Source organism: Haliotis rubra, unplaced genomic scaffold (assembly GCF_003918875.1).
Source record: "Haliotis rubra isolate DU_JTF1 unplaced genomic scaffold, ASM391887v1 Scf51, whole genome shotgun sequence".
Lineage (NCBI taxonomy): Eukaryota > Metazoa > Mollusca > Gastropoda > Lepetellida > Haliotidae > Haliotis > Haliotis rubra.
This window is the reverse complement of record NW_025767202.1, coordinates 2,201,582-2,263,263: the sequence shown is the minus strand read 5'-3', so window position 1 is coordinate 2,263,263 and position 61,682 is coordinate 2,201,582. Positions and strand designations below refer to the sequence as shown.

Below are 61,682 nucleotides of genomic sequence, written 5' to 3'. Positions count from 1 at the left end.
CTAATTAGTACATCATATCCAAAAGGTTAAATTCCGGAAAACTCTTCATTCCTTGATACGTGGAGAATTTATTACCATTGTGTTTTGTTGGTGATCATACACAAATTTACATGACTTTGTTCACAGGTTCAGAATAATTTGGAACCAATAAAAGTAAATTCCGTGTGTAGGTTACTGAGAAAACAAAGTGTGAATGGTGGATTAGCTAATATCTCCACGGGGCTATGATAGATAACCAAAGATATGATTTATTCAAATTGTGTTCTATATTTCTTGATATGTTTATATATTTAAATAGAAATCAAATAAGAAATCGTAGTCACTGTAGCTATCTTGACACGTGTTATTGTATTTTCAGCTATGAAGAACAACATTGTATCAATTGTATAAAACGCGATATAACATGATCTTTATCATTTCAGAACTGTGGAATCTACAGGGATATACAACTCAAAGGTGCTTTTGCATGCAGACGTGGTTCTGATGGTCAGTTTGATATTGTAAGTTGTTCAAATGCACCAAGCATGTTAAGTACAATGGTGTGAACTCATAACCTCACGCAGAATTAAAACCAGGAAGTGTGTCCATACTGACTTTGTACATTCTGACATAATTTTAATCCGAGAATATTTCAGACGAATGAAAGAATTTGACATATTTTGATACTGTGGTGGGCCAGACAAATCCAGACAGCCTAGATCCCGTCGATAGAATTGTAACTCAAAAGTATATAATGGTCGGTTGATCTTATTAGGATTGTTTTTGTATTGTCTATTGAAGTGACGATGTCGAAATTGAAACAATACGTCCACCCAGAAATCTGTACGTAATAGAATGTAGTGTTTAGCCCCCCCCCACACACACACAAAGGAAATGTTATCTAAGGCAGTAGTTCCTTGTGACAAAAATGTCGGTGATGATATCGCAATGTGGGTCACGTTTACAAATTAGACCTACAGACTGTAGGATATATATCATCTTCACAGACTGCTGGTCTTCATGTAATATGTGGTGACAGAGGAGAGAGCCTGTCACGTTATATACATAGGTGTCTTTACTATCAAGCTGGATTCACCTGTCCTGTTCTACAGACCTCCAGATTACTCTTGAAACCAAATCTAAATATAGAACTAGAACACCATTTCCTTCCGCTGAACGTGTTAACAGAAACAATGTGATACAACAATTACAACACTATTCTACAGTGACTTACACTGCCACATAACATTATCCAGCACTTATTTCAGATGGGCACCATGTTCCTCCACAGGCGCCAATACAGCGTGTGGCCCGCAGCTTCAAACAGTGCCAGTCTCGCTCACATACACGTCATGAGGCCCGTGGAGGAACAGGCAGCACGCGCTTTGGATTTCGTCATCAGAAATACTTCAAATATTCTCAGTGGTAAAAGCTTGTTTGATATATTGTGAGTGAGTGAGTGAAGTTCGACGTCACTTTGAGCATTATCTCAGTTACATTGCGACACGAAGTGGGAGGATGCAGGTTCTTGACTTTCACCTCATTGGTGACGTCAGCGAGTATGGCTGTAACAACATACACAACATTATCAACCGAACAGGGATTCGAACCCATACCTAAGGGCCAGAACCTTACAACGCGTACTGGGCTGATTTTGATGAAGTTGGTGATACTTCATAAAATTCAGTATTATAAATATTACACGTTTATCTATGTCATGTCAATTTAAATAACTTTTTCAGAAGTGGAGACTGTTACATTGCCTCCTTCTGATTGGACCACGCACATCTACACAGTGGAACTCGTGATGCACTCAGATTACAAAGACTTCACCAAGTAAGTAATGTATGAACAATAAACGATACACAGTGTTACATGAACATCGATGACGACTCCAGGCGTTAGTGACGGGTGGTTTCATATAATATCTCTGTATTAGCAATTGCAAATCTTTCAGCCGAGCTTACGGTCTAAGGTGATGTAAAAAAGTTTTTAAATGTATTTTACCCAAAAGGTAAAGTACCCATGCACAAACTCAGTTTGGTATTTTACCACATGTACTTACATGTTGATGAAAATATAGATTTTAGAAAATTTTAACATGTCCACGAAGTTTCATACGAAAGGGACCTTACAGCTGAACCCTCCTCTTCTTTGGAATGTATATTTGAACGTTCCCATTTCACAGGGACCTACTCTACCTTCTGTTGCAGCTTCCAACAGCGATTTGGTTTTACGTCAACATCAGACACAATATCCACAGTGGCTCTTTGGTATGCGACGGTCGCGGAACTTGTAAGACATATTAGTTATATTTAACAAAATGAAAGAGTGGTAAGCAAGCTAGCGTGGGTGCGTTCGTGCGTTCGTGCTTTCATGCGTCTATGTGTTAAACGATGTAGCAGCTATACCACACCACTGTACATATACATACATGTATTCATCAAGTGAAAATCTTCCAGATTCAAACCCAAAGTTAATCATTCCTAAATTATATATGGTCTGGTTTCACGATGTGCCAGACCTCTGATGCGGACGTAAAATCCAACCTTGACATTTCGGAATGGTACAGACAGACTTCTTTTATAAATTTCCCTTTTTTTAAATTTTAATATAAAGTGAAACATGCCAACACCGACACTTGTCTAATTCGACACACTGTCAAAACCGGCATAAAATTTTGGTCCCGCCATTTTACAACGGTATAATGATCACTAAAACATTAATAAAAAAACTTCTCTCCTCTCGGCACGAGACTGAGAGGCTGACGACAGTAAATGGCAGCCATGGTGGAAAATGATCGTCACTGTCTAATCCGGCATCCTGTCTAAACCGGCATTTTACCGTTCCCGTAGGGTGCCGGTTAAGACAGGTTTCACTGTTCTTCTATTGCAAAGTCACATCTTGTAGCTATCTTCGTAACTATAAAGCTTCGTTTTAATTTGTAATGGCCTGATGATGTGTCCAAAAGTATAACATCCTCTAGCTACGAGACTGTTTCCAGGAAATTTCTGTCACCCTTCATGATGAAAGTAACAGGATGAGGGAAAACCGAAACACTTGCCAGATTATCACCTGTAGAAATGTTGGAGAATACAAAAACATGTTAAATGGAGATGATCTATTTTTAAACGTCAGTCGTATGATTTTATTTTGTAACCGGAATGTGAGACAACAAGATTCCTTCCCTTGGGATTCTAGGTATTAGGTCCAAAGTAATCAATGGTTGTTGACTGGCGACTCATCTCATGTTGAGTCAGCTTCGGGGAATAGGTAAAGTGCATTATATTATCCATCACTTGTATCACGGTTACAGAATCCAAGTTTTAACAAGTCGCGGTAATATAGCAAACGTAGTTTGGGATGGCGTAGTGTCATCACAATAATATGCTGTGAGGAAACGACCGCTTCAGCTGGTAGATAGTAATACATTAAGTGAATGTATGCCGGAGAAAAGTGTCATTGTAAATATACATTTCGTGAGGCTTTCATCGTAAATTTTATTAACAACTATTTTTTATCTGTTTGATCTGTTTGATTGGCATGTAGAAGTTGGTGACTAATAAGAAAGGAAGATTCTTATGGATAACAACATCTTTTATTATATATGATGCGACGTTTCGGTATGGATTCTGCTTGACAACGGTATAAGAATCCATACCGAAACGTCGCATCTTATATAATAAAAGAAGTTGTTATCCATAAGAATCTTCCTTTCTTACTAACTATATTTTTTTAATCTCACGTGAAACAAAACGTGCCACTTAATACACAGTTCCTAATTGAAGTTTCCGGTAATCTTTATTGTGACCTATATTCTTTGCACAAACAGAGTTTTGTCGATCTGTAACGACAGAAAGCAGTTAGTCTGATGATTTGTGTTTATATTCTGCAGATGACGTTGACATACGGGACAGTCGTTGAGGATAACCCAGACATAAATATCGTTGTCAAGGCTGTAAGTCTTGCCATAGCAACGGTACGTCGGACTTTGTTGTGGGATCTTTATTGCACGTTTGGGTGAGTGAGTGAGTGAGTGAGTAAGTGAATGCCATTTGAACAAATTAATTGCTCCACTATACCTGTGTTGCATGGCTAGATATTATATAAGGTGACACAAATCTACACTAGATGGCATCAGTTGAATATTGATCGCTTGACGTGATAGTGCCTCATTGCATGGCTACGATCTCATGAAGCATCATTAAAGGAAATTTACCGATGAAGACAACATGCTATGTACAAGTCTGTATTCTGCTGCTTGTCCATGCCGAGACAACTTGGGATGCTCACACTGTAACCAACATGACAATATCGTTCATAGTAAGTATTTGTAACGTGTTTGCGCACTTAATCAATACTTCCGTTTTCATGTTCTATTTCAAAGTCTCCATGGGGCCACGGATGGCCCGCACCTCCAATTACATGCCGTCTAATATCATGAACTTGGGTTCGAATCCCGTTCCTCCTAGTATTTGTATCAAGGTTTGTCAACCCGTGGTAGACGTCTAACAGCTGAATCTCTCCTCTCCTTGGGAGGCAAGCTGCCATCATGTCATTCATGAAACAGTGAAAGGTCGTTAAAAGGTCTACTCACTCACTCATAGTCTCCAGGTGCCTCCCAGTGGTCCGAAGACAATGTCCGGGGTGACGGATCCATCGACGCACAGGCAGCCATCCAGGACTTCAGGAATCACCGTCGTGTGCTAGTTGATAAGCAAGTTGTACCACGGGGCGACCACGCCATGGCCTTCACAGGGTGAGACTCGAACCGAGAATTCTCACCTCATGTAACACTGAGTGTACATTAGTCCCTCTAAATAATGACGCCAGTGATGGCCACAAATGAATGATTGTTCTTTTACACTGTCATTTAAACCCGTGAAGATCCGAATTGGTCTTAAAAGTCATTTAAACCCGTGAAGATCCGAATTGTTCTTCAGTAACCAATGCTTCGTCGGGCACGCTGACTTGGTTGACACATGTCATCGTATCAGCATTGCGTAGTTCGATGCTCATGCTGTTGATTAGTGGATTGGCTGGTGAGACTCGCGATTATTTGCAGACCGCTCCCATATAGCTGGAATATTGCTGAGTGCGGCGTTAAACAACAAACCAACGATAATGTCATTTATGTACATATCTACCGGCCGCGCATGTATTCAAACCAATTCTGCACATGACCTGGCTGATTGTGTAAGTGAACGCTGCGCCTGTGCCACGACACCGGTTATTTGGCTTCAAAATAACTTGACGTAATTGTGATCGAAGTCGTGTTTGTGTTGATCGGTGTCAGAGATCTGGACGGTATCATAATTATGTCTCAATGTTATTTACCCATCATACTTTGCGAGCTGATCAAACATTGAGATATGATAAATACAGTTCTCAGCATGCTTCGTCTCAATGTATGATTGTTTACTACAGGTACGACATGTGGACGCCTTCATCGGCTGGATCCGTTCTAGGTATGGTGTGATGTGAAGGTGTTTAACGAACGATATCTTGTTATTGAAATCTCAGAACAATATTTCGAAATTCGTCCGATCCATGTATGTTACCTCCTTACAATTCCATCGACAAAACCCCTACATGGTAACAAGTGACAAATGAAGCCGCCTGTATAGAGGGATGGGGTAACAGCTTAGTTATCATGTCAACATCAGATCTGACCACCATTGGCGCCGATACAATCAATGTAAAGGGCAACACATTGAACATCATCGTAACAGGAAAGGTAACGTCACCAAAATGAGACAATTGAATCTCCTAGGTAGTGATACATTAAATGCACTATATTGTCATATGCTCATAATATACTTCTCATCAAAGGTTTAGACTCACTAGTGTAAATATAGCCACTTACTTCAGGCAACTGTTCTAAACTACATTTTGCAAAATATTGCATACTGTTTAAAGGTACTGTTTAAACATGAACTGATGTATTGCAAAATAAATTCGTAACATTGAAAAGATTATCGCATGAGTTCAATAAATGATAAAAATCATTGAAAATTGACGAGTTCTGAACAACCCTTTACACCAAAATCCAGCTGTTCACGTGCACAATATTTGCACACGCTTTTCAGCAATTTGGTTTCCCCAAATTAGTGTAGAAATCAATCTTCGATGTAAACACACACACACTCGCGCGCGCACAACACACACACACACACACACACACACACACACACACACACACACACATATAGTGAGTGCTTTAAGTGAGTAGTATTTTTACGCAGTCGCCTGATATTGCAAGCATTGAATTCAGAAGCAAAGGTATTACAAGACACATGTTAATAATGTTAAAACGTCATTGGTACTTTTATTATCGCTTCGTGATAAGTGTGAAATATATATTGGTATAACGTATTTATAAATCATTTTCAAAGAAATCTTATAGAACAGCTATTTCATATTAAAACGATCAATGTAGACATATGATAAAGACGTATTGATGGCATAGTAGTATAGAATTAAAACAGGGACACCATATTGATAGCATAGTAGTATAGAATTAAAACAGGGACACCATATTGATGGCATAGTAGTATAGAATTAAAACAGGGACACCATATTGATGGCATAGTAGCATAGAATTAAAACAGGGACACCATATTGATGGCATATAGTAGTATAGAATTAAAACAGGGACACCATATTGATGGCATAGTAGTATAGAATTAAAACAGGGACACCATATTGACGGCATAGTAGTATAGAATTAAAACAGGGACACCATATTGATGGCATATAGTAGTATAGAGTTAAAACAGGGACACCATATTGATGGCATAGTAGTATAGAATTAAAACAGGGACACCATATTGATGGCATAGTAGCATAGAATTAAAACAGGGACACCATATTGATGGCATAGTAGTATAGAGTTAAAACAGGGACACCATATTGATGGCATAGTAGTATAGAGTTAAAACAGGGACACCATATTGATGGCATAGTAGCATAGAATTAAAACAGGGACACCATATTGATGGCATATAGTAGTATAGAATTAAAACAGGGACACCATATTTATTCCCTATGAATACAAGCGACAAGAAGTATTTCCCTATGATTAAGAAAACTCCTCAATAAGCAAGGTGTCTCGTACCACTATATCATGGACACAGGTTTGTGAATAACTATTAAATTGCGATGATACCAGTTTTTCAGGAAAGGGGAAATTTCGAAAATAAACAAACATGATGATGACATGCAGACTTTAACTTCCTTTTGTTACTTCCATTCCAGGTATTGCCTTTATTGGTACAATGTGTGGGTCGTTTGATGTTTCCCTTATTGAGAATCAGTTCAAGAGTTGGGAATGGAAAATTGCAGCACACGAGCTTGGCCATAGGTATGTTCTGTGGTGATCAAGTCCCATATTCTTGGTTACTGCACTGGCAAATATTTCAGACAATGCCACAACTGATCGCGAAACATGTTTGTGGAACATCACGTTGACAGATATTTGACAGATATGTCTGAACATCTGTGTATATCGCAGCCTTGAAAGTATAAGGAGCAGCTCACATGTTGGCCACATTCAATTGTACATTAGCAAAGATAACGTAATGGCGGGGTGTACATCTTATGATAGTTTGTTTACATCTGTTTACATCTGTTTACATCTGATCTTTCGCAGCAGAGAACTTTGGAAAATTGTATCCTTGTGTTATAACGTCAGTGTGCTGCATTGGCTTAAGTAAAGCGATGTCCCGTGCGTCACGTATCTGTGCGTCTTACATATGGGTCTGGATGTACCGCTTACAGCAGCTCTGTGTGAGGAGTGTCACGGGCTCAAAACGTCAGGAACCCCACCCGGAGTATGCGCGGACGATAACAATCACGTGTCACGATTTTAAAGGGAGACAATCGTTTTTATCAGTCAATACCAAGAAATGATGTTTCATAGCCCTAAGATTATTTTTTCTTTGAATGGTTCGTGCTTTGAGTCCCCATGTTTCCTTTCAACATCTGCGAGATTAACCCTGGCTGTTGCCACCATCAGATAAGTAGCGCAACTGATATAAGACTTATTTCAACGGTTGTGTGTTTTGTAGCATGGGGTCTGGTCACGACGGCGACATCGGCTGTCACGATAACGACTTCTTTGTGATGTCGGCGTTTGTTGTGTTGCCAAACCAAATTCCGGACACTTTGTTGGACAACTTGTTCAGATTTTCGACATGCAGTATTGCCAGGTTCCAAACCTTCCTGAGGTAGATCGCATTTTACACTACTGTGCCCCGTACAGATTACATTTTACACTACTGTGCCCCGTGTAGATCACATCACTGTGTAGTGATGATCAAGGTTGGAAAAGTGTGTCAGCTTCTGTGTGGATTTGTTCCCCAACAGCCTTTGATGATATGGAATTGCACCATGTCAATATCCTCTATTTTCCACTATAGAGAGTGGTGGATCACCACAAAATCTATAAAACATATGCTGAATATATTCACGTGTATATATAAATATTCCCTCCTTAAATTTTATACTATAAATTCACGAAGAAATTATCACTTGGTACTGCCATACAAATATTGTGAATAGACTGGTGCACAAAGATATATGCGTCCTGGTACCGTCACTAAGGATCAATCTCACGTTATTGACTTGCCTTTGCATCATGTGTGTGTAGCAAGATATGTGCACCTTTTCGACATTATGTGTTGGTGACGTTACTAGGATATTGTCGGAATATGACAATGGAGTTCTAATGATCATTAAAAGAGGTGTATCAGGGTTACTGAACATATTGGTATTTCGGCATGTTAGAATTACTGAAAACAAGTTTTAATATCTTGGTTCACGTACACATAATAAATGTATCATATAAAAGGAAATCACGATTCATTTCAGGTCGGCTTTCTGCACGCGTCAGACGTCGAATCTACCCACCACATACCATGGGGATTTTAGACAGCTAGTTGATCTTGATGAGCACTGGCAATGTTCTTCAAGGTGTTGCAGGGTAAATGGTCACCTTGTCAACGTTAAAGAGCCTTTGTGAATGTGTGCGTGTATGTGTGAGAGTGTTTTTATGCATGTAGGTATGGATGTAGGTATATAAGGAAAAGACTTTATATTACACATGTGTCCAATCACCTTGTAAACTCCACATGAAGCTCCTGATTTCCTTGTGTCTAATATGTTCATTGTTTTGGAAACGGCCGATTGTGCATTTTGTACCTGGGCATAACATTCAACCACCGACCGTCTCCATTTGATTGGTCCACTATTGTAAGGATTACATATTCTGATGAAATACTTGTTGCTACCTTATTGACTGTATAAAAGTTCAGCGGATATTATTCTGATTAACATACAAAAAAGTAATCTTGTGATTTTGAAAAGAAAGATGTTGAAAACAAGCATAGAGTTAGATAGATGTGCATTTAATTGTTGACAACAACCCCATTCATGTTATTCTTCTCTTTCTTCTCTTATCTTTCGGTGATACGGGAATATGTGCGTCGAACAGGAGGCAACTGTTGATAAGACTTAATGTTTACATGTACGGAGAAACCATATGTTTTTTTAACTAAATGCTTGAGAATATTGACATGCATTATGACGCTTCTTGGCTAAATGATTTCTGATTCATGTAAATAACACACCTAAATGAGTTAGTATATTTATGTATAATTGTGTATATAATTAAAATTTATATCTTATTCACCACACTTTGAATTTGGTCCTATGAAAACCTTTGCATTTAAAAGCGATTCGCTGAATCATTCAGAAAATATCCTTCATTGACTTTGTGCTAATTCGTACCAATGCAAAACCAGAAACCTAATTCAAACGAACTTACAATCAACATTAACATAACATTAAAGAGTGAGTGAGTGAGTTTAGTTTTACCCCGCTTTTAGCAATATTCCAGCATCATCACGGCGGGGGACACCAGAAATGGGCTTCACACATTTTACCCATGTGGGGAATCGAACCCGGGTCTTTGGCGTGACGGGCGAACGCTTTAACCACTAGGCTACCCCACCGCCCCATAACATTAAAGAATTCTATAGGATGTGTATGTTATTTATTTAGCGCAGTATCATTCCAGCTATATGACGATGTCTGTAAATTACCGAGTCTTGACCAGACAATCTAGTGATTTGCATCGCAAGTTTCGATCTACGCAAATGAGATATGGTGACATGCATAAACCAAGTCAGCCGATCACTTTATGAACAATATGTGCATGCCTTAGACGAGCAGTTCCATTATACCCAGAAGCATTGCATCAACAAAACTGCTATCTCTTCTGTAATTAATGCTACTGCGAAAGTGTACAGTCACATTCGTCCGACCACAGGAGACTTAATTGTCTGTGGCGCCTTCAAACCATGGTTAATAGAACGTGGGTTCGAATCTTACATTCGTCCTGATTATCATCATTGGTTTCATCATATCAGATCTTCATCGCAGGTCAAGGCTATGACTTCCATCACGTCGACTTTTCATAACATCACTGAACAATCAACGTCACTCACCATACACAAATACAAAACAGCATCAGGGCACGTGTCCAATGGCAACCGCTGTCGTACCAAAGGTCCCTGCCAAAGAAACTGATTGGGGTTCCCCAACAGACCTGTCCTCTCCAAGTAGTTCAGATTAAACTGACTTGTAATTGCTAGATCGAGGAACATTTTTCGTTATTTTCAACGAGTAAGAAGAATCAACACTTATTCGCAATAGCAATTCGTAATTTGAATATTCCCTTTGTTAAAAGAAGGCTGCCGATATATGTACTCACATACTACAACTACTACTACATCTACATCATCTGCCACAACTACTTCCACTTTATCACATATTGTTACAAGTATCAACCAATATTGAACTCTTGAATTAGTTCCAACGGTCTCGTAGGAAGCTTACAAAGGACACACTGGGAGACTAATTCGTCTTTCACGAAACAGTGCCTGAACAGTTCTACATTCTTTGATCACGGTTGGGAATTACCTAGCACGAATACACAGAAACGTTGATGGTGATCTTTTCGTCTTCATCTTCAGAGCTGGACTTCATGCCCCCATGCAAATTTTCACGTTACGACTCATCCTGTCAAACAAACGGAGAACTGCACAGCCATACTAGCAACACGATCTCTGCCTCCCAGTGAAAGTCTACAGCAGTTTATGGTTTTACATCAGTATCTATTTGACACAGCTTTATAATAATTATTTCAGTGAATGAAAGCAACAACTTCTGAAATGTACCCCCCCCCCCCCCCCTCCCGCCAGGTGTCACTGTACCTGATGTATGTATCACTGAACTGTGGCTGATGTCCTCAGGTTGTTCTTGACAGACCTTTCTTATGTACTCATGGCATGCGATCTGTTACTACAAAACATGTCATTGTACACACGTTACGCCTACATGTCAGCTCTCCCTTTCAACAACTTTATTCATCGTTACAGCTGTTTATCATATGGCTGTTAGTGTAAGCATCACGTGTACTAAATGAAGTTGTTTATACTTAATGTAGCCTCGTGGTTTATAGTAATACCTGTAGGAAAAAACGCGAAATTGCCTATAGTCCAAATATACGTACTTCAATGCCCAAGGAGAAGAGAAAAGATCCTGTATTACTATCGTATAACTATTATCTCAGAGCCAAAGGCAGAGTGTCCAGCACTGCATGTCCTCGTGGTTTGGTAGACTGTCAGTTTTACCTGAGGTCATGGCGATGCATACTATAGCAATGACCCCTAAAAGTATGATCTACCAGATGCATCTACCAGATTCCAGATAGTTGTGGACAACAGTACATCGGGGAAACGCTGCGACCTATCAACACAAGACTCAAGGAACACCAAGCATCCGTTATTCACAATAAAGAAGTTGACATCCATTAATCTTTCTTTTCTTACTATCGTACAGCCACTAGCATGTATACCATCTCTGCACACATATAGTAAAATTACCGCACATAAATATGTATACTTATTATTACATATCAAACGTTGTCTGTATTGAATGCTGTCCGCTGAATGCTGGGCCCTTACACAGGCCCTTGTCGCATCGCACAGCAATAATTGTTCGGGGATGGACCATCCAGGAGACAGGTGCAGTATTCTGCACACTGCAAAAGTTCATTGGCCGCTTTCTACAGATGTATTCTGAAGCTGTATTCACAGCTAGGAGTTGGGGGGTCTTCATCTGGAGATATAGAGATAGGTAGTGTAGACAGATAAGGGCATATTGTTGTTATGTGTTTCGCGAAGTCACTGTCATCTAAAGTTGCATTGGTCGGTTTACAAAAGAATTAAATGGAAAATATGGATTTGTTGATAACTATAAAAAGAGGACAAAAACATCTGTAACCTTAGCCTGTTTAGGAGTGGCTAAGGGGAATTTGCGGATGGAAAAGAACAAACCATCTGTCTTAAAAAATAATTCATTTTGCTGTCTTTGTTCTTCGGAAAATAAGAAATATATCCCTGAAATTTGCAGTGATTAGGTATAATGTCTGATTCACTCAGTGATTATACATAATCACTGACTAGAATTATAGACATATTCCCTGAAATCACTTGTGTACTTTGAGGTATATTTCTTCCGAAAAGAGGTGGAAGTAGACTTTTGTATTAAGCGAGATAGAGACGTATCTTTGCAACAATGCTATTTTTACTCAACATAATAGATGTATGCATGATTGATGTACATATGGAGATTTATGATTGACATGTTTGAAGAACATCAATTCAGTCTTTACTTTGACAAGACAATGACAAGACAAGACCCTTTACACCAGCCTTGTAGCACTTGCATCTATTTGCCTGGCACCTCTTTACACCTGCACAGTTAGACCTATCAAAGCCTTGTCCACCACCGGCTGACCCAAATTTGACTGCCGAGCGTAAGGAGACCAGTTTTTCAGTAGACATATCCTCTAAGGTTAGAAAAGTGTGGCGCACACGTACAATTGAGTACGAGAATACTTTCAGATAAAACACCAGCTTTGACAGCAATTGTGTACATGTCACTGTCATTGATGTCAGAAATCACACCGATCAAGTTGGGTGGATCACCTCCATGTCTGATGGGATGAGAACTGTAACGTTGTCACCAACTTGAACTTCGGACAGAACAACTTTACTTCTTTTCACCATTCTCTCGGCATATCTGCTACAACAGGTAGATCTGGTTCTGACATATCTGCTACAACAGGTGAATCTGGTTTTGACATATCTGCTACAACAGGTGATCTGATTGTGACATATCTGCTACAACAGGTGAATCTGGATCTAACATATCTGCTACAACAGGTGGATCTGATTCTGACATATCTCCTACAACAGGTGGATCTGGTTCTACACATCTGCTACAACAGGTGGATCTGATTCCGTCATATCTGCTACTACAGGTGGATCTGGATCTGACATATCTGCTTCAACAGGTGGATCTGATTCTGACATATCTACTACAACAAGTGGATCTGATTCTGACATATCTGCTACAACAGGTTGATCTGGTTCTGACATATCTGCTACAACAGGTGGATCTGGTTCTTACACATCTGCTACAAGTGGATCTGATTCTAACATATCTCCTATAACAGCTGAATCTGGTTCTGACATATCTCCTACAACAGGTGGATCTGGTTCTGACACATCTGCCACAACAGGTGGATCTGGTTCTGACATATCTGCTACAACAAGTGGATCTGGATCTGACATATCTGCTACAACAAGTGGATCTGATTCCGTCATATCTGCTACTACAGATGGATCTGATTCTGACATATCTGCTACAACAAGTGGATCTGATTCTGACATATCTGCTACAACAGGTTGATCTGGTTCTGACACATCTGCTACAACAAGTGGATCTGATTCTGACATATCTGCTACAACAGTTTGATCTGGTTCTGACATATCTGCTACAACAGGTGGATCTGGTTCTGACATATCTGCTACAACAGGTGGATCTGGTTCTGACATATCTGCTACAACAGGTGGATCTGGTTCTGACACATCTGCTACAACAGGTGGATCTGATTCCGTCATATCTGCTACTACAGGTGGATCTGGATCTGACATATCTGCTACAACAGGTGGATCTGATTCTGACATATCTGCTACAACAGGTGGATCTGGATCTGACATATCTGCTTCAACAGGTGGATCTGATTCTGACATATCTGCTACAACAAGTGGATCTGATTCTGACATATCTGCTACAACAAGTGGATCTGATTCTGACATATCTGCTACAACAGGTGGATCTGATTCTGACATATCTGCTACAACAGGTGGATCTGATTCTGACATATCTGCTACAACAAGTGGATCTGATTCTGACATATCTGCTACAACAAGTGGATCTGATTCTGACATATCTGCTACAACAGGTGGATCTGATTCTGACATATCTGCTACAACAGGTGGATCTGATTCTGACATATCTGCTACAACAGGTGGATCTGATTCCGTCATATCTGCTACAACAGGTGGATCTGGTTCTGACATATCTGCTACAACAGGTGGATCTGATTCTGACATATCTGCTACAACAAGTGGATCTGGTTCTGACATATCTGCTACAACAGGTGGATCTGGTTCTGACATATCTGCTACAACAGGTGGATCTGGTTCTGACATATCTGCTACAACAGGTGGATCTGGTTCTGACATATCTGCTTCAACAGGTGGATCTGATTCTGACATATCTGCTACAACAGGTGGATCTGATTCTGACATATCTGCTACAACAGGTGGATCTGATTCTGACATATCTCCTACAACAGGTGGATCTGATTCTGACATATCTGCTACAACAGGTGGATCTGGTTCTGACATATCTGCTACAACAGGTGGATCTGATTCTGACATATCTGCTACAACAGGTGGATCTGGTTCTGACACATCTGCTACTACAGGTGGATCTGGATCTGACATATCTGCTTCAACAGGTGGATCTGATTCTGACATATCTCCTACAACAGGTGGATCTGATTCTGACATATCTGCTACAACAGGTGGATCTGGTTCTGACACATCTGCTACAACAGGTGGATCTGGATTTGGATCTTGAACAGCTACAGAAATTTATATACAGAAAATCCATTTGTTGTCCATAACTCAGAGTACTTACATAACACAGTCAGCAACAGAAGCAGAGAACAATAAAGAAAAGCAGCAATGACCACCAAATTAGATTGAATCAGATGTTACTGTCACAAAGTTGGACACCTCGGCCATTAAAAAGTTTAGTATATGATTGAATATAAGAAAGAAGAATGTGTGGTGTTTCACGGGGTTCGAACTTTGATCTTTTAGCGAAACATCCTGAAACAATGTACGTAATGCATCATAGCGTTTCATTCAAGGCTGTTTAGCAGCTGTCGTATCCGCATGATGTGAAAACGGACAATAAATTACAGAACTTTCACAAAGTTTCACCTTTGATCCCACATGTCAATAAACCTCTTACTTGCAAAAATTCCAATACATGAAACTGAGCCATCAGATTAAATATGACAGGAGGCTTTACGCGAGGATCATCGTATCAGAATGTATCAGTTGTACATATGTCTCACTTATAAGACGATAATAGGAAAACGATCTGAAATCTACAACGAACTATTTCCGGGGGAAGGTGTCCAGTGTTTTTGTATCAAGCTCCGACCAACAAGGTAAATGTGTTGAGCTCTAATCAGTTAGTTTCACTGATTCTTTCTTTATGTTAGTTCTAGACTTTTGATCCATTTCACGAGACGAAATTATAATTGTACCTAACTTTTAAAATCTTATTTGTTCTGAATTTAAAAATGTCGCGATCGTTGGTAACAAAATGGATACTTCAGTTATCAAATTGTGTGTACGTCTCAAAATGGTCTTTGTGTGTACTCTCCTTCAGAATTGTAAGAACTGTTTATGTTATTCTTGTAGACAATTAACTACCTCTTTTCACTATGTCAGCAAAGTGCAAGAAATGTGAAGTAATAAATGGAATTTTCAGGTGCTGTTCAATGAGAGACACCTTTCATTCCAGGACAATTAACTGCCTTTTTCATCTGTTATTGTGGTTGTATTAATTTACAGAATTATGCTAAATGCAGGAGCATGGAATCTGCTGGTCGTTCTTGTTGTAATGCTACAGACCCAAACCGTCCACAGTCAAAGTAGGTGCCATCAGTATGTTTATGTTTACTGAAAGACGATCCTCATCAATATGTTTGCCTCTCTAGTGTTATAGCACAAGTCCACATTTTAAGAGTATTTATTATAAACTAATATGCTCTTTCTGATGATGCTCCTGGTATTTCAATCGTTATCCTACATTTAGCATGTATGTATTGTTTGTACTTGCATTTTGTTTGTATTATGGGCCAAAGGCCTACATTACTAAAATATAATGTCTGTCTGTCTGTTTGTCTGTTCTTCACAGAGTATGTGAACTTCATATTATACGGTGATATTCTACGTCATTGGAATTTGACGATGGATTTAGTTGTACGCGCCAGTAGCATTGTAGCATGGGCGCACATCTATATTTCTGGTGTGAATAGTCCAATTCTGAATTTGACGCTATGGAAATAACCTGAAAATAATATAACACGACATAATTTCGCAGTTATTCATTAACGTAAAAAAGGTCACTCGCAGCAATAATTCTTTGCTTCCTCAAACTAGTTACACTTTTGCAATTTTGCATTGAATTTCAATCATCATCCATTAACAAAAGAGGGTGTATCAAATCATGTTCCGTACATTGCAGCCTCTATATTCAACCTGGTGGTGGATTTCGGAACTGGGCCAATACTAGAAGGACAAGGGGGCTTCAATGTCACAATTGGTAGAGGAGGGGGGCACCGAACCATCCACTGTAACATATACAGTAACAAGCTCTACTACCACCAGGCCCGTGGTCAATGGCACGTTTACTGCAACGTTTGAAGAAGATCAGACACAAGCTGTCATCACGGTGGAACTTATCGACGATCCGGTAAGAACGTTTGTGAATAACGAGGACAACATAAAGCCATTAGATAATGAAAGGCATTCAAATACTATTACGCAGTTAATGTATAATTTTACCTTTACTCGTTTTGTAATAGTTACTGTCATTGTAATCACTGTGATCAAGATTATTTCTCGTATGGATAAGATAAAAGATATGATAAGACTGTACTATCCCAAGGAAAATCATATTGATCAGCATAAATATGAGATTAAAGTATAAACATAAGAAACTAAAACACTTACTAATATGGCCACAGCTACAACATATAGAAAAGTGAAACATGCTGTACTCTTACCAGGAATAAAATTAAAATTAAAAATTGTCAGTTAAACAACAGATTACCTTGATCACATGCAGTTAGATCTGAAGATGTTTTGGAAACGAGTTGGCAATAAAAATATATTTTAAAAATATTAAATATAGAAAATTGGGTATAATCACCGTGACGGCAAAAATGATACTGGAATAAGTGAAGTAATACAGTATATGACTACTGGCATTTAGTATCTGACTTATCTGCCAATATATAATATACATCAAAACAGCCCAGTGCTGTTGTCGACTCTAGAAGTCCATACTTGTGACTTAGAGGGTAGGGTTACAAGTGGTAAAGATACGTAGCTTGCATGTCGTCATCCAACTATTGCATAAGCGACAGTATTTAACGCTTTGCTGCTTGTTCTTGGCTACAACAAAGACATGAATTCCGTTTGTGTTGTTTCAAATCTTGTTTTTCGACGATGTTATCCCATTGTTTTACAAAAAAAAGAGTCAGTGTGTTAATCAAATCATATCCATCGAATGGAAAAAGAGATCATTAACGTTTCGTCGGTGTTTATCACACACAAAGAGAATTCGGATGCCGTGGCTGAAGCAATATATGCTGACGTTTTCACGAACACCCGGCATTATCACCTGGTATTATCAAGTGGTATTATCACCTGGTATTATCACCTAGTATTATCAAGTGGTATTATCACCTGGTATTATCACCTAGTATTATCAACTGATATTATCACCTGGCATTATCACCTGGTATTATCACCTGGTATTATCAACTGGTATTATCACCTGGTATTATCACCTGGTATTATCACCTGGCATTATCACCTGGTATTATCAACTGGTATTATCACCTGGCATTATCACCTGGTATTATCACCTGACATTATCAACGGGTATTATCACCTGATATTATTAACTGGTATTATCACCTGGCATTATCACCTGGTATTATCAACGGGTATTATCACCTGGCATTATCAACGGGTATAATCAACTGGTATTATCACTTGGCATTATCACCTGGCATTATCACCTGGTATTATCAACGGGTATTATCACCTGGTATTATCAACTGGTATTATCAACTGGTATTATCACTTGGCATTATCAACTGGTATTATCAACTGGCATTATCACCTGGTATAATCAACTGGTATTATCACTTGGCATTATCACCTGGCATTATCACCTGGTATTATCAATGGGTATTATCACCTGGTATTATCAACTGGTATTATCACTTGGCATTATCACCTGGTATTATCAACTGGCATTATCACCTGGTATTATCAACTGGTATTATCACTTGGCATTATCAACTGGTTTTATCGCCTGGTATTTGATTGGATGCACACACACACGACTTATAACGAACATAACTGGATTAGGACAGGAGAAGAGTAAGAACAACAGATAGAAGTCAGGAAGCCAAAGTACAATTATATGCTCCTTGTTGTCAGTTACCTGTTGTTGTTAATGTTTGTTCTGATATGTGCTATTACTGCGGCAAGGTATTGCATCCAGAGCTTTACATTTAGCGACACTTTACAGACAAAACTTGATCAAAATGCTAAGCAGTAATTCCAGACGGCGTGTTTCAAAGACGTGCAATGATCCATAAGTACCACATTATGTCCACTGACTTTCAGATCCCTGAAATAAGCCAAGGTTTCGTTGTTACTCTTGTGAGCGCTTCTTCAGGAAGCATTGGCACCACCTCTTCTCTTTCCTACACCATCAGAGACGATGATCAAGGTAAGTGAAACAAAACCTGCATACAGATTCAGGTGGTCAAACACATTCAATGCCAGCGGGATTCGAACCCAGTGTCATAGGATTCTGATAAGCCCGAGGGCTGCAACGCTACTCAGCGAATGGCGACGTCTGAGACCCCAGAACCAGCAGAACCAATCGTTCGTGTTTTTGTAACCTGACTGTATTGACTGAATAAGTATTTCTTGGTGCTTTATTCTTAAGCTTAAATCTTGTTTAATTATAACAAACGCAAGTTGTATATGCGTACGATTGTTGGACAGAACAAACGTACCTCGTCCTCCCAGTTTTGTATTATTGTGCAGATTGTCGATAGAATGTCCATCGATGATAAATATCCACAACCTACAAAGCGTTCGTGACGTTACGACCTGTCGTAACTCTAGAGTTTACCATAGGCTAACGAATGTCGTAGAGCTACCTACGTGCTGTGGATCGGGAGCCTGAATACTGAATAGTCTACTCAAACACACTGGCATCACTATATGTTGTTGGGCGGCGTCTCACCCCCATCCTACCCCCAGCTTTGATGAGCATTCCAATACTAGTATTAAAACGGTATTAAGTTCTATAGTAATTCCCATGTTGCAGTTCCGAATCCGTGGTCCGCCTGGGTGGAGGGTACGTGCGGCGGGCCCTGTGACAGCCGTTTCCAAACAGACACACGGACAAGGACGTGTAGTGACTTCAGCGATGTCTTCAGAGTAAACTGCATCACATCTGATAACAGAACCGTGGCATGTCCGACAGACTGCACTACTACAACGACGTTGGAACCGACAACGACAACCACGACGGAAGTACCGACAACGACAACAACAACGGAGGCAACGACAACAACAACGGAGGCAACTACAACGACGACAACAACGGAGGCAACGACAACGACGACAACGACAACGACAACAACGGAAGTACCATCAACGACAACAACAACGGAAGTAGCATCAACGACAACGACAACAACAGCGGAGGTACCATCAACGACGACAACAACGGAGGTACCGTCAACAACAACGGAGTTACTGACAGTCACTACAACAACCGAAGCTCCAGGTAGCATTATTCCCTTACTAGTGACCTTTGATAATTCCAATGACCACAGCAGAGTGAGTGAGTGAGTTTAGTTTTACGCCGCACTCAACAATATTCCAGCTATATGACGGCGGCCTGTAAATAATCGAGTCTGGACCAGACATTCCAGTGATCAACAGCATGAGCATCGATCTGCGAAATTGGGAACCGATGACATGTGTCAACCAAGTCAGCGAGCCTGACCACTCGATCCCGTTAGTCGCCTCTTACGACAAGCATGGGTTACTGAAGGCTCATTCTAACCCGGACCTTCACGGGTCGACTACAGCTGAAAGCACCAACTCTTTAGTGGTAACATAGTCGCTTCACTCATGCAGTTCTAGGTAACGGTATATTCTTCATCTCTGTTACCTGAACGAATCACCATATATCGACAACCCATTGTTGAATGTTTTCAATGTACTTACTGAAACCATCGCATGAAAGTTAGAGTTGGTCTTCAGTAACGCATGCTTGTCGTATGAGGTGACCAACGGGCGGTCATGCTCGCTGACTTGATTGACACATACCATCATATCCCAACTGCGTATACTGATGCTCATGCCGTTGATCACTGGATTGTCTGGTTCCGACTCGGGGTTATACAGACCACATCCAGATAGCGGGATTATTACTGATTGCGGCTTTAAACAACAAACAAACAAACAAACAAAACGCGAGAGGCGACTAACAAGATTGGGTTGTCAGTTTTGCTGACTTGGTTATCACATGTCATCGTATCAAAATCTGATTAATTCCATAATCTCAATCATTTGATTGCTTGGTGCAGAGATAGTTATTTAAAGACTGACCTCATGTTTTGGTGTGTGAGGCGATAAACAACGGACAAAGGAAACCCCAGTGAAACCTGCACACCGTCTACATTTACAACCCATTCACCCACCCCCTGCTACCTGCAACCCACCATGTCTGTAGCAGCCTCACAGCTGATATAGTTTAATGATGTTGCTTACCTGTCCCTTTCTCGCCGCTAGGTGTGTGTTGTTTTACTTACGATCGTAAGAAATGTGTACATACCGTATGGACTCAAATGAGTGAGTGAGGATGGTTTTACGCCGCTTTTAGCAATATTCCAGCAACATCACGGTGGGGACACCAGAAGTGGGCTTCACACATTGTATCCATATGGGGTATCGAAACCGGATCTTCGCCGTGACGAGCGAACGATTTAACCGCTTGGCTACCCCACAGCCCCCTGTATCAAAATAAATAAATGTGCTATCGTGTAATGTGACTTTCTCCTTATTGGATTGTTTTATGTGCAATTATTTTATTTTGTTAGCTCAGTGACTATTCGTGCATGTGAACTCTTTGATTAGATAGGAATACTCTTTTCATGTTGGACAGATCACTCATGTAGGACCTACTTGTAAGAATCACGTACCAGTCGTCTGAGATTAGTGCCAGTCGGGATTGGTCATTTTCCCACGGCTCTTGGTGATGCCGGTTTCACAACTGTTTTGACTTTTGTCCCCCAGTGGAATCTGATTCCGGGGGTGGTCGTTCTCTGACGTTGACTTGTGTCGAACAGGGGGAATATGTCAGTATGAACCTACATATTGCATGCTTCAGAATGTGATGCCAGCTGGTCGGAGTGGTCATGCTGGACTGTGTCCAGACCGTGTTCCGTTACCTGCGGGACGGGTTACCTGTATGAGGTGAGAAGCCGCACCTGTAGCGTAGACAACGGCTGTAGCGGACTACCCGTGGAGATGAGGAGAACCAAGTGTCTCATGCCGGACTGTGAAGGTGACAGTTTATTTTTATGTCCTGCTACAAACCGTCTCTCCGAAAGGGTTACCACATGGAGTATCCAATATAAGACCGTGTTCGTGGCAGTTAGGTTGATCTACAACATATACCTGAGCAATCAGAAAGTAGTGTGTAGGCCAAACGCACCATTGTCACCATGTAATTAAATGTATACTTGAACTACACACACACATTCTATCTACACACACTATGTATCCATGTTTATTTTTGTACCTAGGATGTCAGAGGTCTCAAGACAATGTCTGTTAGTGCTACAAATTCGTTCATTTTGTTTAGCTGTTCAGTATGATAAGTGGAGATACAATTCTTTTCTGAACATTCCCGTCATTATTTTGCAAAGAAAAATGATATTGTGAGTATTGTTTAAGAAATAGTTATTATTGAGCTTTATTAAAATATACTGGCCATACACGAGGAGTGATCATCTTCAATACGACCAGTTTGACACATTCTTCAAAATCCACGGTTTCTTATGAGACCTACATGTCTGTCTGTTTCCGCAGCAATCATGTGTACTACAATGAACACGACAAAGAACCATTATATATCTTTACCAGATGAGCTGGAAACTCTTTGCTTAGAGCATGTCATGTGATTGTTTCAGATTGTTAAAGCTTCCAAACAAGGGCGCAGTGAGTCTTCCAAACATCTTCTAGCGTTACCAAGCATTTAACACAGGTTACAATGTCGCTGTTAATATATACTCTGAAAAAGAGAAACGCAAAGGTAGAAATGTTCTAATGTCATCGGAAGTGGTTCGTGCCGGTAGAACAAGGTACGGCCAGAAAATCCCGAAAATTGGGGGAAACGAGAAAACGGTCAAATACATAATTCATGAAATAAACGTGAAGCATGAAATGTAATGCTAGGAAAACGATGGGGTTCAACTGTCTGTCATCACGATTGTACAGACTATTGTGCAGTGAAAAGTGGAAACATGCCACGATCTGACTGTTTCTCAACGCAACAATCTCATCCGTCGACTGTAGACAGGTGACTCGGCTTCGGCCGAAACCAGGTTGTTCCCAGTATCGCCAAGAAAAGTTACAAGACTAAGGAACCATTAGCGGACGCAGGGGTCAACACGTGACCTACCTAGATCGGGTAATGTCTTGGGAAACAAAAGTGGTGTTATTGTTGTAGATCGCCATCTCATATAACGGTCGTATGGATTTGGTACAAATTTCGGCAATCTAACGACACAACACTTACACAGATGAAATTCTTAACACCATTTTCGCGTTTCTTCTTCTACAGAGTATATATCTTTCAGAATATAAGTTTACAATTCCTTAAGGATATTGCCAGAAAATCCGGCAGAAAAAGCATTATTATTGCCGTTCGAAGATACATCTAGATGCTAAAGCGTCGTATAACGCTAATTTATATATTGTGTAAGAAATGCATCATTTTTACTTTCAGGATCTCAGGCAAATTCAAACAGCTGGACTCCTTTGTTCTGTAATAAACTAATCATTAACTCGCATACATCCTTATATTGTTATTGAACTGTTCTTGTGTGGGGGAAAATATGGAGGATCAATACCCATGGACGCACCGACAACCATGGAACACAAACATACCATTTAACCAGTAGATATGTTGTGAGCATAAATTATTATTTGGTCTCGTTTTAGATTATATCCATATAGTATAATGTGTTCTCTGGACCCATTCAGAATCTTGGCTTTATTTTGAACTGGTTTTAATGGCTCTACACAAGCAAAACACGTCTAAACAAATTGTATAAATATTTGCTCTTTTTTAGATTTGTCAGAAACACTTGTGCTATAACTCAGCAAAATATATTTTCTTGGTAAAAACAATGTGATTCGTTTGAATGCCTCAGCGACTCTTCACATTCCACATATAACTACGGACATCAGATGTGCAAAATTTTAATAAAAAATGTAATATTTTTAACAAGAAACAAGGCTCATCATAAAAAGCACAAATGAATTAAATGTATCAACAACGAATACATCTCCTACTCTGATCAAACGTTACGCATTGTATTGAAAGATCACACGCACACTGTTCACTTCTTCAGATCTTCCTCTTACCCCTGTTCCCTGAAATAGGAAACGGACGGTGCGAGTTGGGCGTGTGAGCGTACATAAAGTCCTATAAATCAGCAACTGGCATTCTTGGGCTCAAATCCTAATCCATTCCTGGAATCATGAATCGGACTTCACTTGCGGTGCCAAATAACTGCTACTCTGTTATTGTGCCGGACTTTGGAATTCGAACAGCGAACCTGTTACTGGTCTGTCTACAACGAGATTAATGATAATCCATTAAAAACAGGGAACATCTTATGATAAGTTAACCTGTCATGGTGTTTCACCCTGATTCTGACTGGCTAACACCCATTCAATTATTTTAAGGGTATCCTCCAACTCGTAACGTCCATCTCAATCTTTAAGTTCCCCGCGAGGATTGCCAAACATATTGCATTACATTTCTAACATACCCACATCGATTTTTGCATCTCGACCTAATTATGTAAGAGGCCAGTCTCAAATAACTTTGATGAGTATTTTTCTGTCTTTTGCCGTTTTTCGATGAAATTAAAGAATTAACGACACGGTAATTGCCTAACTGTGGTATTCTTAACAATTCGGACATATTCATGCCTGCGTAAAACATGCCTGCAATATAGGTGTGCCGTGAAACACGGGTTGACCAACATTCCTCTGTGTGACATCGGTTGAAGTACCTGCTATGTCACGTGGGGTTCGTGGAAGATACACTAACATAGCGGAACATCAAAGCATGCCCCCGTGCCACTTAACAAATGATCACACCGTGCCACTTAACAAATGATCACACCGTGCCACTTAACAAATGATCACACCGTGACACTTGACAAATGATCACACCGTGACACTTAATAAATGATCACACCGTGACACTTAACAAATGATCACACCGTGACACTTAACAAATTATCACACCGTGACACTTAACAAATGATCACACCGTGCCACTTAACAAATTATCACACCGTGCCACTTAACAAATTATCACACCGTGACACTTAACAAATTATCACACCGTGCCACTTAACAAATGATCACACCGTGCCACTTAACAAATGATCACACCGTGACACTTAACAAATTATCACACCGTGCCACTTAATAAATGATCTCACCGTGACACTTAACAAATGATCTCATGATCACCGTGACACTTAACAAATGATCTCACGAGTACCCTTGGTATTTCCTATCATTCTGCCTGAAGAGCTATCCTGGCTCTTGTCAGGTTGGCGATTGCTGGGCTCCTGTTGCAGGCTCTTCAACCGAGACGACACACAAGTCCACTTCTCTGGGGACTTAGGATTAGTGGGCCAGTCAAATTTACGTGTGCCTTCTCATTGGTGATAAGCTGTGAAAATCTGGGCACGATGTTGTTTTGGCATTTTTAGCTTGCATCTCAAGAATTTATTTGCTAGCGAATGAACAACGACAGGGCGTTAAGTGTTTTCAACATATCACTAGTCAGTCAAATGTCCATGCACAATAACTTCACCCCAATGCCTTTCAAGGTCAAGACTTGTTTACCTGGCCTACCACTCGCCGTTACTTCGCCAAAACTTTTTGCCCACAATGTTCTACCATATGTGAATCAGAGGCAAGCCTTCGGTCATCTGCAGACAAGGCATGAGGCCAATGGCGCATCCATGTCCAGTCGTACCCCAATATTTTCTGCCTATACTAAGCTTCCTTCGCACGACGACTTGCCCTCAGACGTGCTGAGTAGAGGCGATTTTTATCGGGGAATGTTGACATTCACCTTCAAGTTTTCTAGCGAACGTCGTTATTATTACCAGAAAGAGACTTGAATTTACAGTGCAATTATGTAACGAAACGATCATGACTAGGTGTCGTTTGCAACCCAACACAATTTCGTTCCTTGTCCCACTGTCGAGAAATTATAGTTTTAGAATTGCCAAACATTTGCGAAACACGAACGTCCCTCTTCTGTCCTACCGACAATTCACCACCTGTTTTCGGAACTTCAACCTTCAACTTCCCAGGTGACACGTCATATCAACTATGTCAGACCTGTGTTCACGTAAACCAGCTCTTTTGAAAAACAGTTTTCCTAGCCTATCATAGAATTTTTCTAATGCCGTGGATCCCTGTGCACCCGTGAGTGAGGAACCAACCATCAGATATTCTCGAGGGTTGAGTGACAATGTTCCATTGAATATAATAAAGCGTTACATATCTGTCCGTAGCACATTTTACCAAACATGCATGCAATAGCTATGGCATATTTACAAACAATTACAGTATTACATACATGCGAAGAACATCAGACAAACACGATACAGAACGATTAAACATGCACACATTTTTCACTATACGCATTCCAATATACACAACGTAATAGTGAGTGAGTGAGTATCGGTTTATGATGCTTTTAGCAATATTCCAGCATTAACACGGCTGGGGACACAAGAAATTGGCTTCACACATTGTACCCATGTGGGGAATTGAAACCGGGTCTTTGGCGTGAAGAGCGAACACTTTTAACTCAACCCAATAGTTCTCCAGAAAACTCAAACCAATAGTTCACCAGTAAACCCAAACCAATAGTTCATCAGTAAACCCAAACCAATAGTTCACCAGTAAACTCAAGCCAATAGTTCACCAGAAAACTCAAACCATTAGTTCACCAGAAAACTCAAACCAATAGTTCACCAGGAAACTCAAGCCAATAGTTCATCAGTAAACCCAAACCAATAGTTCACCAGTAAACTCAAACCAATAGTTCATCAGTAAACTCAAACCAATACTTCACCAGTAAACTCAAACCAATAGTTCACCAGAAAACTCAAACCAATAGTTCACCAGTAAACCCAAACCAATAGTTCACCAGAAAACCCAAACCAATAGTTCACCAGAAAAACTCAAACCAATAGTTAACCAGTAAACCCAAACCAATAGTTCACCAGAAAACCCAAACCAATAGTTCACCAGTAAACCCAAACCAATAGTTCACCAGAAAACCCAAACCAATAGTTCACCAGAAAACTCAAACCAATAGTTCACCAGTAAACCCAAACCAATAGTTCACCAGAAAACCCAAACCAATAGTTCACCAGAAAACCCAAACCAATAGTTCACCAGTAAACTCAAAACCAATAGTTCACCAGAAAACCCAAACCATTAGTTCACCAGAAAACTCAAACCAATAGTTCACCAGTAAACTCAAACCAATAGTTCACCAGAAAACCCAAACCAATAGTTCACCAGTAAACCCAAACCAATAGTTCACCAGTAAATCCAAACCAATAGTTCACCAGTAAACTCAAACCAATAGTTCACCAGTAAACTCAAACCAATAGTTCACCAGAAAACTCAAACCAATAGTTCACCAGTAAACTCAAACCAATAGTTCACCAGTAAACTCAAACCGATAGTTCACCAGAAAACTCAAACCAATAGTTCACCAGTAAACTCAAACCGATAGTTCACCAGAAAACTCAAACCAATAGTTCACCAATAGTTCACCAGTAAACTCAAACCGATAGTTCACCAGAAAACTCAAGCCAATAGTTCACCAGAAAACTCAAACCAATAGTTCACCAGAAAACTCAAGCCAATAGTTCACTAGAAACCAACAAATGGCAGAAGTCAACATCTATACGTGCCCTCTACATGTCCATCATTAATAATTCTAAAAGTTTTACCGGGGCCGTTGGAGTAGAGGCGTGCACGACTCTCTTCGAAATCTTTGGATCACACATGAGTTTTATGCTTGTAGGGATCTGTCGCATGTAGTGTTACTGCCTTGCAAGTATGGAATTGCGTCGCTCGATCTTAAGTAACGACTTCTGAAATCGTTAGGGTAATGGGGCCAGGAAACGCTTTACAATGTTTGCGGGTCATAAAAGGCATTTAGACCCGAAATTGAAATTAATACGTTAAACATGTGATTACTTACAAGTAAAACGATATTATGAGGTTATTAATAAGTGTTACTATATTTCTGTGTTGTAGCAATATTGTTCAACTAGTTATGAATACACCATGCCATTTAGTGCAGTTTTGATGTCGGCTATCCACACCTAGGTTTGGTATAATTGGATAATCACAAACTTTGAGATTGGCATGTATTATAATATAAATCATTTGAACACAAATCCATTTTCCGGCAGACAAGAGCATTTCAGATTGTATTGTGTCGCTCTATTCTATATTCACAAATAAGGGTGGTGAACCTATGTCATGATTTAAGCGTTGGCTCGTCACGCCGAAGACCCGGGTTAGAATCCCCACATGGGTACAATGTGTGAAGCCTATTTCTTGTGTCCCCCGCCGTGATGTTGCTGGAATATTGCTACAAGGGGCGTAAAACCAAACTCAGTCAGTCAGTATCTCATGATTTCTTTATGGATTTATACCCAACACGTGTTTACTATTCAGTTTGTTATGTGTTCAAATGCAAGCGGCTATATTTATGTATTTTAATGCCACGTGTATAACTGACTTGCCTTTTGCCCGTCTTCATTACGGACAATTCCTGTAGTAATAGCTTCTTGAACACCTGATATCATCACGATCTGGTACATGTTTATGCTTATAATCGGACTCCTGACATGAGCTTTTCATTAAATCAGATATCTCACGATTCTTTGACACTATCAGTCAAAAAGACAGTAACTTATCTGAGTATACATATATAGCAGACAATATTAAACTAAATGCATAGCGGATGTCCATAATTGGTGACCTGTAAGTGTAGTTTGTGTGTCAATAGATTGTTCATAGCCTTATAGCATGACGTAACCATTATATTTCAAGCACAAAATGTTTTCACCAGTTTATACCTCGGGTACTAGCGGACTTGGGTACATAAAATATAAATAATCGATCCGTAAGACACGCGATTTATTGTATTAAACAATCGCCGTTAACACATATAAGCGGAAACGACAAAAAAACACTCATTCAGAAAAATTCTGATGATGCTTACGTTGTCGACACATGACTGTGACAGACGAATCCAGGACAAAATCCACCCGGACAAAATCCACCCCAAAATTGCAACCTAGGACAAAATCCACCTGGACAAAATCCACCCCGGACAAAATCCACCCCTAATAAAATCCACCCTAAGAAAAAAACAAATTAATGACATGTTTAGTCACAGAAATGAATTTTATTCATATCAGTCATTCATAATCGATAACAAAAACAACCAAAATACATATGTAAGCACATTTTGTAAGCACATTTTTTGCATATATAGATATGACAATTGCACATTTTCACATTTCACATTTATGACTCATTCATGCATCAATACATATATAAATATGACAACAGCATATATTTTCACACATTCAGATATATCTATGACTAAACATCTTGCCACATTTCAAAAACGCAAACAAGCAACGGCCGACGCCGTGGAGAAAGTCCCCGAGCGTCTCGTCCTTCGCTGCGTAGGTCTTGCACAGACCTTCAAGGCGTTCGTGGAGACGTTTGGTGGTTGTTCTGGTTCTTTTCTTAGGGGCTGACCTCTTTCACTTCCATGTCTGTGGTCACTGAACCCTTGCAAGACAGCGGTTTCCGATGGGAACACTCCCACCTAATTGTTGACTTGCTCTCTTTCTTCTCAAACTCATTAAAAAGTATGTTCTATCAAAACATTAGTAAAAGGGCTCCAATCAGGCTTGCAAAAACATCTTAATTCTTTAAGGGGATTACGTAATGATCAAAGTGTGAGACTACTTAATGATACATGAAAGAGGATTAAGTAGTGATCAAAATGTGACAAATGGAGAAACTTTTAATGTTTGAGACAACATCTAGGAACAACAGCCAATTAGGAAAACGAAAATGCTATCAAAACAATGCTTGAGCAGAAACAACTTGATCAAAGATCAGGAAACACTAAAACTTTTAACAATAGCAATTTGAGAAGGGTGGATTTTGTCCATTTTTTTGTTAAGAAGAGGTGGATTTTGTCCGGGGTGGCAATTTTGGTGTGGATTTTGTCCGGGTTGATTTTGTCCAGGTGGATTTTGTCCGGTCACCGTGACAGACAGACAGACAGATAGTGTTTTTTTTGTCTCGCTTGTTTGAACAACCAATCGCTCACCGAGAGACACTAAAACAATGTAAAAAAGCTAAAATATATATAATATGTAGTACATACATGAATATTATTTGTATGAAACATCACGCCGTATAGGAAGTATGTTATTGGAGGCCCTGGCACTATCAAAGGTTAAAACGGGGTTGTTAAAGGTCACATGCAACGTAAAACACAACTTTGCAGATTCTGATACCTTTCGGTATGGACTTACAGAAACAAATCGTCAAAAATGCAAATTCAACTTATAAAGTTGGAAAATAACGCGATGAAAAAAACCGCGCGAAATCGGAGTTCAAACGTGTCTGCCTGCCTGTCAGCTAATGACAATATTCAATACACAGCTGCTATCACTGACCACATGCAATTTGAACTTAACACCAATCAGGCTATACACCATAAACAAAATGCATTGATTTATGGCCCGAGTTCGGCCTCTGTCACATTATGTAATTACACAGACAGGCACGTGTGATACTTGAACACATGACATGTTATGATGTCTGTTGATTGCAAAATGTTATACATAAAAAATGAGCATGTATTTACAAAACCCAACATCTCTATATAAACACACACAATGAGCATCTGCAAATGAACCAGCCGTTACACTTGAGTGCACACCCACCCGCTCTGACTGGGTTCGGTTTCCCGGCTGCTTCGTTTCTTGGGAAGTAAACCGAAGTACACAATATTGCACTTTTGATTTGCGATTGTACGTTTATAATTTTGTTTATATGTTTTTTCATAACCAGCAATGTATATTATATGTCATGAATAAGTGATAATTGTGTTTGAATTATGTTTGATTTTTGGGTTGCATGTGACCTTTAAGTAAAGAATAAAACTGATCATTTGGAGATAGCATATCAAAACCCTCTAACTTGTTACAAGAGTACATCTCATAACGCCATGTTTCAACCCTCGGAGACTGTGGGTGTATAATGTTTAAGTATCTAATCCATTGTATTGATCCCAGAGCATGACTAATCCATTCATTTAATCTTGCATTATCCTCTAATCTGTGCACACCTGCTATCATTGACGTAAAGGAACATTCATCACACACGGATTAGTCGGAGATTGATAATGGGAATACTTAGATATACTGCACGTTTCTATTGTAAAGACATTTTTGCAGAAGAGAAGGTAGGACATCATTAGTACTCTTAATTAAATATATGTTACATATTTCTTTGTATCAAAAACAAAGTGATCATAAGATGCTCATTGTATTACCTGCTTGATCATATAGAGTTGGATATTTTGAGAATAAATTTGATTTTGTCCCAATTATATTGCGCTATATGATCTTACACTACAGCAGAACGTTTCTGTTCTGTCCAAGTGATGGCGGGTGTGTTTCAACGATGGAAGAACCTGCTGTTGCTGTTGCTGCTGCTGAATCAGACTCTGGACGTCCACACAGGTGGGTGTATTTACCTCTGTATATTGTACAAGATTAGATAGAAGCAACAAAACCATTTCCACATTCATAAGAAGTCTCTTCCAGAAACAGAGCCGATTGCACTATATCATGAGCAGATATTGGTTTCAGCGGTATTACAGCTGTATGATGTTGTCTGTAAACAAATCTAGTCTGAACCAGACAATCCAGTGATTGTGACTATGGGACACAATGCGACGCTCAGGCACAATCTGAATCCAGGATATATGATAAGAATTATAATTCTTCATGAATCTTACTTTTCATAATTTAAAGTTGAATTTTAGTTGGGGAAGAGCCACAACCTGTGTGTGCAAAAGGCTGAAAGGCCTTTCCTAATCCCAGATTCACTCATTTATAAAGTCGCATCTTCAGTGCTTTGCCCGGGACCCATGTCAAGGTTTCTGAAACAAAGATTATAATGCATAAACTAGATTAACTTATTATCGTTAGGAACACTAGGAACACTGTTTCAGGGATTGTGTATCCATTCAGTGACGAAGTACTGAAAAATTAGAACATTTCAAAGACCGTCATTTGGAAAAGCATACCTATACGTACCCTGTCGTCGTTTGAACACCCAACGAGTAGGAGATCCCTAAATGACTAAATCACTCCACACACACACACCGCGTTCCCCCACCCCACCCCACCCCAACACACCCGTACCCTAATCTAAACGTGTCTTTGCATAAAAAATTAAGAGCGTGTGTAGAATCTCAACACATCTCTTACACTGTATTCACCATTGAAATATTTGCAGCGCTGTTTTTTCCTACCACGGCATTTTACATAATGTCTGGCCCCAACTTCATCAGCGAAGGTGACGGACCCTTAGAAGTCACAGTCTCACGATTCGCACCTTCACTAGCTCAGCCTGCGACGATTTATTACACAATCGAAACAACCGTGCCTGCTAGTAGCAACATTGTCGAGACATCGGTGGCGACCGGAGGCAACATCTCGGCAGTCTTCCCGCCTTTCATCTCAGCCATCACCATAAGCGTACCTATCAGTGACGACTCGGTGAGGTCATTGTGAACAGCAGTCATGTAACTAGTTGTCGGTAATTAGTACCGGAAGTAAGTAAAGCTATAGCAGCAGTGGAAGACGTTTCTAATAGTGCCACGTCTCAGCTCAGTGATATATCATCATTGTAAATCTTTGAGAGAATTTGAGAGCATGGTTAATGCTATATTAATATTGTAATTTAAAACATTTTGCACAAACCCGGGCCATTCATTAATCCAACATGAGTCTGAACAAATACCACATTTCATAACAATTTTTGCAAAAATGACGGAATGATAAATATTTCCTATTTCTTCTTCAAGAAGGATATTGAATCAAAATTAAATAACTCACTTGGGATTACTGAAGGTTAAATTAACCTTAGTGGCCTAATTTTCTGACTGACCACCGTTGCAATAATTCTGATCGCTATGCAATAGGAAGCAGTCAGGCATGACGGGAATGTCCCCGAATCTAAGTAATTTGCTTCTTGTAGTTTATCAGATTGTCCCGAACCTCTAAAGACAGAGAAGTAACTGTATCTGTGATCACCTTGTTTAGATTCAAATGCGCCACTAATCAAACAAGACCTCTACCACATCACAACCTGACCTACTACTGAATGTAGACTTTAGACAAAACCGTTGTAATATAATGTATTCCCTGTCCAGAGTGTAAACCACATCACAACTTGACGTACTTCTGAATGTAGGCATTAGACAAAACCGTTGTAATATAATGTATTCCCTGTCCACAGTGTAAACCACATCACAACCTGACGTACTACTGGATGTAGGCTTTAGACAAAACCGTTGTAATATAATGTATTCCCTGTCCAGGGTGTAAACCACATCACAACTTGACGTACTTCTGAATGTAGACTTTAGACAAAACCGTTGTAATATAATGTATTCCCTGTCCAGAGTGTAAACCACATCACAACCTGACGTACTTCTGAATGTAGACTTTAGACAAAACCGTTGTAATATAATGTATTCCCTGTCCAGAGTGTAAACCACATCACAACCTGACGTACTTCTGAATGTAGACTTTAGACAAAACCGTTGTAATATAATGTATTCCCTGTCCAGAGTGTAAACCACATCACAACCTGACGTACTTCTGAATGTAGACTTTAGACAAAACCGTTGTAATATAATGTATTCCCTGTCCAGAGTGTAAACCACATCACAACTTGACGTACTTCTGAATGTAGACTTTAGACGCAACCGCTGTAATATAATGTATTCCCTGTCCAGAGTGTAAACCACATCACAACCTGACGTACTTCTGAATGTAGACTTTAGACGCAACCGTTGTAATATAATGTATTCCCTGTCCAGAGTGTAAACCACATCACAACCTGACGTACTTCTGAATGTAGACTTTAGACAAAACCGTTGTAATATAATGTATTCCCTGTCCAGAGTGTAAACCACATCACAACCTGACGTACTTCTGAATGTAGACTTTAGACAAAACCGTTGTAATATAATGTATTCCCTGTCCAGAGTGTAAACCACATCACAACCTGACGTACTACTGAATGTAGGCTTTAGACGCAACCGTTGTAATATAATGTATTCCCTGTCCAGAGTGTAAACCACATCACTAATGAACAGAACTATCTGCTATGAATTCCCCCTCTCTCAGACTCCGGGTTAGACTTTGTCCCAGCACACCAGAGCTGATCGTAAATGACGAAGCACTGTGTGTAAATGTAGTGTTGCTTGGTTCATAGGGTGTTACTATGAACAGGAGGTAAAGGAGATTTTACTGGGCAACCATTGAGTTTAAGAGATAGTCGTTAGGAACTGTATGGTAAGAACAAAGTTGTCACAGCCTGTACAACTCCATTCTGGTTCATTCTATTGCTGAAAAGAGATGGTTGCAAACATTTTTCACTGTTCAATTTACACAATATCTGGGTTTGTATCTACTGATGACAATCCTGAAATTGCTATTTGCATAATAAAACAGTGCAATGAAGGTTGACGAATCAATTGTAATATTGTTGATTTGTCTGTCAGATTTTCGAGGGCACGGAATCTTTTCACATCAGGATCTTGACTACCAGTACCGGAAGCCCTGGGCCTGAAGACACCTTCACGTTTACCATTATCGACGATGATGGAAGTAAGTGAAGCTGCATTCACCACTGATGTCAGTGATATATGTATTATCATTATTGTAACACTCATTTCATGGATACATACATTTTCTTCATAAGCGTAGAGTGAGTGAGTTTTAGTTTTACACCGCTTTTAGCAATATTCCAGCAACATCACGGCGGGAGACACCGGAAATGGGCTTCACACATTGTACCCATGTGGGGAATCGAACCCGGGTCTTCGGCGTGGTTATCGAACGGTTTAACCACTTGGCTACTCCACCTCCCCCATAAGACGGGTTTTCTGAGGAGCCGCATTACAGCGTTGTTTGTTTGTTGTTGAAAGACACACTCAGCAATATCATAGCTATATGACGGTGGTCTGTAAATGCCGGAGTCTGGACTAGACAATCCACGAGCATCGGTCAGCTGGGTCGTGATGTGTCAACCAAGTCAGCGGGTCTGACCACATTATACTGTGTAATGGTACTTAGGATACCCCAGGGTTTAGCACCGTGTTCGTTGGTTTTCATCAAAGTAGGTAAACGTCCTTGAGCAATGTTTTGGGCATTACTCCCCCGCCAGGCCGACACGCAGTGGCTGAATATACTGTTTCAAGAGGCGTTAAAATCCCTCACTTTGTCTTAATGTGTGTATGTTGTGTGTAGGAATCACGGAGTGGACAGAGTGGGTGCAGGGGGACTGTACAGGGGCGTGTGGGATGCAGGAGAGGGTGGACACAAGGACAAGGATGTGTGACACGGAACATCAGGATGATATCCGGATGTGTTTGCCATTCGTCGCCAGTGAAAACAGAACAGTGAACTGTATCTCACCTATGTGTACAACCACAACGGCAACCACATCAACCACAACACCTCCAACAACTACTACAACAACACCCACAACATCCACAACCACAACGACACCCCCAACGTCCACAACGACAGAGATACCAGCAACAACCACAACAACACCCCCGACAACCACAACAACGCCTCCAACAACAACCACAGAGACCGCACCAACAACAACCTCCAACAACAACCACCGATGCCAACAACAACCAACAACAACCACCAGATACCAACAACCACAACAACACCCCGACAACCACCACAACACCTCCAACAACCACCACAGAGATGCCAACCTCCAACAACAACAACAACCGACAACCACCGCAACGCCGACAACAACAACAACAGAGATACCAACAACAACAACAACACCCCCGACAACCACAACACCTCCAACAACCAACAACAACCACAGAGATACCAACAACAACCACAACAACAGAGATACCGACAACTACAACAACACCTCCAACAACAACCACAGAGATACCAACAACAACCACAACAACACCCCCGACAACCACAACACCCCCAACAACAACCACAGAGATGCCAACAACAACCACAACAACACCCCTACAACCACACACCTCCAACAACAACCACCACAACCGCACCCCCGACAACCACAACAACAGAGATACCAACAACCACAACCGCACCCCCAACAACAACAACAACAACCCCGACAACAACAACACCTCCAACAACAACAACAACACCCCCGACAACCACAACAGAAATACCAACAACAACCACAACACCTCCAACAACAACCACACCTCCAACAACAACAACAACCGCACCCACGACAACCACAACCACAACGATACAACCAACAACCACAACGACAGATATGCCAACAACAACCACAACAACACTCACGACAACAAGAACGACACCTCCAACAACATCCACAACCCCAGAGATGCCAACAACAACCACAACAACGCCTCCAACAACAACACCAACACCAACACCAACACACACAACAACACCAACAACCACAACAACATCCACAACGCCACTAACATGGACCACGTGGTCAACACCTCCAACATGGACCACGTGGTCAACACCGCCAACATGGACCACGTGGTCAACACCTCCAACATGGACCACGTGGTCAACACCGCCAACATGGACCACGTGGTCAACACCGCCAACATGGACCACGTGGTCAACACCTCCAACATGGACCACGTGGTCAACACCTCCAACATGGACCACGTGGTCAACACCTCCAACATGGACCACGTGGTCAACACCGCCAACATGGACCACGTGGTCAACACCTCCAACATGGACCACGTGGTCAACACCGCCAACATGGACCACGTGGACACAGCCTCCAACATGGACTACGTGGTCAAGACCACCCCAAAGCTGGACACCATGGACTAATCCTCAGCCTGGTAATTTAGGATTCTGTTAAGAATATTTGTTAAGCCTTATCACTAACGTTGTGTCAAATTATGCCGTGTGTGCATAAATAGGACGTAGATCATTCACCGGTTCCTGTATTGTTTCTTGTTGAAGCCACCATGTGAGACCTTCAGTGCTTTTAATTAATCGAACTAAGCATCTGTTGTTCTTTATAAAACGTGTGTAGATCAAATGTGAAATGTACAGTAGAGCTTGGCTATATATGCAGAAGCGTGCAGAGCTACCTCGCGTCGAGACAGTTCCTGGGTTAGAGGTCTGGTTCTAGATGCAGATTATCTTTTGGACGTTACGTTTTTGTGTTGATGAGTAATGAGTAATAGGTTTCTAAATATTCTCAAACATTTTCTCAGAAAACGTTTTGCGTTACTATTATTGTTTAACAATCACGACAACGAATCAGAACATTTCTAAAATATTGCCGATGTGACTGCCACTTTAACTCTCACTTGTATACATGCTATGTACCAACCATGTCTGATGAAAGGTTACAGCAGAAGGAAAAGGATGTGTGTCTCTTTAAAGGGGGTGAAAATCGTGAAAGTAACAACATACTATTTCGGTCATTCGTCTGCTTATTTTATAATCCTTACAAATTCATTAACCAAAAACATACCTGCTAACAGGAATCAGAGCACCAGGCTCTTCAAGTAGTGTGTTGTAACAACTCGGTTAACTCTATCACTGTCATGAAAAACAGCCATTTGCGTTGATACAAGGGAGGTGGTGGCCATGCGTTGAAGACACCAGATGGTTGTCTTCTAGATGGGTTTTCAAGTGTCAGCCAAGGATTGGTTCAACTGAGCTGGGTGAGCTAGTTCTGATCCAGTCGTGGAGGTAGTACCATCTCATGCTTGGCATGTGGAGGATACCTGCAGTGTTTTATAGCCTCAAATCCTACCACTATTACACTTCTAACCCAAAAGGTTGAATAACGCAAATGTTCTCGTGGACGAATGTAGATGGAACTTGGACTCACCTGAATCTCAGATGCTGTCTAGTTAGGCATGCCTGACAGTGACTTGGAACAAAATTGTGGATGCTTTCAGCCAGTTGGAAACGGCTCTGCCACGATTTGGTGTCAATCCAAGAATCGTTCAAGCTGTTGATGATTCAGTAGATGCAGCAACCGAATATGTTGGCCGACGCGCCACACGTGGACGACGGGCTAGTGACAAATGATAACAGAATATCTCCACAGAGATAATATCGATTAATATTAAAATGTCTTGCAACTTCTTTCGGCGCCATTCCTGTTAGCAGCATTCACACATCGCGTTGGCGATGTTCAGCAAACCCTGGTCCAGCGTTAGCTTTATTTACGCTCAAGAATATGTTATTAAAGAGCACCTGATAGGTAAACAACGCGTTCATTAACATGCGCGTGCCAATTGTGAATCACGACCTTAAAGTCCTGGCAATACCGTCATGAATATGTTTATAGTTCCTGACTAATTGTTTTCGTGAACTTGGAACGTTTAATCGGTTTGTATTGATTTCCACTAAATCACGTATTGGGGTTATTATTTGTAGAGTGGTCCAGCTGGTCAGCTCTCGGACCTTGCTCCACTACATGTGGCCTTGGCTGCGTCTCCCGTGAAAGGTCAAGGCCATGTCCAAGTAATGACCCTACGTGCAATGAAGAGCAAGTTCAAACAGAGTCAATGGAATGCAATGTTGGAATTTGTCCAGGTACGTAGACTATTATAGGTAGTCATGACAGCGGTCCAGGTGTAGAGCAAATCAGGGTAGATATGACATTTGTACAGGTGTGTAGGACATTATAGGGTGGCAATGACCCTTGTTCTAGTCTATTATAGGATAGATAGACAAGACAGGTATAAAGTGAAAATGAAACAATCACAGCTTTCCAAATGTCTTACCTATTACAGGGTAGCCATGATACTTATCAAGGCATAGAATCAATTACAGCCATTTGCCCATGTACTTATACTATGGCAGGGTAGCCATGACAACGATATCGGTATGTGGTTTATTCATTGTCTTTGTGGAATTCTTCAAGTCGTGTAGTGTATTACAGGACAGACATTACATTTGTCTGGGCACGTGGTCAATTACAGGGTAGTCGTGCTATTTGTCCGGGTATGTATTCTTATAAGATAAGACAAGAAGAGGATTATCTAAATTACTACAGAGAGGCTAGAAACATACAGCTTAGCAATAGATGCGAACTGACATTCCGAACTTTTACTCCCAAATTAATGGGTTTCTTGGGTTTCGTTTAAGAAGTAGCTAGAGGGCTCGTTAATGGCATTGAAAGCGGACTATTAAAACGGCCTGAACGATCTTCTTTGTGTGTGTGTGTGTATGTGCGAGCGTGTGTGTATGTGTGTGTGCTAAGATATGAAGGTAGTGGTACATTACTAATAAGCAGATTTATATATCCTATAGTAAAATAATGCAAATTTCAATGCAAACATTTCCTCAGTGTTTATAAGTTGACTTCGACACTTCCAGAATGGGGAGACTGGCATGAATGGCAGGATGACGGCTGCTGCTCGGTAACCTGTGGTGTGGGCGTCATACGGAGACAGCGACTGCGGGTCTGCGGCACCAGTAACAGCGCTAATGGTACCTGTGACGGCAGCGACACCGACACCGACACACAGTCTTGTTTCGAAGTCGGTTGCTAACCACCATACCCGGGTCTTGTGAAGGTAAACTAGCAGGTGGTATCCTAGCAACACGGAGATATCACCTGTACGTGGCAATACTGTTCGTCACGTCGTCTAATCTGTTTAACATATCTCCCATAGGCAGAAGTGGTTATTTCTACTAAACACACGACGAATTCTCATTGTGATGTGGTCAGACGTGAGAGATGAGTGTTGTCATAAACAAATGAGTCGGCTCCGTACGACGAGTGTCAACAAATTTGACAAATCGGTGTATTACCTTCAAAGTTCACATGCTAATTATCTAGATGTTCTCCATTAAATATAAACATCTTGTTTCCTATCCTGCATGTGAACACAATGATGTATCATCGATTATTTCATTTACAGGTGTCCAAGCTTCTGCCAACCCTGCGCCCTGATGCACTGAGTAAAGAAAACCCCTGTAGACATAAACACATTTAATGCCATATGTTGTTTTGAGTTTTATTTACCTTAAGTATTTTTGTTTGTTAATGAATAGTGCCTTGTAGAGTGTCGCGTATCTGCGCTCCTGACATCAAGGTAACATTAAGTAACAATCGACACATTAAGTCGGGAGTGACCAATCCTGGGAGTTGGTTAACTCGACACTCCATAGGGCCAGTCAACATTAGTATTCTGATCAAAGTATTTCTGTACAAATGTGAAAACCATCTCGCTAGTGCATGGGACAGGTTCATTATATCAGTGGGTAAGACTAGGTTGTTATCACAGTCACGCCTGATTGATTTGTCTGACAATTGGGATGTCTGACTTTTGGGACGTCTAACTTTTGGGAGTAAACCATCTAGGCTAGGGAAATTTGGGAGAAATGCTCCTTAGCGGTCTATGTACAGCCAAAATATGTCTCTAAGACAATTAAGACCAAGCGAGGACACCTAAATACAAAGCTTAGTCTTACAAAATAAAATTCATGAACTGAATAAAGAAATCCCAGATTTCTAAAAGATACTGGTACTTGATATAAAGAGTAAATGTGGATGGTGTATTTTATATAAGTGTAGCGGGAGAATTTTCTAAATTTTCTTCGCCGATTTCGTTCAAATTTGAAATGTATGTTACTCATAGCATATAAAAACAATATACAGTTGCAAAAGTCTAGATTTTTATTTTTAAAAATTATTGTCGAAACAACGATTCGAACCACTGTGACTAATATCCCCAGTCGTCTCGGGTTACTCAGTTCATTACGGAACGATGCACGTGGAAACAGTTTGCGATTAACTAACACACGTGTACAGGAGTAATTACAATAATTACCTGGCACACCCTCATGCATTGAAGCAGACAATCAAAAAAGAAAACACAAACATGCATGGTGTGAGAGTAGCGGATGCTCCATCTTCGAGAAAACCTGGTGTTAATAACAGCAATTACATTTTACAATGCTACTTTTCCTTTTGTGTCCGATATAATTTGTTTCGTCAGATAATGTGGACTCGTTTCTCACTGTCATTGTCATTGTCATTGTTTCGCCATTCAGAAAGGACAGAAATAACTGTGTGAAACATCCCGACCTTGCAGAATTATCAGATGTGAACAATCCTTGATTTGGGATGTTGGTTTCTGGTTCGTGTCAAATTCGCATGTCAATTTAACGTTCCACGCCACAAGTTCTTCAACAATGCAGAAATACTGTAACAACTTTTGCACTTTCAAAAATCAACTTTATATTTACCAATTTTTGTTCAATGGCCCCGGTGGTAAAAAAGAGTTGCTTTGTTTATGAAATAAGATCATGACTTGATGTGTGTGAGGACAAAGCCACAATTGGCCAGCCAGGAGAAAGCAAATAGTCGTACTCCACCATGTCACTCGAACAGATCCACCTTACAATCCTGTGCAATCGATGAGACTTGGGAATTATAGACCATCGACTATTACTTCGGATCCAAATAAGAATTGGTCTTCAGCAACCCATGCTTGTCGTAAGAGGCGATCAGGAAGCCAGGCTTGCTGACTTGGTTGACACATGTCATCGTGTCCCAATTGCGTAGATCTGTGCTCATGCCGTGGATCACTGGATTGTCGGCCCAGACTCGATTATATACAGACCGCCGTCATATAGCTGGAATATTGCTGAGTGCGGTGTAAAACAACAAACCAGGCAACCAGCTTAGGTTAAGAATTGACCTGCTTTTGCCTAATGTCCTCTATTGGGGTTATATATTAACACATTTCCTCGAGTGGTTTTTGTTTTGATGATTTTGGTGTTTGGGATGTGTATTTGGATGGGTGAACACCTGGTGTCGTCAGTATTTGATGCTCACATCATATCATGATACGTTCAGAATCGTCAAACACCCGTGAAGATCCGGGTTAGAAGATTGGCCTTCAGTAACCCATGCTTGTCGTAAGAGGCGACTAATGGGATCGGGTGGTCAGGCTCGCTTACTTGGTTGACACATGCCACTGTAGCCCAGTTGCGCAGATCGATGCTCATGCTGTTGATCACTGGATTGTCTGGACCAGACTCGATTATTTACAGACCGCCGCCATATAGCTGGAATGTTGCTGAGTGCGGAGTACAACTAAACTCACTCACTCACTCACTCACTCAGAATCGTCAAAAAGGCTCTATTGTCAAAACATCCACAACACATCCCCATCTTCAAATCTGTTGAAGATCGACCACAGGTTGTCATCAGGTACACCATCGGTAGCTCACACCTAACTGCTTGTCTCAACACTTCAGCAGTCATCATTAGAAAAAAATAGATTTTCACTATATATGCTAAGTACTCAACCCCACGCAATATGGACAATACATGATTTGCCACATCGTACATAAAGGGGGTATATTCTAGAACCATAAAACTGTTTGATGTGCATGTGCTTGCGTAGGCTGCGTCAATTAAATTTCATTTCCACCTGATAAATTTAACTACCTGATTATAAGAAAGCATCCCAGCGGTAGCTGTCATTTCCAAGAAGATAATGTATAATACATTGACTTACATACCTCTTTAAAGTTTTAAATAATGCCATATGAAGACCAGAATACACACGGTCGAAAGTTATTTTTAATATGAGGTGAAAAGATCATTTCAATAACAAGACTGTTCATACAGAAGTGCATCTTCCCAAGACGGGTCTTCAGTAGGTGGGATTTCCTTGCCTTGGGAAAATGTCAGTAGTTTGGAAAGACGGGTGCCAGGTTAATCCTCGTTCCGATATGTACACACCTTTCCTTGTCTCTCAAGGAAACAGAGTACAGTTAACACAGACTCATTATTCTCGAGCTTCGTAGCTTCTGGGACTCAATGTTTTACAATTACAAATATAAAACTACTTACAACAAGGCCAGAGAGAAACATTCAATATTGTTATGAAGCAGGTTGTACGTTGTGTAGCAATGTTCCAACTGTTATTCATTGTACGGGTAGATTCAGTTAGGGGCATTGTGCTATACTAACACTTGTACTAACTTCAGACGGAATGATCTGGAAAGTGTTGCAAGGAGCTTATTCCAGAATATTCTGCGTGTATGTAGAAATCTCTAGCATCTGGTGTATATACGGGAAGCTGGCTCTTGCCTCTCGGCTCACAACAGAAGACAAGCATTGTATGTGATGATTACTAGTATATATACCCTGGATAGTCTCTGCCTTGCCCTTTCTTCCAGGCTGGATTACTGTTACTGAGGGGTGAATATTACCACCATTTTTCTCTCTTTATTGCTATAATCACAGTGACTGTATGTATTATATTACTTTTGAATTTGTTCTGCCACTCGCTGAAAGAGTGAACGATTTGTCAAATGATAAAAGTGTTTGTAAATCTTTTTTTTATATTCTAACACTTAAACACCTTGATCTGACCTTTAAACGAGTTACAAATATACACACGACCTTGACCACCTACACAAAGCCCGCGTGGTTTGTCAATGTCGTGTCGTTCTGTGAGTAACGTCTTCACAAACTGGCCCGTCTCGGTCAGATGGACAACGCTGTTGAGATCAAAGTACGTCACCAGGATATCACCAGTAATGGTGGTGGTGACACCTTGGGGACCATGACGTGAGCTGTCTCCAGTCGGGATGGAGGTGAACACGATATCTCCGTCGGGTTTCAGACACAAGACATATTTGGTTCCAGAGTCAGACACCAAAATGTTTCCTGTGTTTGTAAGGGAGAGGAAATACGGGTACTTCAAGATGCTCGGACTATGGTGCATTAGGCTGGTTGACCTCAACACGTTCCCTTCACTATCGAGGACGTCAACGCCGGGTGGCGACGTGGTGCTCACTGCTACTGTTGATGACGTGAGAGCAGTTATACCCCGGTACTGTTTGCTTGTTGAGATGGTTGACAGCCGCGCCATGTCTGGACTCGCGTCTGCTATTACAATCTGTTTGATTTTCGGGACAGTCACAGCTATCTGGTTGGACGTCAGCTGAGTCAGACTCCAGGGGTCACTATCCAGGCTAAGCCTATTGTAACAGGGCTTGTCGTTTCTGTTGTAGAAGGACTTGACATTCTTGTTGCTGTAGTCTGTAATGATCACAATGTCAGTGTCATTTACAATCATCACTATCACGTCTATGAGTAGGGCTTTATTTCTATCCTCCGCTGTTCTGACGTTGATGGTTTCCAGTAGCACAGGAGTAGCCTTCAGGTCCAGTACGTTACTAGAGCCCTGTACTTCAGAAGTAGCCTTCAGGTCCAACACGTGACTGGTGCCCTGTGTTTCAGGACGAGCCTTCAGGTTCAACGTGTGAGGTGTGCCCTGTGTTTCAGCACCAGCCTTCAGGTTCAACGTGAGAGGTGTGCCCTGTGTTTCAGCACCAGCCTTCAGGTTCAACGTGTGAGGTGTGCCCTGTGTTTCAGCACCAGCCTTCATGTTCAACGTGAGAGGTGTGCCCTGTGTTTCAGCACCAGCCTTCAGGTCAAACACGTGACTGGTGCCCTGTGTTTCAGCACAAGCCTTCAGGCTCAACGTGTGAGGTGTGCCCTGTGTTTCAGCACAAGCCTTCAGGTTCAGCGTGTGAGGTGTGCCCTGTGTTTCAGCACCAGCCTTCAGGTTCAACGTGAGAGGTGTGCCCTGTGTTTCAGCACCAGCCTTCAGCTCCAACACGTGACTGGTGCCCTGTGTTTCAGCACCAGCCTTCAGGTTCAACGTGTGAGGTGTGCCCTGTGTTTCAGCACCAGCCTTCAGGTTCAACGTGTGAGGTGTGCCCTGTGTTTCAGCACCAGCCTTCAGCTCCAACACGTGACTGGTGCCCTGTGTTTCAGCACCAGCCTTCAGGTCCAGCATCCTCTCATAAAGGACGTCTATCTCACCCAGCTGTAGAGCGACCAGTGCTTTAAACAGCTGACCCGTGTCCAGTCTCAGTGTAATCTTGGCTATTCTGTCCTCGTCCCTCAGATCTGCATCTGCAACAGCATCATCGGCCTCACAATCCTGATACAACGTACACACATCCATGTCACTCTCAGACTGTAAGACTTGGTCTATCCGCTCAACCTGTTGCTGGCACCTTGCCACTGACGTCTCATCCGATGATATATCAGCTTGTAATTGTCTAACATGTTTTTCAGATATTGATTTTAGTTCCTTAACGAGTATATTTTCTTTGCTTTTGATCATTTCTACTGCTTTGTGACTTAATGCCCGAATGTCTGATTCAAGTTGTAAATACCTCGCAGTCTCTTCATTTGCTTTGGACTTCTTTTTTCCCAAGTTTTCCTTTATTTCTTCTTGTCTTTGTAATATATTTTCTTTCATCCTTCTCAGTTGTGACTTCACTGTGCACATCTGGGACTCTGTGCTGACGACTGAGACACATTTACTGTGGTGGGCCATGCAGCATGTTTGACAAACTGTTGTCCTGCAATCTGAACAAGTGAATGTCACAGTCTCCTCCTTGTGTTGGTCGCAACTGATCTTCCTACGTCTCCCTGGAGCCGCCTCAGGTCCTGGGGTTTCTCCCTTGTGTCTTTACTGTGTGTCTGAAAGGCAGAAGTTGCGTTGGTTTCTGTGTATGATTGCATTTAATATGTAAACCACTCCAAAATGAAATATGATTCACACTGTGTACGCTTAGGTTGCATGACATGATACTATCAAAATATCATTGTATTATAAGTCAAAAGTGCCCGGCATGCGTTTGCGTTTGATTTGTGACAATGCCGCATGCCATTTGCACCGCGTGTCAACCCCTACTGCTATCCGAGAATGGTGTCAAATGATGTCAGTCCTTCTGCATTAGAGGTATGGTATGTGTTGAACAGGGCGACATTCAGTAGGTATGAATCACCGTTAAAAAGACCTAATTAAGATACACACAACCACCATTAGCAGGGATCAGAGATACTCAATACACTTACCACACAATATCTAGAAGATGCTATTTGTTGAACATAGACACTTTTCTGGGTTTCATCTTCTTTGTATTGTTTGGTAAAACGTTTCAGGGCTTGTCCTGGCCCCATCATCAGGTGGAACACTGTACTTCAGTTCTACCTGATGATGGGGCCAGAACAAGCCCTGAAACGTTCTACCAAACAATACAAAGAAGATGAAACCCAGAAAAATCTCTAAGGTCACCTTCAATCACTCACCACTCGCTATGTGTGAATATGATACTTACAGACAGGAATAAGCGTTTTAAGATGCCATCAACAGTACGCCACAATGGATGAAAGAGATACCCTTTGCTTCCCCTGTGATCTTAGGTCGGTCCTGTCGGCTTTTATGGCCTGGAATTGTCAATACATAGGATGATACCTACTCTTATGTCATCTCAACTTCTGCCGATGTGACGTTGAAATTTAAACTTTTTATCATCCAGTTTACAAAACAATCTACACACACACACACACACCCTGCTCATAATTTTTAAGCATACGTTTTTAATATTTTTATGTAAACAATTGCTGACAACCCCTAGTACATGTGTATATGCTTCTCAATAAAAATCATCACCCCCACCCCCACACCCCATAAATTATTAACGGTCCCTTACCTTTGGTCCACGAGGTCCTGAAGTACAAAGGTGGGTTCGTCCGCCGACTCCTCCACTGGACTCGCAGTGTGGCACAATGGGCAGGTTAGAAGCTTGGTGCTGATGGCTTCACGCCGTGATTTGGTACAGCTCATAATACATTTCCGAGAAACAGTATGGAAACAGGCGAGCTAGCATAAACCTTCATAAACTTGCAAGCATATGGCACATGTCCCACATTGTTCCGTTATCTCGGTGGCAGCAATTTGAAACAGTCTGATACAATTATATTTCAACATGAAGAGAAAGGTCCCACACATGGCTCATGGTTTGAGTAAAAACTTCATTATGATGTCGTTCAGCCATTGGCAGTCACCCTCCAAATCATACGGACTTCCGATCGTTTTGGTAAGTATGCTAAAGATGGGGGTACTATCTTCCCGAAACCCTGAACACGGATTATGCCAAGTCTCGATGGTTCAGCTTTTATCTTAGCTGGTGATATTGCTCGAAACATATCAGTTATAGTGATGCTTTGTGCATTAATATGTAAGTAGAAGGGTATGACGGTGTTAAGATGAATTGCATGTGGGATTTTTATTCAAATATCTGAAACGCATTTATTGTACAAAACGTCCCTGAATTCACATTCAAATTCATCTCCATCTTGCAAACTCGTAAAACTGGTCTCATAAAATTGTTGCTTACTGTGAAAATGTTTATGTAAATGCATCTTAATACGATATGCTTTAAGTGTTTGGGCGGGACCGTGCACTGAATAGACTCACGGATGAATTAGCAAGGATGTGTGATTACACAGAGTACACCCGGGATTCGGGGTCTCCCAGTAGTAGTGTTTATCTACGCCTTTGCCTGGTATGACGTCTGTGGATATACTACAATACAGCAGCGACTAGACTAACATCTAGCCTCTCAAATGAACACATTGTAAAGAAAAAGAAACAATTTCGAATTTATTTTCATGAAAATTATAATACAAGGTATCCAGAGACGTTCTTCATTTCAGCCTGAAACTGTGGTATTCTATACTTGCCACCTATAGTCTTGACTGTTATAGGCTACATTGGGTATATTAGTTTCAGGGTTTCCATGGTAGACTATACACGGACGTAGAACACAGACATCGTATAGTCGTGCACAAGATTATGACTTTGTAAACGCATGGTATGGGATGCATTATATTTCAACAGCTGATTACAACACTAACAGTTATGTAGAGGGTAATCTCCGAGTAACTCTCCATTTCTGAATAATAATGGAGCCTAGGTCCCAGAGGGGCCGAGGCACATTATTTTTAAGAATGGAGGGTTACGAGGACCACCACAACCACCACAAACAACCATCACTCACAAGGATCACTGACAACCATCGCAACCATCACTACCACCATCACAACCAACATCATTTTACAACCCATCATTTACAACCAACCAAAACTTACCACCATCGCTCACAACCACATTTACGACCATCATTCACAACCATCATTCATGACCATCACAACCATCAATCGCAACCATCGCGCACAACCATCGGTCAAAATCATCACACACAACCATCATTAACAAACAACACACACAACCATCACTCACAGCCATCACTAACAAAGACACACACAACCATCACTAACAAAGAGACAAAACCACAACCATCACTAACAAAGACACACACAACCATCACTAACAATCATCACTCACAAACAACACACACAACCATCACTAACAAACAACACACACAATCGTCACTAACAAAACAACACACACAATCAATCATCACTCAGAACAACACACACACAACCATCACTAACAAAGACACACACAACCATCACTAACAAACAACACACACAATCATCACTCACAAAACAACACACACAACCATCACTAACAAAGAGACACACACAACCATCACTAACAAACAACACACACAACCATCACTAACAAACAGCACACACAACCATCACTAACAAACAACACACACAACCATCACTAACAAACAACACACACAACCATCACTCACAAACCACACACACGCAACCATCACTAACAAAGACACACACACAACCATCACTAACAAAGAGACACACAACCATCACTAACAAGACACACACAACCATCACTAACAAGACACACACACAAACAACACACACAACCATCACTAACAAACAACACACAACCATCACTAACAAACAACACACAACCATCACTCACAAAGAGACACACACAACCATCACTAACAAACAACACACACAACCATCACTAACAAAGACACACACAACCATCACTAACAAGAGACACACACACAACCATCACTAACAAAGACACACACAACCATCACTAACAAAGACACACACAACCATCACTAACAAACAACACACACAACCATCACTCACACAAAGACACACACAGCCATCACTAACAAACAACACATAACCATCACTAACAAACAACACACACAACCATCACTCACAAAGAGACACACAACCATCACTAACAAACAACACACATAACCATCACTAACAAAGAGACACACACAACCATCACTAACAAAGACACACACAACCATCACTAACAAAGAGACACACACAACCATCACTAACAAACAACACACACAACCATCACTAACAAACAACACAAACAACCATCACTAACAAAAGACACACACAACCATCACTAACAAACAACACACACAACCATCACTCCACAAAGACACACACAACTATCACTAACAAACAACACACACAACCATCACTCACAAAGACACACACAACCATCACTAACAAACAACACATATAACCATCACTAACAAACAACACACACAACCATCACTAACAAAGACACACACAACCATCACTAACAAAGACACACACAACCATCACTAACAAAGAGACACACACAACCATCACTAACAAACAACACACACAACCATCACTAACAAACAACACACAACCATCACTAACAAACAACACACACAATCATCACTCACAAACAACACACACAACCATCACTAACAAACAACACACAATCATCACTCACAACAAACAACACACACAATCATCACTCACAAACAACACACACAACCATCACTAACAAACAACACACAACCATCACTCGCAATCATCACTAACAAACAACACACAACCATCACTCACAATCATCACTAACAAACAACACACACAACCATCACTAACAAACAACACACACAACCATCTTCACGAGGGATAACTCACAACCATTATATACGAGCATCATACACGGACATCTCACACAAGCATCTTACGAGGTATCCTCTCACACAAGCAAACAGGGAAACTGGGATACAATGAAGGTATTTCCCTGTTTGGTACTTGTTAAACAGGTCGGGTACAAAGAATCAATCAAAGGTTGACCTATAACGTGAATATGTATAAAACGAGGTACGTATCTACCAATCTAATACAGTAGTTCCGTAAAATCATGTTCAACAATTTCAACAACCAGAATAACATTCTGTTCTTGTCACATATGTTCCTGTAATATACATCTCGTCAACGAGTGGTGTAGGGAAGGCTTCGCCCTGTTGAAAGCACACATTCGGAGACCCGTTTCGTGGCGTATTCTTAAAGCATGAATATGCTCGGCTTTACAAAGCCGGTCTGACTAGATGGTAATTTTGAACAACAATAACAACAACATGCTACCCATACATTCGCTGCTCCAATGCCCGCCATACCATGTTGTCAATGTGAAGTCAACGTGACATAAAGGGCCTCACGCATCACGCACACCCTTACATCATGCATGGCTGGTCGTCCGTCCCGGAACCTGACATACACAAGATGGCGGGGGATCTCCGTTCACTGTGTATCTATCTGTCTCTGTTATGTTACGTGTATACATCCGAGCCGGCCATTCCTCAAGGTACGTGCGTTTATATTGTCAATATTGTTGGGGGTGCTATTTTAGGACAACACTGCGCTACGTGTGAGAGCTAAGTAGCGTCTATATACATTGCATAAGGTACCTGTTTACCGGATTCAACAAATCAGTGCTGTATTGAAATTCAGCTGATGCCATTTATAACTGGTTGATAAGGTTGTAGAAGAACTTTGTTGGGCTTTAATGCGATAACGAGGTGCCGGTTTATATGCTACCTGAATCGTCGTGTATAATATGAATCAACGAGACGTAGGAAGATCCAATCCTACTACCAAAAGCCTGTCTGGTGACACTAAGCGATCCATACACAGACAATGTAGAACTCTTGATTTGCTCAACATCTTTTAAATAATGTTGTTCCAAGGAGGGGTGGCGAGGTATAGCTCACCTGGCTAGTGATCCAGAACTAGTTTAGTTTAAACATTTCATGTGATGTAAGTAACATTACTATTCTTGTTCCGGTACATTGGGACCCTACATATATGTACATAACTGCCACAACTGTACGCCTAGCTAGTCAGGCCCGTGATACACAGTCACTAACAAGACGACATAACAGTCACTGACAAGATGACACAACAGTCAATGACAAGATGACATAACAGTCACTGACACGATGAGACAACAGTCACTGACAGATGACACAACAGTCACTGACAAGATGACATAACAGTCACTGACAAGATGACATAACAGTCACTGACAAGATGACACAACAGTCACTGACACTGACACGATGACACAACAGTCACTGACAAGATGACACAACAGTCACTGACACTGACAAGAGATACAACAGTCCACAACAGTCACTGACATAACAGACAAGATGACACAACAGTCACTGACAAGATGACACAACAGTCAAAGTCACTGACAAGATGACATAACAGTCACTGACGATGACACAACAGTCACTGACAAGATGACACAACAGTCACTGACAAGATGACACAACAGTCACTGACACTGACACGATGACATAACAGCCACTGACAAGATGACACAACAGTCACTGACAAGATGACACAACAGTCACTGACACTGACAAGATGACACAACAGTCACTGACAAGATGACACAACAGTCACTGACACTGACACGATGACACAACAGTCACTGACAAGATGACACAACAGTCACTGACACTGACACGATGACATAACAGCCACTGACAAGATGACACAACAGTCACTGACAAGATGACATGATTCACAACAGTCACAAGATGAACAGTCACTGACAAGATGACACAACAGTCACTGACAAGATGACAACAGTCACTGACAAGATGACACAACAGTCACTGACAAGATGACACAACAGTCACTGACAAGATGACACAACAGTCACTGACAAGATGACACAAACAGTCACTGACAAGATGACACAACAGTCACTGACAAGATGACACAACAGTCACTGACAAGATGACACAACAGTCACTGACACTGACACGATGACATAACAGACACTGACAAGATGACACAACAGTCACTGACACTGACACGATGACACAACAGTCACTGACAAGATGACATAACAGTCACTGACACGATGACACAACAGTCACTGACAAGATGACACAACAGTCACTGACAAGATGACACAACAGTCACTGACACTGACACGATGACACAACAGTCACTGACAAGATGACACAACAGTCACTGACACTGACAAGATGACACAACAGATCAGACAAAATTAAGGAAGTGCTGATTTTATCACAATATAAATGGTGATGTAGACCATTATGTTGTATGGAGATTGTTGATATGATCCATGAGTTACCGAACAAACATGAATCATTAGCAATACACTGCTAATATCATCAGAAACATCTTGTATGGCATTTACCCACCGATGTATCGTACTGAAGAGGTGGCAATGAATATTACGTACACGGGCCCGTAACCTGATGACGATGCAAGCCAATGTATCATATTTCGCATTCATTAGCAGCCATGGAAAACATTTCGATGAACATGTTTAAAATATACTCATGCCAATAATGGTTGTCACCCCCTCCCCACCCCAACCCCCACACACCCCACATCCTAACCCACATCCCTCTCCAATAAAAAATTGAAGGGGTGACAACCATTATTGGCATGAGTATATATATACAATATATTTGGCTTGCACCTTTCTCAAATCGATCCCCATATAGTAATCATCTAGAAATAGGGCTTCCAGAAGAACAGAATCCGGATCAAGAAGGTTTTTCTGTATCTATATTTACAGAATGTCGGTTTGAAGATGCATATGACAAGAGATAAAGAATCCTGACAACAACGCCCATTTCCGCCCTCCACACACAGCAAATTCACCCCGACTCACTATCATGTATACAGAGGCACCTCCATAAACTTGTAAATATTACAAGAGTATGATCTAGATACATTAGGTTTTCCCTGCACGTTGATTGTGCTGACCTGTCGGTATGGCCCACGATGTAAAACATATACACAGGGGAGCAAAACATATATCAATGGTGTATTCTATAAAAAAAATAAAGTTTGTTCAGACGCGGTCACCTTAAGTGTGGTTTCTTAGGTAAGTTGTTACCTCGCCTCGCTCCAGTAATGATTGATTCGGGGACACCGAACACGCCTTTAGTGTTATAACAAAACAGTGTACTTTTTCTCGAGCTGAGCGTCTCGACCGGTGGAGCACAACGTGAACATATGTGCCGAGTCATGTTGGGCGCGACAGGCAGTTAAGACGATTTTCTTCAAAGCGCTTAATGATAACCCTACAGCATATTCAGTGTCAGGTAGTATTCAAGTAAACGCATAGTTAAAGGTATGTATGAGAAAACATGCAAGAAAACGTGCAGTCCAGTAAGCGTACAAGTAACCGTACCGGTAAAACATGCAAAGATTAGTACACATTTAAGTACAGGGACAAGTAAACAAATATACAAGTAAACTTGAAAGTAAAGATACAAGTACTTGAACATTAACCAAATAAGCAAACATACAAGTGAAGGTACAGGTAAAATTGCACGTAACGGTACAGGTAAGCGTACAAGTAATGGTACAAGTAAACGTACAAGTAATTGTATAAATAAATGTACAAGTAATCGTACGTAAGGTACAAGGTCGTACAAGTAAACGTACAGGTAAACGTACAAGTAATTGTATCAAGTAATCGTACAAGTAATCGTACGTAATCGTACAAGTAAACAGGTAATCGTATAAATATAGTATAAATAAATGTACAAGTAATCGTATAAATAAACGTACAAATCGTATCAATAAACGTACAGGTAAACGTTCAAGTAATTGTATCAATAAACGTACAAATAAACGTACAAGTAATCGTATCAATAAACGTACAAGTAAACGTGCAAGTAATCGTATAAATAAACGTACAAGTAATAGTATCAATAAACGTACAGGTAAACGTTCAAGTAATTGTATCAATAAACGTACAAGTAATCGTATCAATAAACGTACAAGTAATCGTATCAATAAACGTACAGGTAAACGTTCAAGTAATTGTATCAATAAACGTACAAATAAACGTACAAGTAATCGTATCAATAAACGTACAAGTAATCGTATCAATAAACGTACAAATAAACGTGGAAGTCAAGGTACAAGTATACATATTTTTTACTTTACGTGACTTTATGGGGAATATGACCCTGAATATTCCTGAGGATTATTCAGCTACCACGAAGACCACGTGTATGTCTACCACCCTACACCTCCCGGACCCCCTTCCCTTTGTGTAGCGGCTATTTGCCTGTAACTGATATCTAAAGACGTCGTTTCCTCGAATAAAACCTGTCACGCAACTTCTTCCTAGACACACTTTTGTTTGAAAGATCATACACAGAGTAACCGACATGACTTATTACAGAATGGTGACGCTTTGTTTTCAAATTGGAACACTGAAACACACATACAGAGAAACATGGAACAATCCCTTAACACATTCAGACTGGTGTGACAGCCAGATTATCTCGAACTGAGAGTATGTCGAGTGGTCCACGTGACCCTGTTATATACGTTTCCCCACTCGCTCAACGCCGTGTACCAGCATACCCTCAAGACTGCTTATTCTCTGGCGTTGTGCTGAGTTTCCGAGCTTTTGCTGATATTGTTCACAGTGTCGTCTCACGTGTACATGCAAACATACAAATTTCACAGTTCAAACAATTCGAGGTCATGCTTAGCGTGACACGATAGCAGTGTGCGAAATAGCCACTGGCCCGCTAGCCCGTAGCTAGTAAAAATACAGTCGGGTCAGTAAATCTCAACAGTCAGTGGCTTGACTGGCTAGTGATTTTCATGGGTCATTTTGTAATTATATCACTCTCCCCGACTTTTAAATCATTCAAGATTATGGCCTGTTAAAATGTTCATCATATTAGCAGCTTAATGATGAAACCCGTGTCATGCCGACAATATCTTATTCTCATCTATTTTTGTATTCTTTTGCTTAGTTTCTACATTCAAATTTCGGGCTAGCGAATTATTTTGTGGGCTAGTAACGTTCAGGCACAGCTGGCTCGACTGGCTAACAAAATTTGGGAAACTATTTGGCACACTGCACGACAGGCGCTTGAAAATAATTAATCCAAATGGAACTTTACCTGGATAATCATATCAGAACATAAAAAATACCAAACATGTAACATGGTAATTTGCTTGTGATGTGTGTTGTTGTTTCTCCCTTTGACACATTGTGCTCTACATGTTTCCTCAGTTGCCATGGATGAGAGATGTGGAAGGAGGTTTGACGTGGAGGAACCGTTTGTGTTAACACTGACGGAAAAACTGTACTACCAACCGCACATGGACTGTGACCTGACTCTCCAAGCCAGGCCAGGACATCGCATCATGCTACGTTTCATATATCTACAGATTCACACAAATAAAATGATGGAACAGTGTGAAGATTTTGTGGTTATAAATTACGGACAAAAAGACCTTTTTTTCACGTGAGTACATCTGTCAAACATAAAACAATTGACTTTGATATTGTTTTGCCCGTGTTTCCAATCACCTTCAAGGTAAGTGAAGACACAATTCTGCAGGAATTCAACTGCACTTACTATGGCGCGAGTGAGTGAGTGAGTGTGTGGGTGGGTCGGTAAGTGAGTGAGTGCGTGCGCGCGTGCGTACGTGTGTGCGTGCGGGTGGGAGGGAGGGTTATCCAGTCAATATCAATGGAAGATTGCTGACATGCACATACGATAGGCATAGTCATGGTGAGTAGCGATTCAATCGTACCGCAAGCAGGCTCTTTTGAAAATTAGATAAATAGTAATCCACATTCTTCTTCCACAGAGGTTACTTGTCATATCTTCCTACGTAACCTCTGTTCTAATACGGCCATATTTCCGGGTTCTCGTAAAATCACCTAGCGGCAAAAGATCGCAACACGAATTATCTCCCTTCTTTCTATCCAATCAGAACACGTGTTACATCGACTTAGATTCAACTTGACTAACACAAGCAAATGTGAGGCCACAAATATCCCCCATCTGGCGGGGACTTGTGTTGATGTTACACACAAGACGTTTAACGGCTAGCTTGTCCGTTGTCAACGAGGGCGATGGAGACGCCACTGATCCACCATAACATGACTGAGTTCTGTCTAGAAGAAACGTTTGCGCATCGCGCAGGGGAATAGGTTTAGTTTTCTCGAAGTATACGGAAATTACCGAGGGCCTTACGAACTCGAACGTCTTTCACCCAAGATGTCACGGTCTGATGTTTTATCTTGGTAAGAATAATTTTAAAAACGAAATTCCTTTTTTATAGAAACACATAATAATCCGTTCATTCAGTGTAATGTGTTAGCCAATCAGATCGCTGGAGGTAGTGAAGTCAAGCGCTGACGACCTAGTTTTGTATAGACACTCAGTCTTTGGCGATTTAATAAAAACCATCAAATGCATCCCCACGGAAAGCGCATGTATATGCCCCCTACACACATCGGAGATATGGACAAGAGCTTTTGATACTTGTGAGACCTTTAAAATACGATATATTCATTGACGTGTGCGTAATTGTCCGGTTTTCGATCATGTCACCATATTTCTGTGATGAACCTTTACACGTTATATAGTAGGGGGGCTGGATAGTAAACCAGGGTCACCACAAACACCACAGCCCTCCCCACCCGCCGACGCATAACACCCTCCATACAGGTTAGTAGACTCGCTACCGCTCACTCCCTCCTCCCCTCCCTCCCTCACTCACTCACTCACTCACTCACCTCACGCGCCCGCCCGCCGCCCTCCCCTCACTCACTCAAAATGACAAAACAAACAAAATTAATAAATCCAAAGAGACAATTTGCATCTCAATTATGCGTAAAATCCTAAACAGAAAGTGATAAAAGAAATCCCAACATTACATCGGTGTAGGAAAGTATATCTGCATGTTAATATCCTGGAAATCAATTTTCAAATTTCTTCATTTTACCAAAATATCACTAAATGATACACATACAAACTAGCATTACTCCGTTCTAATATTCCTTCAATCGGAAATCTCTCAATCACAACCAATGAATGTTTACTGAAAATACATGTATTCTGAATCATCATATCTTTCCTTTGTGTTGATCAGGACGTTGTTACAGTGGCGAGTTCAGATGTAGCAACGGCAGGTGTATCGACAGCAGCATGTACTGCAACAGCTACAACAACTGTGGGGACAACAGCGACCACTGCGACAATTCGGACGTGAACTACAGCTCGACTATCTACATGTCCGCTGCCATCATCCTATGTCTGATTCTGCTAATTGTCATCGTCGCCATGTGCTGTTGCTGCGCCAAGTCGTCCCGGAAACGTCGCAGGAGACGGGTATAGACTTTAGACTCTTCATATCCTAGCACTGGGTGGTTAACGGCCTGTATCTGTGTGTAGCGTGCAACTATTGTTGTATGTCGCTATGTCTCACCTGAGTTGTGTCCCTTCGAGTTTCAGAATCCTGTGTTGGAGTGTTCGAATCATGTATTTCTTGGTTAGTCAACTCCATACGCATGGATTTATGAAGTTTAAATATGTCAGACCTACCTCACTTGCAAGTTCCTTCCTTCGGGATTACACTGGGACTTTACGTAAATACTGTTACAGAGGCGTTGAACCCAACACTTGGGCTAGTGGTTACGCCTTCTTAAGGCCATGTACACCTTCATACGGAGCTGTACAGGAGAAGGTGATATTTGCAGGAGAACAATGTATAACATTCCCACCCACACTCACAAAACACAATATGTGTGTGTATGTGCATGTGTGTGTCAATGTACGTATGTAACAGTGTGTGCCTCTGTGTGTGTGCGTGCGTGCGTCCTTGTGTGTGTGTGGTTGTGTGTGTGCCTATGTGTATTTGTTTTGTATGTCCACGCATGAGTGTATGAATGCGTGAGTGATTCTTCATTCTAGCTGTAACCGTTCCCACTCCGTCATGTGTTGATGTTAACCCTGTGCTTGCGCTTCCATGTGGTCATTGTTGTTTACATTCGTCATTTCAGAGGAGTAGGTTAGCAAGACGTTCACGGCAACAGGCCCAGGAGCGGTGCGAAACGTATGATAACCCTGCTGGAGTTTTCACCCTCAATGACCTCCCCCCGTACGTAGACATCCCCTCCTACCCTCCCCCGGCCTACTCCACGCTACCCCGGATACACGCCCAGTCCGAGCGTAGCGGCACCACGGCGGAGGCAGCTTTTGACGGGACCGCAGTCCCTGTTGACGAAGTGACAACCATACCTCGAGATATACCTGTGGAGGAGACTAGGACACCTGTAAACACACCTAAGGAGGGTACAGCTGCATATGCGTGTAAATCTGATGCCGCTGGAGACACATCTGAAGGGGGAACCGATACATATAAGTCCATGTCTAGTGCACGTGGAGAAACACCTGAGGATGGTACACCTGGACAAACACCCGATAGGGATATATCTAATAGTACACCTGGAGGTACCTGAGGTACACCTGACGATAAACCTTATTATGAAACAAAGACATCTAGATGAGACATCTAAATGAAAATATGCAGTGCAATCATAATGTTTTCATCTTTATTCGTGATTTGTATTTAACAAGATGAATTCCCATGTTAATGTGAAGCAACTTATTATTAATGACGTGACAACGTTAACGTTAAGCCAATTAATGCCAACTGCAATAATTAACCTTTAACATGTGCAATATACAATGCTTGTTATCTTACCTCACACATAAATGTCGCTTTCTGATTGGCTGAGCGCTCTACTATTATTTTCAATGTACCCCGCTTACAAGCGAGTAACATTTCAATGTACCCGGCTGTCAATGGCAACTCATTTGGTACTTCGTGATATTAATTCTTTCATCTATTGCATCACGGCTGATGTACGGAAATTACCGATGTTTTTTGTGAATGCAAATTGATGGAAGGGGATAACTCTAAATCCGTTTTTCTTGTCAGCAAAATAGCGATGGCTGCAAAAAATCTGCTTCAAACTCCAAAATTAACATTAAGGTGCGATAAGATAAATACATTGCTTCACGTACCTTCGATGTTTGTTTATGTTCCCCTCGAGGGATGCATCATGCACGCACGCACGCACGCATACATACATACATACGTAAGATTATGTGTTTGTATGCGCTATTTATGTTGTAAATAAAAGGGTTGTTGTTATTTGTATACTAGAAACGTTCATCTGCGTTCAAGTGTTTGACCTCTGGGTCAGTTGTGTTCAGCCAGCAACGCAGCTGTATAACTCCGGCCTGCGATGTTTGAACCAGATACACCAGTGACTGGCACCAGCATCAGGTTTTGCTGTATGGTCCAAGGCGCTGGGGTTCCGTGGCATGCAGTCAGCCTGGGCCCTGTTTCACAAAGCTCTCGTAAGCCTAAGATCTCGTAACTTTCGCATTCGTTCTTCCTATACTGTAACATTGACTTACGATAGTGGTAGCGCTACGAGAGCTTTGTGAGACGGGGTCTAGGCCACCATGCACAACGGCATGTAGTTAAGTCAGAAGCAATACCCGCGGAATCACAACTGTTGGTGTTGTGAAGAAGAATTCACAAGAGCATAGTGCCGTCCAGTCATAGCCGAACAGCCCCTGTTGTCGGACCATTCAGCAATATTCCAGCTATATGGCGGCGGTCTGTAAATGATCGAGTCTGGACCAGACAATCCAGTGATCAACAGCATGAGCTTCGATCTACATAATTGGGATATGGTGATATATGGGGATATATGTGTCAACCGAGTCAGCGAGCCTGACCACCCGATCCCGTTAGTCGCCTTTTATGACAAGCATGGGTTGCTGAAGATCAATTCTAACCCGATCTTCACGGGTGCTAGTTCCAGTAGACGAGCGAGTAAATCAAACTTAAGAGTGATGAATTATTAGTCAGAAACTGGAAACAGTGGAATTTTCAATGAAGTCGCTGAAAAAATATATCAATGACCAAAAATAGTCAGACTGAAATATCTCCAGAGATGTGAACTATAAGCCCAATGTTAAAGAGTAAAGTTGATTAGTTACAACTATGATATTATTGTTTTGAGACTCATAGAGATGTATAATTACATTTCCTAACAATGTTGGAAGTGCACGTACAATCTCCAAAACAAATCCGCAAGATCGTCCCAAATACTAATTCAATTTGACCCATGAGTGCCGTTATGTCAACAAAAGCAAGTGCGTGTATTTGATTCTCTCACCGTCCATGGCATTATCCTTACTAAAATCTACACGAGGCAACATAGTTCTGTTAGCTACGTTCTTTGTACTTTCAATGTGACGATATATATTTTTGTGATTTTTTATACAAGGACACAATGCCATAAGCGATTTAAGTACTGGGGAGTATTTTCATCAAAGTACCACAATCATTACGCGCGTTTTGACTGGTTTGTCGTATTTTCGGACATAACTGGCATCGAGACGAGGGGGTCTTCTTGGAGGTTACGGAAAGGGCGAGTGGTGACGAACAGAGACTTACAGGCCCGATTGTAACTGTATTTATGATGAATGCAACCGACAACAATTTAATGAGGCGCTCATAAAACATCAACTATTCTGTTTTTAAATGGTGACACCACACGGCTTTGGCGTGTTTACGTGTAGACCAAGATACAGAGTGACCTCCCTTGTATGTTTGTGTTATTACAATAATTACTCCATCCGACGCTTGACATCCATCATCCCTACCCTCCCGGGGGTATAAGAGGCCAATACGAGGAGCTCACTCTGTCGTCACTTCCGCCCACTCTCAGTCGCTTCAAGGGTGTATCTCTATGCCTACTATGAAGATTCGTGGCGCCGCAAGCATGACCTTGCCTGTCTACATGCCAAGTATAGACAAGAAAGTCATCGGAAACACCAACTGTTCTGACTGTTCTGACCAACTGTTCTGACTGTTCTGAACAACTGTTCTGACTGTTCTGACCAATTGTTCTGACTGTTCGATCGCTGAACACTGGAACACCTGGATCTGTATCAACTAACGAAACACCTGGATCTGTATCAACTGACGGAACACCTGGATCTGTATCAACTAACGGAACACCTGGATCTGTATCAACTGACGGAACACCTGGATCTGTATCAACTGACGGAACACCTGGATCTGTATCAACTAACGGAACACCTGGATCTGTATCAACTAACGGAACACCTGGATCTGTATCAACTAACGGAACACCTGGATCTGTATCAACTAACGGAACACCTGGATCTGTATCAACTAAATGGAACACCTGGATCTGTATCAACTAACGGAACACCTGGATCTATATCAACTAACGAAACACCTGGACCTGTATCAACTAACTTGGAACACCTGGATCTGTATCTACTAACGGAACACCTGGATCTGTATCAACTAAAGGAACACCTGGATCTGTATCAACTAACGGAACACCTGGATCTGTATCAACTAACGGAACACCTGGATCTGTATCAACTAACGGAACACCTGGATCTGTATCAACTAACGGAACACCTGGATCTGTATCAACTAAGGGAACACCTGGATCTATGTCAACTAACGGAACACCTGGACCTGTATCAACTAACGGAACATCTGGATCTATGTCAACTAACGGAACACCTGGATCTGTATCAACTAACGGAACATCTGGATCTGTATCAACTAACGAAACACCTGGATCTATGTCAACTAACGGAACACCTGGATCTATGTCAACTAACGAAACACCTGGATCTATGTCAACTAACGAAACACCTGGATCTA

General features: G+C 41.1%; 5 protein-coding genes and 1 pseudogene across 5 annotated transcripts; 4 read left to right on the top strand and 2 right to left on the bottom strand.

Annotated features, from left to right (window-relative positions):
• Positions 1–11,633: 11,633 nt before the first annotated feature.
• On the bottom strand, positions 11,634–11,727 carry LOC124292258 (annotated as a pseudogene).
• Positions 11,728–15,540: 3,813 nt separating this feature from the next.
• LOC124292211 (integumentary mucin C.1-like) lies at positions 15,541–23,393 on the top strand. The gene is made up of 8 exons (XM_046729264.1): positions 15,541–15,640; positions 16,050–16,129; positions 16,726–16,953; positions 18,906–19,011; positions 19,621–20,085; positions 21,697–21,873; positions 22,502–22,529; positions 23,320–23,393. Exons 3-7 carry the CDS (start codon positions 16,792–16,794, stop codon positions 22,507–22,509), a joined length of 918 nt encoding a protein of 305 aa, XP_046585220.1. The 5' UTR covers positions 15,541–15,640; positions 16,050–16,129; positions 16,726–16,791; the 3' UTR covers positions 22,510–22,529; positions 23,320–23,393.
• A 7,668-nt stretch (positions 23,394–31,061) lies between these two features.
• Positions 31,062–39,412, top strand: LOC124292198 (mucin-2-like). Its single transcript, XM_046729251.1, has 7 exons — positions 31,062–31,164; positions 31,364–31,444; positions 32,226–32,488; positions 34,504–34,609; positions 35,252–35,766; positions 38,420–38,578; positions 39,365–39,412. The coding sequence occupies exons 2-7, from the start codon at positions 31,366–31,368 to the stop codon at positions 39,410–39,412; spliced, it is 1,170 nt and encodes a 389-aa protein (XP_046585207.1). The 5' UTR covers positions 31,062–31,164; positions 31,364–31,365.
• A 3,318-nt stretch (positions 39,413–42,730) lies between these two features.
• LOC124292223 (mucin-22-like) lies at positions 42,731–46,667 on the bottom strand. The gene is made up of 2 exons (XM_046729277.1): positions 46,532–46,667; positions 42,731–45,515 (listed from the first exon to the last, which is right to left on the bottom strand). The coding sequence occupies exon 2, from the start codon at positions 45,367–45,369 to the stop codon at positions 43,360–43,362; it is 2,010 nt and encodes a 669-aa protein (XP_046585233.1). The 5' UTR covers positions 45,370–45,515; positions 46,532–46,667; the 3' UTR covers positions 42,731–43,359.
• A 3,628-nt stretch (positions 46,668–50,295) lies between these two features.
• LOC124292224 lies at positions 50,296–55,562 on the top strand. Its single transcript, XM_046729278.1, has 2 exons — positions 50,296–50,427; positions 55,168–55,562. The coding sequence occupies exons 1-2, from the start codon at positions 50,304–50,306 to the stop codon at positions 55,404–55,406; spliced, it is 363 nt and encodes a 120-aa protein (XP_046585234.1). The 5' UTR covers positions 50,296–50,303; the 3' UTR covers positions 55,407–55,562.
• A 1,033-nt stretch (positions 55,563–56,595) lies between these two features.
• On the top strand, positions 56,596–58,486 carry LOC124292156. Its single transcript, XM_046729203.1, has 3 exons — positions 56,596–56,617; positions 57,042–57,280; positions 57,952–58,486. Exons 2-3 carry the CDS (start codon positions 57,098–57,100, stop codon positions 58,408–58,410), a joined length of 642 nt encoding a protein of 213 aa, XP_046585159.1. The 5' UTR covers positions 56,596–56,617; positions 57,042–57,097; the 3' UTR covers positions 58,411–58,486.
• Positions 58,487–61,682: the final 3,196 nt, after the last annotated feature.

Coding starts and splice junctions, on each gene's coding strand:
- LOC124292211 (XM_046729264.1), top strand. CDS start 16,792: ATGTCACAATTGGTAGAGGAGGGGGGCACCGAACCATCCACTGTAACA. Junction 16,954..18,905: donor TGGAACTTATCGACGATCCG/GTAAGAACGTTT, acceptor ACTGACTTTCAG/ATCCCTGAAATAAGCCAAGG. Junction 19,012..19,620: donor CATCAGAGACGATGATCAAG/GTAAGTGAAACA, acceptor CCCATGTTGCAG/TTCCGAATCCGTGGTCCGCC.
- LOC124292198 (XM_046729251.1), top strand. CDS start 31,366: ATGGCGGGTGTGTTTCAACGATGGAAGAACCTGCTGTTGCTGTTGCTG. Junction 31,445..32,225: donor GACTCTGGACGTCCACACAG/GTGGGTGTATTT, acceptor AAATATTTGCAG/CGCTGTTTTTTCCTACCACG. Junction 35,767..38,419: donor AACAACAACCGACAACCACC/GCAACGCCGACA, acceptor TATTATTTGTAG/AGTGGTCCAGCTGGTCAGCT.
- LOC124292223 (XM_046729277.1), bottom strand. CDS start 45,369: ATGGCCCACCACAGTAAATGTGTCTCAGTCGTCAGCACAGAGTCCCAG.
- LOC124292224 (XM_046729278.1), top strand. CDS start 50,304: ATGCATGGCTGGTCGTCCGTCCCGGAACCTGACATACACAAGATGGCG. Junction 50,428..55,167: donor CGAGCCGGCCATTCCTCAAG/GTACGTGCGTTT, acceptor ATGTTTCCTCAG/TTGCCATGGATGAGAGATGT.
- LOC124292156 (XM_046729203.1), top strand. CDS start 57,098: ATGTACTGCAACAGCTACAACAACTGTGGGGACAACAGCGACCACTGC. Junction 57,281..57,951: donor GGAAACGTCGCAGGAGACGG/GTATAGACTTTA, acceptor TCGTCATTTCAG/AGGAGTAGGTTAGCAAGACG.